The 72089-nt window shown below is 32.8% G+C and overlaps 2 protein-coding genes across 9 annotated transcripts; one reads left to right on the plus strand and one right to left on the minus strand.

The window, feature by feature from the left end:
- The first annotated feature begins 24718 nt into the window (after positions 1–24718).
- Positions 24719–35342, plus strand: LOC120092747 (putative transcriptional regulator SLK2). 6 transcript variants are annotated; one of them, XM_039050931.2, is made up of 12 exons: positions 24719–24849; positions 25460–25664; positions 25765–26076; positions 26214–26741; positions 26944–27075; positions 27366–27414; positions 31323–31537; positions 31631–31699; positions 32209–32309; positions 33443–33536; positions 33649–33718; positions 34109–35342. In XM_039050931.2, the coding sequence occupies exons 3-12, from the start codon at positions 25876–25878 to the stop codon at positions 35035–35037; spliced, it is 2388 nt and encodes a 795-aa protein (XP_038906859.1). In that variant the 5' UTR covers positions 24719–24849; positions 25460–25664; positions 25765–25875; the 3' UTR covers positions 35038–35342. The 6 variants fall into 6 exon arrangements, with proteins under 6 accessions (XP_038906859.1, XP_038906857.1, XP_090164333.1 ...); XM_039050929.2 differs by having other exon boundaries at positions 25765–26741; XM_090308207.1 differs by lacking the exon at positions 25460–25664 and having other exon boundaries at positions 24748–24849; positions 25724–26076.
- Positions 35343–36664: 1322 nt separating this feature from the next.
- LOC120092460 (F-box protein PP2-A14) lies at positions 36665–40183 on the minus strand. Of its 3 annotated transcripts, none has more exons than XM_090308208.1 (3): positions 39631–40183; positions 39421–39539; positions 36665–37185 (listed from the first exon to the last, which is right to left on the minus strand). In XM_090308208.1, exons 1-3 carry the CDS (start codon positions 39934–39936, stop codon positions 36867–36869), a joined length of 744 nt encoding a protein of 247 aa, XP_090164334.1. In that variant the 5' UTR covers positions 39937–40183; the 3' UTR covers positions 36665–36866. The 3 variants fall into 3 exon arrangements, with proteins under 3 accessions (XP_090164334.1, XP_038906479.1, XP_090164335.1); XM_039050551.2 differs by having other exon boundaries at positions 36665–37284; XM_090308209.1 differs by having other exon boundaries at positions 36665–39048.
- Positions 40184–72089: the final 31906 nt, after the last annotated feature.

Here is a 72089-nt window from a genome sequence, read left to right on the forward strand (position 1 = left end):
CACTATAGTAAGTACATTCAACTTTTCGGTGACCATTAATCAGTGCATCAGATAGAGATTTAATGACCTCCCATCATTGCAATCATTTGAGAGAAAAGCTTCTTCACCTTGAAGCTCTATAAATACCGAAGACCACCACTATTAAAGAAGTTCCAGTTCCAATTTTGCTAGTTCGATATATACATAGTTCGCCATATACATAGAAGATAGATCATAGATAGTCGTTAGTTTGTAATTCATATACTTAGAAGGCGGAGGCGAGCGAAGAGAAGAAAATGCCGAGAGATCACTCCTGGGTAGCTCAAGAGACTGCTGGGAGGTGCTGTAGATGGAGAGAGGGCCGACACTTGCGAAAGCAAGAATATTCTTTTGGGCAGAGTAAAGTAAAACACAGTGTAAAAGCCTTGGGAAGCAAGACATTGCTATCGGGCTTCCTATCCCTACTTTGCATTGTCTTTTTGTATTCTTCTTTTATTCATAAAATGGAATTTGCATATCTACATCTGTTCAATCTCTTCACATTACGCATGAGTAACTAAACTTCTAAATTGGTTAAGAAGCACTTAGCTAACTTGACCTAAGATCTTCACTTTATGCGATCATCTTGTCTTATGTATGCGTCCTTCATCCTTTAGAGATACTTGATAGAGTAGTTTAAAGAAAGAACCTGGACTTAAGAGAGTCAGGTTAGAATCTAGGCTTAAGAGAGTCAGATTAGAACCGCATAAGCAAGAGATAGAAACTTAGAGATAAGTTTTGTTTGCTATTATGCATTGTATGCATCTTAGAAATAGGATATGATAGTATGCGGTCACCTTGTGTATGTGTGTGTCATTCATCGTTGCATAGACAAGAATAGAGACTTAGACATAAGTCCTATCGAAATTATCATATACATCACATGAGTCCTAGAAATAGGAACTATGGCATTTGCATTGAGAGATGACATGTTGTTGTATGTGTGTAGCATGATCGCATAACTTGAATGCAATCTTAGGAAGTGTTAGCTAAACCCTTTCTCAACCTGTTCCCCACATACTCATTGAAACTTTCACTGTCATCAACTCTTCACTCAATTTCGCCGCATAGGATTCATACTTAAAACAATACACCAACCAAATTTATTTGTTTTTGTCACCGCAAGGGAATCAAAATTTACCGTCGCATATTATCTCAGTAGTCCCTATGTTCAACCCTGGACTTACTAGGAAACCTAGTAAGGTTTATACTTGGATTTTACTAGGAAAACTTGCATGTGCAATGCATAGTTCATCACTGCAATTTCATACCATTATTTCATCACATTCACAACGCATCAACGACCAAGCAAGTGGGAGATATTGGGTGTCTATCATATAGATGATGCTTGATCGCTTAGGTGTAGACGATCGTGTAGTAAAAGGGACGAGATCGTATAGACAATCGTTTAGTAAAACGCTTGAGTGCGTGATCGTGTAGAAAACACTGGACGATCGTTTAGTTAATTCTATGCGATCATTTAGGAAAAAGCGCGTGTGTACACGATCATTTAGTAAACTTTAAGCTATCGTGTATGCTCTCGGTTTACTATGCGATAGGTAGTATACATAATATATTGAGTGAATATCTGATACTTTGAAAAATGAAAACAATTTTCATTTTATCCTTCAGTTACGAAAAGTGAATGCAACCTCCCACTAACTCATTTGATTATGGAGAAAAAGCCCACACAATTATCCCATAATTGTTAAATTAAAAAAATAAATATAATCTTATTATATTTATAACCTATGGTTTAATATCACATCATATGCAATACATTAACCATAGTCCTTTTCTCCTCCACTGGATATAAATAATATTTATACCATTTTCCTCCAAATAATGTATCTCATATATCATGTCAACTATATCATATATAATTGACCAGTTCAATCATATCATATATAATCGAACTCCCTCTTGTCAATTTGAACACATCAAAGTGACCCAAAAACTAATGCTCAACTTGAACTCATTGAGCTATCAAGGGGACCTTATGGACCTATGGCTCGAAGCTCCAATGGTACGTGAATAGCTAACTAAACTCTTTAGCCACGAGATCCACCATTCGTTAACTGCCAGGCATTCCACTAAAGACCGATAGTTGCACTCTTCTCCCCACAGATACATTTCTGTGTCTATCGGATATAACCAATCAACAGTACGATAACCCTTCACAGATGCTCGTACGTATAGTTGGGCCAATTTACCGTTTTACCCCTGTAGTTACATCTAACTCCTTAAGTACCACTGATCCCTCTAATGAACAATACAACATAGTCTTACTATGTGTGGACACCAGTCTTAAGGGAGCAACCTATCTATTTACCCCTACTTCGAGGAAAGAGTGAATTCCATCTTGTGTAGCTGAGTTTCCAGCTCCCAAATTAGACGAATCCCCAAAGTGGCAAGTTTGAGTCAGCGATTTGGCCACTCGCACCCATGCAAATCAAAGGACCGCCCCCAAAGGCAGGAGTTCCCAACTCACTCAGGATTGAGGTCATGTTACCTATGGTCATCCTAGTGAAGTGAAGTCTCTATCATGAATAGTGTTATATAACGAGACTAAAACACTTCGTGGTCTGGTCTTATACAAACTCCTTTGTATAGGATGCCCCCGCTTGCATGTCTTCACATGAATGATCAAGATCAGACCATCTGTAGCAAGTCACAACACTTGTAACTATTCTACAAAGCGAGCTGCATCCATAGCATTACCAGGATAAGGTTTCAGACCATTTTGATTATCACTTTGACTATCACTTAAGGCATGATCCATTTGTATGTCTCTACATACATGTTTAAGTTACAAACGACAACCAGGGATCTTAATTTATTAGTTTGTGGTAAATCAAATAAAACATCTAATGTTCCATAGACAATAGTGAAGAAAAATATCATATATTATTACATCACAAGCGTTTGTTCAAAACTATGTTTACAAACTACAAGACCCAATGAGATTTTAAATCATCATCCCCAACAACATCATCTCTATATTGTAAGAGTTATGATATAGTAGTTTGCATGATTAAATTACATAAGAGCATGTTCATTCATCATATATATAAGAGTAATATTTATACATGCATTAAGCATATTCATGCATCATCTTTATATTATTAGTGTTATAGTATAAGGGTGTATGGAAGCATGTATGCTTAGTTCATTACCAAGTATATAAGAGTTATATATAGTAATGAATGGACACTACATGAAGCATGACATATAGGTTAAATTTATAAAAGTTATAAATACCTAGTTTTGCTTAGCAATGTGAATGGTTTTGATTGTTTCTTTTATAAGAGTTAAAAGGGAAATTAGAACTAAAATCAATAAGAAAGACATGCATGAGAACTTAGGCCTGAATCATGTTTTAAAAGAGTTTTAAAATTTGATAGAGATAGACCTAAGATCACGGTTCTAATGAGATTAGCAACCTAAGGTTTAATTTTTAATCAGTTTAATAGGATCAAATTGACTAATAAAAAAATAAATATGTACCAAATCTATCTATAAGAGACCTTTTGTCTAAGGTAGGCTCTGTCTAAGCTGGGGTACTTAAGCTGATAGAAACGAAACATCCCTACCTGGGAACCTACCTGGAAAGGTGAATTAGATATATTTGCTACATGCATGCAAATTTTATGATAGTCCGTTAAAGAGTTTAATAGGACTTGATTCGAACTTGTTTAATTATCAAAGACAATAGTTATTTTTTAGCAAAAAAAACACACTTAGATAAAATCAGTTGCCGGATGATCTAAGTTAATGAACTCCTAGGTAGAACATTCACTTAAACCTCTTCACATTTCTCCCTAATGTTCACACCGTGAGATCTATCCTCGGCCTCAAGGCACCCTGGGAGTGTCCCCCTAAAGGATGGTGTTTGGGTAGGTCAATACCAAGGTGAATGGAGAGAATGTTCATAGTAAGTGGGAGCAAGACGTATGACAACATATCCCTCAGTCTCTCTCACGATAACGTTTCTGAGCATCGCCCCAAGGCACCCTGGGAGTGTCCCCCTAAAGGATGGCAGTTTTGCACGACTCTTTATCTGATCTTCTGTATAGGATAAGATCACTTTAGTCTCTTCTCCTAATCTGCTTTTTCCCTATGGTAGGCGCATTAGGGCGAGACTCTAAGGCCGAAAATGAGAGGTTACACTTACGCGGAATAGTTGAAGGTTAACAGTTCTGGACCGAAAGATGGTGATTGTTAGAGTCAGTTACAAGAGTTGTTTCTATCTAATGGTTGATAATGTCTCATCCTAGTGAAGGAGCACCTGATCACCCCACCGGTGACTTTTGTCCTGCCTCGCTGGGGCATCATTGCGAAATAGATGTCTTTTCACTTAGGGTACATGGAAACTATTTTGCTAAAACTAAAATTGGTGTTAAAAGTAGTAATACATAGAATTATTAAGTTTGTTCATTTTTCAGCAACGTTAAAAATGGTTATAGCCACATTAGCTCTATTAAGTATCGATAAGTGGACTGGCGAGAATTACGCTTATTGGAAACACACGATAACTACAATATTAATCATCGATGACCTGAGGTTTATTCTTACGGAGGAGTGTCCTCCTATTTCGAATTAGAACGCCACTCGAAATGTTCAGGAGGCTTATGAGAGATGGACTGGGTGAATGAGAAGGTCCATGTTTACATCTTGGCTAGTTAAAATGACGTTTTGGCCAAGAAGCATGAGCCTATGGTCTCAGCGCGTGAGATCATGTAGTCCCTACGAGGAATGTTCGAAAAACCGTCTGGACAGCTCAAGCACGAAGCTCTGAAATGCATCTTCAACTCCAAAATGGAGGAGGGTACATATGTTCGAGAACATATTCTGAACATGATAGTCCACTTCAGTGTGACAGAGATGAATAGGTCACGCATCGATGAGGGCAGTGATAACTTGTAGAAATACAAGTTATTTATGCCACCTTATCTAAATATTGTGGCCAAAAGTTAGTAATTATGCGCCAATTATATGAAAATTAACCTAGTATGACAATAATTATAAATGTTTGCAATTACACCCACTAATGCCAAAAAGATGGAGGACAAGCCAAACTTTACTCTGTTTTGCAGGAGACCAAATCACCACTTGCGCTCAAGGCTCATGAGAAACTAATCAACGCATCTCTGTAACATTGTGCCCGTAGGTCAACCATGAAGAGACGATTACCAAAGTAACGGCGCAATGCGACAGTCGGTTCAGAGCTATGCTTCAACCACATGCGGTAATAAAAACAAACACCGCATGCGAACCTATGATCGAAAGATGCAGCTGAGCAACGCAAGAGCGGGAGATTGAGACACATGTACAACTAATGGTTGTGCAGAATTGATGGTCTGAGTGCATAACAGAAGGAATAAAATCCCTCCATCTCTAGAATTACCATAACAATCAAGTGGGGACCACAAGGCTAGAGTCAAAGATCTGTTCCTATAAATACCCCAGTGATTTTAGAGAAAAATATGTTATTTGATACTGAGCTAAGTGTTGTAAGATTTTAGAGAGAAAAGGCTGAGTTGAGTGCTGAAGAGAAAAAATTCGAGAAGAGAACGAGATAAGGCCGAGAGATAAATCTTAGATCCGACCTATCATATACCCGATCAAAGCTCTGTGCAGAGGCCCCTGCTACCGATGGAGCAAGCCTGAGAGGGAAGCTCTTCCTACCATCGAAACCATCCTATCCGGCAAGCAGATCCCCATTGAATTTATGCCAAGACATTGGCACCGGATTGTATCTGTTCTATCTCTCTTTCATTGTATTCCATATTTTCTTTATCTCTTCATTCACACATCATGTATCAAACACTTAGTAGAAATATTAAATGTTTCGATAGATTTCGTTTACCATTTTCTGTTTATCTCCGTTCACCCATTAGTCACTTTCTTCATGATGTTTTCTTAATCCCTTGATGAGCAATATGAATCACCAAGAACTTAGTATGTATTAAAGTTATAAAATACGTTTAGCTAAAGCATGCTAGATGGCATATTCACCTATGAGAGCAGAAGTGAAGATGTCATTCTGATCTATCGAGAGAAGGTCAGAAGAGTGCGTTAACTAAAGTGAGTAGTACTTCCAGACATGGAAGCAACCTTGCGTTCATTACGTTAGACTCTGTTTCACCACAGACATGTGGGAAACGCGGCCGATCACTAAGAGGTGTACGCCAAGAGAAGAGTGGAACAGTATTTGTACCTTCAATTCAATTAAGAACTTGCGTTAATTGTAATACTTATCCTTCTCTTTCTAATCTGTTCACAAGACTTGTCGTCACATCCCACGTCTTTGCACAATCTCCACAGTCAGCCTTAATCCTAGTATCTTGCACATAAAATCTGGTTTATTGTATTTTTATGTTTTATCGCATTTTTACCGCTTTCCTTTATTTTACTGCAATTTACATACTGTACACACCTTTTATAAAGAATTAAAAATTCGATCGCATATACCATGAACATACGCAATAACTGGCACCACTTCCCCGTGTTCGACCTCGAATCATACCGAGAAACTTGCGGTGGAATTACACTTGGTTCCATCGTAAGGAAACTTGTGACAACGCAGGGCATACTACCTGAGCAATCCCTAATTAACGCATAAATAGTAGTAATATCGCATCATTACTAGCATTTAATAACATTCATTCATACCGAAGCGTTATAAGTGTCAATAGGGAGCCAAGTTAGCATAATTCCTGCACTTTGTCGGTAATGCTATACTAAACAAAGTTGACTATACCCTTACACCTCTCCTCAACGAGTTGCAAACATTTCAATCCTTGCTAAAAAGTAAGGAGAATAAGGTTGGTGAGGCAAATGTTGCTTCATCATCAAAGAAGTTCCATCGGGTTCGACCTCAAGGACTAAGTTTGCACCTTCTAGTTCTAACACTTCTAAGTGGAAGAAGAAAAAGGATGGTAAGGAAAAGGGGAAGGCACCTGCTAACCCGCAACCTGTCGCACAGCGGGGAAGGCGGCTAGCGTTGGTTGACAAAGGAAAGTATTTCTATTGCAACTAGGATGGGCACTGGAAACGGAACTGTCCTTGTTGGATAAAGGAGAAGAAGAAGGCTAAGGCCAAGGTAAAACAAGGTAAATATGATTTACTAGTTTTGGAAATTTGTTTAGTGGAGAGTGATGATTCTGCCTGGATTATTGACTGTGGGCCACTAATCATGTTTGTTCTTCTTTTCAGGGGATTAGATCTTAGCAGTAGCTTGAGGCTGGTGAGATGACGATGCGAGTAGGCACCGGGCACGCCTTCTCAATTGTGACAGTGGGAGGACTCTAGTTGACTTTACAGAATAAATTTATCATTTTGAATGATGTGTATATTGTTCTCGAGTTTAAGTGGAACTTAATTTATGTCAAGTGTTTGATTGAATGTAAATATACTCTTTATTTTTTGGTGAATAAAGTGTTTATTCTAAAAGTTGGTGTTGAGATTTGTTCAACAAAACTAGAAAACGATTTGTATGTGCTAAGGCCGTTAGCAACAAATTCCCTCCATAACATAGAGATGTTTAATACTGCTAACTCAAAATAAAAGATTTAAGGTTTCTCCAAAGAAAAATGCCCAACTTTGGCACCTTCGATTAAGGCACATCAATCTTAATAGGATTGAGAGGTTGGTGAATAATGGACTTCTAAGCGAGTTAGAGGAAAATTTTTTACCTATGTGCGAGTCATGCCTTGAAGGCAAGATGACTAAAAGACCTTTTACTGGAAAAGGTTATCAAGCTAAAGAACCTCTAGATTTAGTGCATTTAGACCTTTGTGGTCCGATGAATGTGCAGGTCAGAGGAGGCTATGAGTATTTCATCACCTTCACTGATGATTACTCTCGGTATGGGTATGTTTATTTGATGCAACGAAAGTCCGAATCCTTTGAAAAGTTCAAAGAGTTCAAGGCTAAAGTTGAAAACGCGTTGGATAGACAGATTAAAACACTTTGATCAGTTCGGGTTGGAGAGTTTTTGGATTCTGAGTTCTAGAACTATATGATAGAACATGGAATCGTTTCTCAACTCTCACCACCTACTACATCGCAGCAAAATGGTGTATCGGAGAGGAGAAACAGAACCCTGTTGGACATGGTTCGATCGATGATGAGTTGCGTTTCCTTACCGAACTCGTTTTGGAGCAGTGGAGACTGTAGCTTATATCCTCAACTGTATTCCTTCCAAGAGTTTTGCCAAAACACCTTTGGAGTTGTGGTATAGGCGTAAAGCTAGTTTGCGTCACTTTCGCATATGGGGTTGCCTAGCACATGTGCTTGAGGCCAATCCAAAGAAACTAGAACCACATTTGAGGTTATGCCTATTTGTAGGTTACCCCAAAGGGACACGAGGGGGTTACTTTTATGATCCTAAGGAAAACAAAGTATTTGTGTCAACGAACTCTACCTTCCTCGAGGAGGATCATATGAGGGAGCACAGTCCACGTAGTAAAATCGTATTGCATGAACTTTCCAACAAACTACTGAAGCTTCAATAAGAGTTGTTGAAGGGTCTGCTCCATCAACAAGAGTTTTTTTTATGGAAGTTCATTTGGTAGGTCAGAACCACCTCAAGAGTAGAGGAAACCTCGACGTAGTGGGAGGGTTGTGAACCCACCTGTTCGTTATATGGGTTTCACTGAAATCCTGGCTATGGTAGCTGATGGCGAGGTTGGGGATCCGTTGTCTTATCAGAGGACAATGGAGGACGTTGACTAGGATGAATGGGTCAAAGTCATGGATCTCGAGATGAAGTCTATGTACTTCAACTCAGTATGCGATCTTGTAGATCAACCTGATGGGGTAAAACCTATAGGTTGCAAATGGATCTACAAGAGGAAACGGGGTGCTGATGAGAATATGCAAACCTTCAAGGCTAGACTTGTGGCAAAGGGTTATACCCAGGTGGAGGGAGTTGACTATGAAGAGACTTTCTCGCATGTTTCCATGTTGAAGTCTATCTGCATCCTCCTATCCTTGACTCATATTATGACTATGAGATATGGCAAATGGATTTCAAGACTGCCTTTCTGAATGGTAATCTTGAGGAGCCATTTATATGGTGCAGCCCGAAGGATTTATAGCCCAAGGTCTTATTGCAAAAGGTTTGCAAGCTGAATCAGTCCATTTATGGGTTGGAACAGGCGTCTCGATCTTGGAACATTCGGTTTGATACTGCAATCAAATTGTACGGCTTTGACCAAAACGTTGATGAGCCTTGTGTCTATAAGAAAATCATCAACAGTTCAGTAGTTTTCCTAGTGTTGTATGTAGACGATATCCTACTCATTGGGAATGATATAGGTTTACTGACTTCAATTAAGAACTAACTAGTAACCCAATTCCAAATGAAATATTTGGGAAAGGCTCAGTTTGTTCTTGGTATTCAGATCTTTTGGGATCGAAAGAAAAAAGTGCTAGCGCTGTCTCAGGCATCGTACATTGTCAAGATGTTGCTCAAGTACTCGATGTAGAACTCTAAAAGGGGCCTACTGCCTTTCAGGCATGGAGTTACAACAGAGCCCACTTGCTTGATCGTATAGTTCGATCGTTGTTTCCTTCATCCCTCTACAAAATCCAATAGAGCCCACACCTCCTGGATTCTCACTCTGAGAATACCAAGGTTGTTAACTGGTGGTGTCTAAGAGGGTGTTTGTTTATGGAGAAGATTGTTCGTGACCACTAGACGATTGGGTAGGCGATCTGGGCAAGAGTAAGAGATTTTTATTCCAGTCTTCACTAGAGCGAGAGATTAATAGAAGAAGAGTTCTTCAAATATATGTTTCTCGTTCCTTTTGTTTTAGATTTCTAAAGCATGCTGTAATTTGTTAGAAAATGCATAACTATTTTGCATGTTTGTGAATGTCTTTAATTCTGTCACAATGGATTTGGATCAATCGTGCTTCCGCTCATGGGTTCTCTTTGATAAGAGTTCCTTCAGTTACAATTTGTTGTAAAGTGCTACAAACGAAGTGATCCTGATTCGTTCATGTATTGACATGAGGAGCGGAGGCGTCCTATACAATGAGTTTGCATAAGATCTAACTAAGAAATAAGTTACTCTTATTTTATAACATTGTTTACTATTTAAGACTGACTATTTCAAAGTGATGACCTAGGTAACTTGATCTTAATCCTGAGCTAACTATAAACTCCGTTTATTTGGTATTATCCTTAGATTTTCATGGGTAAGGGTTAGCTCAACAACGCTACTTCAATAAGCCTCCTATTTCAAGGGTAAGACCGGGTAGATAGCTGGGGACATAGGGTGCAAGACCGAATTCACTTCTACCAGCTTTTAAGGATAGTAGAGAGGTTGTTCCCTTAAGTTCTAACTCAGGTTTTAAACAAGGAGCCCCACCCTCTCATTGGCCCGAGAGGCTCGGTTTAGTGATTGGATCACAAACCAATTGTTCATTAGAGGATCAGTGGGACTTAAGAAGCAAAATGTAATCTCGAGGGTAAAACAGCTTTTGACCCAGCCGCTATTACGAACAACCTGTGAAGGGTTGACTTACTAATCATGGTTATATCGAGTGGACATAACATATCTACAGTGAAGGGAGTGTAACTACTCAGCTTTAGTGGAGTGACCTGTTAGTTAATGGATGGTGGTTAACTAGGTTAAAGAGTTTAGCTAGTTAATCTCGGATCGTTAGAGCCCATGATCTGTAGGTCCACGAGGTCCTCCTACTATCTCATATCAGACTAAACCTAGTGTGACGAATGAATTTGAAGTGTTCAAATTCGATTTTTTGAGCAAAGCGTTAGATATATACAATATATTTAACCTAATGTTTAACTGTGAATTAAACATAAAAAGAGAGAAAATAAGAGATATTTAAATAAGATTTAAATATCAAGATTATGAATAGAGATTCATAATAATTGGGATTCGTGTTGGATTTAATATTAAATTAAATTAATTAAATTGTTTAATTAATTACTGAATATTAATTTAATTTTAAAATTAATTATTAGAATTAATTTTGAATTGAATGGAATTAGTCAAAATTGCATTAAAAGTCAAAATTATTGACTAGGTAAACAAATGTAATGAAAGTCAAATTATTGACTTTTGACTTTCAAAAGTCAAAATTGTTCACTTTTGACTTTGAAAGTAAAAAAGTCAAAATTGTTTATTTGGATTTTGAGAGTCAAACTTTGACCTTTGACCAAGTTAGTGAAAAGATCCAACAATTGTGAGTAAAAAATGCCAACTTTTGCATTGCTAAGTGTTGTCTTAAATTGAAGACAGTTGTCCCACTAGTCCCACTTTGAATTAGTGGATTTTTTAGTGTTAAATTCTTATTGAACTCAAAGTTGCATGTTTTGCATGAAATGGTCTTTAAAAGGAAGAGTTTAATGAATTTTAAGCTTCTTGGCCAAGTGAAAATTTATGAGATTATTTGATGATCTCATAATTATTTTCTCTCAAATACTTAACTTTTTTTCTCTCCAAATTAGTCACTCACCAAATCCCACCATCTCGTTCTAAGGTCGGAGAATAGTCAGAAAGACTCCTATGGTGGTCTACGTACTGTGCGTGAGGAGATTGGAGCTATTTTGGAGAAGATTCAAGTCTACAAAGGTTGTATTTTTTCTATCCTTTTATGTTTGTTTTAATTACATGCTTATCCTTTGAAATTAACCTTATTAGAGTACTTTAGATCATTTTTTTCCTTTCGTCGTGCATGTGTTCATTCCATCATGATTAAGTTTAAGTAGATAGCCATAATGATCTATAGTATACGGATAAGGCTGGGTACCTTATCTGTGGATACTATTGGATGTGGCTCACTCTATAGATATTACAATTGTAAGTGCTACAAACGATGTGATCCTGATTTATTGTAGAGACATGCAAGTGGGGATGTCCTATGCAAGGAGTTTGTATAAGACTAGACCAAGAAATAAGTCACTCTTATTTTATAATGTTGTTTACTGTTTAAGACTGGCTATTTCAAAGCGATGACCTGGTAACTTAACCTTAATTCTAAGCTAACTATGAACTTCTATTTATTCAGGATTATCCTTAGATTTGCATGGGTGAGAGTTGGCTCAACGGCACCAGATCAATAAGCTTCCCATTTCAAGGGTAAGACCGGGTAGATAACTAGGGACATAGGATGCAAGACAGAATTCACTCCTATCCGCTTTTAGGGATAGTAGAGAGGTTGTTCCCTTAAGTGTTGACTCCAGGTCTTGAACAATGGGCCCCACCCTACCCTCTCATTGGCCTGAGAGGGGCTCGGTTTGGTAATTGGATCGCAAATCAATTGTTCATAAGAGGATCAATGGGACTTAAGGAATAAGATGTAATCTCAGGAATAAAATAGTTTTTGACCCAGCCATTATTACGAACAACCTTTGAAAGGTTGACTTATTGATTATGGTTATATCGAGCGGGCAGAAATATATTTACAGTGAGAGGAGTGAAACTATTAGGCTTTAGTGGAGTGATCCGGTAGTTAACAAATGTTGGTTAATTAGGTTAAAAAATTTAGCTAGTTAATCTTGGATCGTTGGAGCCCATGATCTGTAGGTACATTAGGTCTCTTACTAACTCACAAACGGATTAAATCTTAGTATAGTGTGATGAGAAAATTTGAAACGTTCAAATATGAATTTAGGAAATCAATAATTATATAAGATATAATTACACGTTTAATAATCGAATTAAACGAAATTGAAGAATTGGATAATATTTAAATTTGATTTAAATATTAATTACATGAATATGGATTCAAGATTGTAGAATTGGTGTATTAATAATTTAATATTGGATATTGAATTATTTTAATTAATTAAATAGATTTTATTTAAAAAATAATTGTTTGAAATAATTTTTTTTGAAAATTGAATTTCATGAAATTCAAATAATAAAATAGTGAAATCAATTTTTGTTTTAATTTAAGTTTTGGAAATTTAAATTAAAATTTGAAAGATTGATTTTTAAATAACATTGATTTTAATTTAATTTTTCAATATGAGTGGGTTTCTCCCACTTTTGACACTCAAATTCCACTCAATCAATTGAGCTTTGGTGTCATGTCCTCATGCAATCAAATTGCATACTAATGAATTGAATAAGAACCAATTCTCGTTGGCTAGAAAAGAGGGAATATGCAAGAAATTTGAAAAGTGAATAAGTGTTCTTCATCCTCATGTGAAAAACCTGATATGTTCTCCATTTCTCCAAAATATTCCAACTCATTTTAGATCCCACAATCCAAACTAAGGTTCTAGAGAATAGTAAAGAAGATCAAGTGGTGGTCTACAATATTTTGGAATGAAGATTGCTGATTCGAAGATTGAAAAGTTCTTCAAAGGTATATCTTCAAAACCCTATTTTCAGTTTATGAACATGCTTGCTTAGTTACTAAAATTGATTGATTAGAATGTTTAATGATTTTGTTTGCGTCTGCTAATTGCATGCTAACTCCAACAATTTGTTAATAAGAAAATCCTTGAATTGCATTAACAAATAAATGAAAATTAAATTATTTATGCTGTTAGTTATAGCCATTTAAAATTTACAAAATTACTTTTCATTTTTATGATACAAATTTACTTATTATTTTCAATATTACTTGAAAGAAAACAAATAACTATTAAAATTCTACCTAAGAAAAAGCAATGAATTAAATAATGACAGTTACATATTAAAATAATAATAATATCAATCACAGTTACAAATTAATCTTAAAGTGTCATTATTATTAATTATTATTAAAATAATGAAAGAATGGTTGAAATTTCATGTAAAAGGTATAAATACACCATCATCTTGAAAAAGGTGGAAACGATCTAAAATTTAAAAAAAAAAATGGATTTGTAAATCAAGAAGACTAAGAAAAGAAGGTATGCATTCTTTTTTTTTTTAATCGTCATTCTTGAATTTTACTAATTCTTACTGCAAGGATTAGGAGTTGGGTTGTGAGATCTCTTTCTTTTGCGGGGTGCATGCAGTTAGTTCGGTCAGTGTTGCAGAGTTTCCAGGTTTACTGGTCTAACATTTTTGTGTTGCCTGTTTCTGTTGGCCAGGAGGTGGATCGTATTTTACAGGCATACTTATGGCGTGGGCAGGCTGATGGTAGAAGGGGTGTACATGTTGCTTGGGATGAGGTTTGTTTGCCGAAATCTGAAGGGGGTTTGGGTATTAACCATACATCTTCCTGGAATGTGGCAGCTATCATGAAATTGTTATGGTTATTGCTGATGTGGTCTGGGTCCTTGTGGGTTGCTTGGATGGAGGCGTATGTGCTTCGAGGGTGATCTTTATGGGCAATTCGCTTGGAGGTGGGGCGATCGTGGTGTCTGAGGGCGATATTACGTTGTTGGGATAGGCTTAAGCCACTGGTCAGGATGTAGGTTGGTAATGCAATGAGATGTTTTGCTTGGTGTGATCCGTGGTTGCCTATGGGGTTTATCTTGGAGAATTATGGAGAGGGGGTAGTCTATAATGCTCCGAGCTGTCGTGAGGCTAGACTCTGAGATTTCTCATCTGATGATGGCTGTTGGCATTGGTCTTTGTTATCTTGGGAATTGCGTGATTTGTGTGTTGGATCGATATGGCAACCCTAGAGGGGAGTGAATAGGGTTTAATTAAACATTTTTTCTAAATTAACCAAATTAAACTAATAATACACTTTTTATAATATAATAAGAAAAATTCAATTTATGCAACAAATAAGATGACAAAAATGTGATAATTTAATTCTATCAAATTTTAGCAAATAAATAAGAACAAACTAAAACATATAATAAATTGCTTAAATTAATTGCAAAAATAAAAAGAAAAGAGTTAGAGAAGAAGACACCGTAATTTTTATAGTGGTTCGGTCAAACTTGACCTACTCCACTCCCTAAGCGCCTCTTGGAAATTTGAATAAAATCTTTCCAACTCTTTTCCACATATTAGAGCCCAACCGTTACACCATCGCTCCTTTTACGGGTTCAAGAGCAAACTCGATCATTTCCACGGTTTAGGATCAAACCGTTACAAATGTTGGAATTTTTGAAGAACACAATACAACTCTCACTAGAGTGGATTTACAAGTTTAAGCACTCGACAAGTTTATCCTCACAATACAATAACACTCTCTCAAGAATAAGATGAAAAGAAAAAAAAAATTGAGAACTTAGAGAGAGCAACAATGGAACTTTTGAGTTTTGGAGAATTATGAAATGTAATTTTTTTTTTTTTTTTAAATTTGGAGAGGAAGATGGTTTATATAGAGATGGAAATTTTTTTAGAAACCACAATTAATTTGGACCATTGGATTTTGGAAAAGAAAAATCAATGGTGGAGATTTTAAACTAAACTAGTTAGATACAAACAAAATATATATTAAATTCCTTTTCTTTTGAAATTCATTTTCTTTTTAAAATTAATCCAAAAAATAAAAAAAACATATGTCAAAAACTAGCCACTAGACACAAACATAAAATAATATTAAATTCATTTTCCTTTTAATTCATTTTCTTTTAAATTCATTCTCTTTAAAGTTAATCCAAAAATAAAAAACATATCATGTGTAAAAAACTAGTCGTTAGACACAAACATAAAATAATATTAAATTTATTTTCCTTTTAAATTTCATTTTTTTTATTTTAAATCAATTCAAAAATCAAAAGTCCATCATATGTTAATCTCTTAATGATCCACCATTGAACCAATATACTGCCATATGTCCACATACAAATGATCTAGTTATGTTACGTCATCCACCACGGTATTTTCTCTATAGACTTGTTTCGGTCATATCGTCTTCGTTTTAGCTCCGATTTGAGTGATTCAAGAGGTGTTGGAATCATTGTTCCGAGCTTACGCTATGGACTTATTAAAACACTAAGATTTTCAATAATTAAAAATTGAGTTTGTTATCATCAAAACATTGATTAATTAATTAATTAAAATTAATTAATTTGAAATTAAGAGCCAAAAAGCCAACAATCTCTCATTTTTTATGATGACAAACCATTCAAGAAAAATAGCTTGAAATACATGTAAACCATATGTAGCACATAATAAAATTCAACATATCATCATAAAGATCATTCTTGAAATTCACTAAAAAAAAAATAAATTCTCCCCCTAATTAATACAATCAAAATCATAACAAATTTATAACATATTTTTCTTAAACTTCTTTCCCTTTTACAATCATCAAAAAGAATAATTAAGAAAAATTTAGAACTACATAAATGTTTCCCTTAAAAACATGAACATAAATTTAGCACAAATCCCTCTAAGAATATTAACACATGCTTTCCATATCTCCCCCTATCAAAATATCTTCTAAAAGATTTAACAAGTAAAATTATAAAATCAAGAGACATCACAACGAATAATATCGAGCTCAAGCCTATTTTTGCAAAAGTTTTCTTCATTCAAAGGTTTGGTAAAAATATCCGCTAATTGATTATTAGAGCCTATAAATTCAAGAGTAATATTATCATTTTGCACATGCTCTCTAATAAAGTGATGCCTAATATCAATATGCTTAGTCCTAGAATGATGTATAGGATTTTTAGTCAAATTAATAGCACTAGTATTATCACAAAATATAGGCACATTATCAAACTTTAATCCAAAATCACAAAGAGTTTGTTTCATCCAAAGAATTTGAGCACAACAACTAGCAACTGCAATATATTCCGCTTCGGTAGTGGATAAGGCAACCGAATTTTGCTTTTTACTAAACCAAGAAACTAAGGAACTACCAAGAAATTGACAAGTCCCACTAGTACTCTTACAATCAAGTAAACTACCCACAAAATCCGCATCGGAATATCCTACCAAATTAAATTCAACATTTCTAGGATACCATAAGCCTAAATCAATAGTACCAAGCAAATATTTAAAAATTCTTTTAACATCATGTAAATGTGATTCCTTAGGACAAGATTGAAATCTAGCACAAAGACATACACTAAACATAATATCGGGTCTACTAGCGGTTAAATAAAGTAAAGATCTAATCATACCTCTATAAGTTTTTATATCTACGTACTTACCTTTTTCATCCTTGCCAAGTTTAGTGGATGTGCTCATAGGAGTTTTTCCAATTTTACCTTCATTGAATTTGAACCTTTTGAGCAAATTCCTTGTGTATTTTTCTTGACTTATGAAAATACCATCTTTGAGTTATTTGATTTGGAGTCCAAGGAAGAAGCTAAGTTCTCCCATCATACTCATCTCAAATTCACTATGCATACACTTAGAAAATTCTTCATACAAAGATGGATTAGTAGAACCAAAAATAATATCATCAACATATATTTGTACTAAAAGCATATCATTTTCTTTAGTCTTAATAAAAAAAGTAGTATCAATTTTCCCCATTTTAAATCCATTCTCAAGAAAGAAATTACTAAGTCTATCATATCAAGCTCTTGGAGCTTGTTTTAAGCCATAAAGAGTCTTTTTCAACTTATAGACATGATTAGGAAAATCAAGACTTCAAACCCCAGAGGTTGTTCTACATAAACTTCCTCCATGATATAACCATTTAAAAATGCACTTTTCACATCCATTTGATACAAAATGAAATTCTTATAAGAAGCAAAAGCAAGCAACATTCTAATAGCTTCTAATTTAGCGACGGGTGCAAAAGTTTCTTCATAATCTATTCTTTCCTCTTGACAATAACCTTGAGCTACAAGTCTAGCTTTATTTCTAATGATATTTCCATTTTCATCCATTTTATTTCTAAAGACCCATTTAGTTCTAATTATAGAAGCATGAGAGAGCCTAGGGACTAACTCCCATACTTTATTCCTTTCAAATTGATTTAATTCTTCTTGTATAGCTAAAATCCAAAATTCATCATTTTCGGCATCTTCAAAACTTTTTGGTTCAATTTGAGAAACAAAAGCAAGAATATTAAACATATTAAGAGAAGAACGAGTTTTCACACCTTGTTCAGGATCACCAAGAATTAATTCTTTGAGATGGAAAGGAGCATACCTCCACTCTTTAGGCATGGATGAAGAACCAACTTCGTTCTTTTCAATTAAGCTCACCTCTTGTTTACTTGAAACAATTTCCTTGCCTTTGTCACTAACAAATAAATCTCCAAAATTTCCTTCTAAAACATCACTATAAATAAGCTCATTAGAAATGACATTGCAAGATTCATCAAATACTACATGTATAGATTCCTCAATTACTAAAGTTCTTTTATTGAAAACTCTATAAGCTTTACTAATAGAGGAATAGTCAAGGAAAATACCAACATCCGTCTTAGAATCAAATTTTCCAAGTTTTTCTTTGTTATTCAAAATAAAACATTTACAATCAAAAATTTTGAAATACCCAATATTTGGAATTTTGTAATGTCAAAGTTCATAAGGAGTTTTATCCAAAGAAGGTCTAATTAAAACTCTATTTAAAACATAACAAGCGGTGTTAACGGCTTCCGCCCAAAAGTACGTAGGTAAACCATACTCATGCAACATTGATCTAACAAATTCTTGCAAAGTACGATTTTTTCTTTCAACTATACCGTTTCGTTGAGGAGTTCTTGGAGCAGAGAAATTATGAGAAAAACCATTTTCTTCACAAAAAGTTTCAAAAGCATTGCTATCAAATTCTCCTCCATGATCACTCCTAATTTTAGAAATTAAAAAAACATTTTTTATTTTGAACTCTTTTTGCAAAACTAGAAAAGCTTTTCAAAGCATCATCCCTATGTTTTAGCATCAAAATCCAAGTAAATCTTGAAAAATCATCAACTATCACAAAGGCATAGTAGTTCCCTCCAAAATTAGCAATTCTAGAAAGGCCAAATAAGTCAATGTGTAATAGTTGAAGAGGTCTAGTTGTAGAGATTACATTTTTAGATTTGAAAGAGGACTTAGTTTGCTTACCTATTTGACAAGCATCACAAACTTTATCTTTTTCAAATTTATATTTGGGAAGACCTCTAATCAAAGAATTCTTGAAAATATTTGAAATTAAGTACATGCTAGCATGTCCTAGTCTTCTATGCCATAACCAAGAATCATTATGCAAAGCCGATAAACATTTATCATTAATAGGACAATCATTCAAATCAATAGTATAAATATTTTCATCTCTATTTCCAATAAATATAACTTTTCTATCACTAGCATTTTCAATGATGCAATTCTTTTTATCAAACACAACTCTAAAGCCTTTATCACACAATTAACTAATACTAAGTAAATCATGCTTCAAATCATCAACCAAAAGTACATTTTCAATTAAAATAGAAGATTCATTACCTATACTACCTTTAACAATTATTTTACCTTTCTTGTTGTCACCAAAGGTTACAAGACCTCCATCCTTTTTGGAGAGAGAGACAAACTTGGATGGGTCTCCCGTCATGTGCCTCGAGCAACCACTATCCAAGTACCACTTGTTTTTCTTAGAGGCTTTCAAACAAACCTACAAACACAAATGTTCAAGTTTGATTCTTTGGTACCCACACTTGTTTGGGTCCTAGATGGTTAGCATTGACAAACTTGGGAATCCATTTCATTTTTACATAGACATTTAAGGCATTGAATTTAGACAAGTAACAAGAATAAGTTGTATGTCCAAACTTGCCACATGAGGAACAAACAACATTATGCAAAGATTTATCTCTTACAACAAATTTATGCATTCTACTTTTCTTGGAGAAATTATTCCTTGGAACATTGTGAAACTTTGCCCTTTGAAAAAAAATTCTTCTTGGAGAAGTAGTATGAGCATATTTCAATTTAAAACACTTAGGTCTAATATGGCCTTCAACACCACAATAATGACATGTAGGCACAAGTTAGATTTAACATTCTTAGACACAAGCTTAGGCATATTATGAGATGCTTTAACAAAGATAGTTTTAGAACTTAAAGGAGTAGAACAATCATCAATATAGCCTAAACCTCTTTTATCACCAAAAGCCTTACCTACTTCAATTATCTTGTCTAATCTTTGAGCACCTATTGTCAACTTTTTAATAGATTCTTTAGCCTTATCAAGTTCTTGCAAAGCACTAAATTCCTTTTCTTTGAGTAATTTAATCAAATTATCTTTTTCACAACTATCATGCTCAAGAAATTTAACTTTGTCAAGCAAGACATTTTTCTCATCATAACCAAAAGCATGCTTGTCACAAGAGATATTCATTTCATCAATATGCATAGCATCATGCTCATTCTCTTTTAAGCAAGCAATTTCTTCAAGTAAAGACTTATTTTTACTAGATAAAACATTGTATTTCTTTTTAAGCACAACATACTTAGAACTAAGTTTTTCTAAATCATTTTTCATATTTTCAAAAGCTTCAAACAATTCATTATAAGAAACAGGTTCTAGAGTTACCTCATCATTTTGTTCATTCTCTTCGTCAATATGAGCCATGAATAAAAAATTGGCCACTTCTTCATTATCACTCCCACTTTCGCTTTCATCGCTATCATCCCAAGTAACTTTCATTGCTTTCTTCTTGGATTTCTTGGATGATTTGAGAAAAGGACAATAGGTTCTAATATGACCCGGCTTCTTGCATTCATAGCATATTACCTCATCCTTTTTGCTCTTTTCACCTTTTGACTCTTTTTGGTTGGAGAGATGCTTCTTGAATTGCTTATTTCTCTTGATGAAGTTCTTATACTTACGTGAAAAATAGGCAACATCATCTTCATCAAGGTCATCTTCATCTTGGGAGTCAACTTCTAAAGAGATGGTCTTTAAAGCTATACTCTTTCTTTCTTTTTCTTCTCATCGTCCATGTTTTTCTTGATCTTTATCTCATGCGTCAACAACGAGCCCATGAGTTCATCAATGGAGAGAGATTTGAGATTCTCTTGCCTCTTGAATGGCGGTGACTTTAGGCTTCCATTGTTTAGGCAAAGACCACATTAGCTTCTTTATCTTCTCAAGATTTGAGTACTTTTTCCCAAGTTCTTCTAAAGCATTGGCAATGTTAGTAAATCTAATAAACATATCGGAAATAGTTTCATTTTCATCAATTTTAAACATTTCATATTGATGAACTAGCATGTCAATCTTTGTTTCTTTTACTTGACTAGTTCCTTCATGAGTAATTTCTAATTTATCCTATATCTCTTTAGCGGTTTTGCAAATAAACACTCTATTATACTCAACTTCATTCAAAGCACAAAATAAGCAATTAATAGCTTTGGCATGTAAAGAGCATGCTTTCTTTTTCATTTATTGACCATTCTTCCTTAGGTTTTATAGTGCTAACACCATCAACATCTTTTGTTGGAATTTTAAAATCTTCCTCAACAATATCCTATAAATCATAATCAATAGAAACCAAGAAAAATCTCATTCTATTTTTCCAATAACTATAATTAGTACCATTAAAGAAAAGAGCCTTTGTAATAGATTGACTATCGGTAAAAGGGATAAAACCTAAAGTTGCCATAGCTAAAAAATAATTAAGTTTATCAAGAAATAAATATTTCAAGAAGAGCAACCGCTCTGATACCAATGATGCCAATTGTTGGATCGATATGGCAACCCTAGAGGGGGTGAATAGGGTTTAATTAAACTTTTTATTTTCTAAATTAACCCAATTAAACTAATTAATACACTTTTTATAAATAATAAGAAAAATTCAATTTATGCAACAAATAAGATGACAAAAATGTGATAATTTAATTCTATCAAATTTTAGCAAATAAATAAGAACAAACTAAAACATACAATAAATTGCTTAAATTAATTGCAAAAATAAAAAGGAAGGAGTTAGAGAAGAAGACACCGTAATTTTTATAGTTGTTCGGTCAAACTCGACCTACTCCACTCCCCAAGCGCCTCTTGGGAATTTGAATAAAATCTTTCCGACTCTTTCCACGGATTAGAATCCAACCGTTACACCACCGCTCCTTTTACGGGTTCAAGAGCAAACTCGATCCTTTCCACGGTTTAGGATCAAACCGTTACAAATGTTGGAATTTTTGAAGAACACAATACAACTCTCACTGGAGTGGATTTACAAGTTTAAGCACTCAACAAGTTTATCCTCACAATACAATAACACTCTCTCAAGAATAAGATGAAAAGAAAAAAAATTGGGAACTTAGAGAGAGCAACAATGGAACTTTTGAGTTTTGGAGGATTATGAAATGTAAAATTTGTTTTTTTTTTTTTTTTATAATTTGGAGAGGAAAATGGTTTATATAGAGATGGAAAATTTTTAGAAACCACAATTAATTTGGACCATTGGATTTTGGAAAAGAAAAATCAATGGTGGAGATTTTAAATTAAACTAGTCGTTAAGTACAAACAAAATATAATATTAAATTCCTTTTCTTTTGAAATTCATTTTCTTTTTAAAATTAATCCAAAAAATAAAAAAACATACCATGTGTTAAAAACTAGCCGTTAGACACAAACATAAAATAATATTAAATTCATTTTCTTTTAAATTCATTTTCTTTAAAGTCAATCCAAAAATAAAAAACATACCATGTGTAAAAAACTAATTGTTAGACATAAACATAAAATAATATTAAATTTATTTTCCTTTTAAATTTCTTTTAAATTTCATTTTTTTATTTTAAATCAATCCAAAAATCAAAAGTCCATCATATATTAATCTTTTAATGATCCACCATTCAACAAATATGTTGCCACATGTCTACATGCAAATGGTCTGGTTATGCCACGTCATTCACCACGGTATTTTCTCTATAGAATTGTTTCAGTCATATCATCTTCGTTTTAGCTCTGATTTGAGTGATTCAAGAAGTATTGGAATCGTTGTTCCGAGCTCTACACTATGGACATATTAAAACACTAAGATTTTTAATAATTAAAAATGAAGTTTGTAATCATCAAAACATTGATTAATTAATTAATTAATTTGAGATTAAGGGCCAAAAAGCCAACATTGTGAGGTTTGGTTCAAGATGTGGTTCCGAGGGTGGGTGAGATGGATAGTTGGTTTGGGTTCCGAGTGGTAATGATCGTTTCACTGTTACCGGTGCGTAGGAGAGTTTGCATCCTAGGCGTCCTAGGGTGGTTTGGGCTTGTCTGCTTTGGTTTGGGGGTAATATTCCAAGACATTCATTTTGTGCCTCGTTGGCGGCAAATGATAGGTTGGGCACTCAGGATTGGTTGAGGAGATGAGATCAGTCGGTAGATAATGCTTGTCTACTCTGTTTGGGTGAGGTTGAGTCCAGGAATCATCTATTCTTTGATTGTGTGCTTAGATATGAAATTTGGGAGAGTTTGGTACACTTGTTGGGCTCGTCTCATCTTATTGTTGGGTGGGATGTGGAGTTGAGTTGGGTGAGTTGAGTAGGGTCTGGTAAGGGTGTGAGGAGTAAGTTATTTAAAGTCTTCTAGTGTACGTTGATTTACTATATTTGACAGGAGAGAAATTGTCGGTTACACACGGTCAGCCGAGATTGACGTCTACTATGTTTCAGCTTATTGTATTTATGGTTCGTGCACGTGCTGCTTCGTGGTGGATTGATCTTCATGGACTTATCTAGTTGTCTAATTTCTTTGTTCTTTGTTTGGATACTTTAACCCTGTTTATCCAGTTTCTAAGGTCCCCGATTGTGGGGTATTTTTTGTTCTTCTAGATGTTTTGTTATTTATTCATATTATCCTTTTTGTTGGTTATGTTTGTTTGCCACTATATGTCTTTGTAGGTGCTCTTTTTGCATTGGTGCCTTGATCCCGGACTGTGGGATCCTTGTTGTTGTATAATAATATTATCTATTAAAAAAAATTCTTACTAATTAATGATAGATTTAAAATACACTACTCAAACTTTTTTAGGACGAAATCGTCATTAGATTAAATAAGATAAATGTCATCAATGTAGTTATTACTCTAATTAATATTATATATCAAGACGTTGTACATGATGATTTGTTTATAATCTATAACCTATATTTATAATCTATAATCTATTAAAAAGTGAGGATGTTTGAAAAACATTTAAAGACCATATTCCCCTTTGTGTTTTCAATTAATTACAACCATATTAATGTAGATGGTTTAGAGTCGGAATACACATATTCATTATTTTCAAACATGTTATTAATGTAGTTTTACTGTGTGTGTGTGTTTTTTTTCCCTGTTATTATGTTTACTTTTAACTGAAACTAAAAAAACCTTGGATCAAAGTTACTAAAATTTGCATTAACATAATTCATTTTATTTACTATATATTTATATTATGTATAATTATAATAATACAAAAAGTTACCAAGCAAACTATAATCAAGTCAATAAAGTTTTATATATCCTATTATTTTAATGTTAAATTAATAAATCTATATTAATTTTACTATAATACTATTAAAATAAAAATAAGATAAAGTGTTGGTGTTAACATTATACGTAATTGATGAATTTTTTTTATTTATATAATTGAATAACTATTATTTAATTGAGAATTGGAATAAGATCATCGAATTATAAAACATGAGAAGTTGTGGTTTTTTTTTCCTTCAAGGAAAACAATTATGAAATTCTACTCAAACTAGATATATAAATATATAGCTCAAAAATAACATAAACCTGAACCGAACTAAGCTGAACCAGCTCGGTTCGGTTTAGTTTTTTTCACCCCTAATTTTTTATGAGACTTATTTCTTTTTAGTTTTACATCACAATTTCTCGATTCTTTGGGCTGGGCCGGCCCAGTCCGGCCCAATGATGAGGCTGATAACTGGCATCCCCTTTCCTCCTCCTTCTTCCTCTTTCTCCCTCTCGAATTTTCAATTCTCCGAATTCACAGCGAAGCGAAGGCTGTAGCTTCCGTTACTCGTCTGGTTTCAGCTTCTTTTCCGCTTTGCAAGGTTGGTAGTCAAACTCTCTTCCCTCTTCTGTCCTCCTTTTTTCTCTTAATGGTTTTCTTTTGTTGCTTAATTTTCTTTTGTTGTTCGTTCCGATTTTTTTTATAATCGGTTCGAATTTGGATCCTTTATTTCTGTTCTCGATATCACTTTGCCTTTTTTCCTTCTGTCCCTTCTTTGCTTCTTGTTCTTGTTCTTTTTCTTTTTCTTTTTCTTGCTTGATCTTCTGTTTTTTTTTTCTTGGATTTTAATGCTTAATTTTAAGTTTAGCCGAGTTTTGGGAGGTGCAGCTCTCTTTCTGTTTCTTTCTTTTCAAAATTGAGCCTTGGTGATTCAAGCTGCTATTTTATTTCTGAAGTTGCGTGCGATATAATTTAATTTCTGTTCTTTGTGGCTAATGTAGACGAGAAATTGGGTCTTCAAAGTGGTTATTTGAATTATGTTTCTGTTTCTCATTTGGGGTTCTGACACTTGTGAAAAGTTACTTATGTGGAGAACTGTTTTCTTTCTAATGATTTACTTTTCGTTTCTATAGTGGCCGTTGGTGTGTTTTCTTTGTAGTTTTTTTTTCTCTCCCTCTTCTAATGCTGTAGTTATATCTGTTTAACTTTAGGGTCCTCTGCGTCTTGTTGAAATAGCGACCAGGATCGCAGATCACAGGCACATTGCAATCTGGTGGTTAAGAACTTGTAGGATATGTGATTATTGATTGATAACTTTAAAGAAAGAGGGATCAATTCTTTCTCTATATTTTTAGTTGAGTACTGAACGTATCTGTTGTTCGATCATGTGTTTTTGAGGTTCGCTGATGTCTATGAGTAAGTTTTGGGGTTTCTTCGCTATGGATTTAATTTAATTATCATATTTTGTGGGTCAGAAATATTTTATAGTAGTAATTAGTGAAGAGACTGGCTTTAGACAGCTACTTGGACGCTGGCCACCAACGATTGGTGCCCCAAATGGCAGCTTCTAGGGTGACTGGAGGATTAGCACAATCTTCCTCAAGTTCTGGGATTTTTTTCCAAGGAGATGGGCAGTCCAAGGCTACTGTTAAATCTCACTTGGGCTCATCTTATGGAAACTCATCAAATTCAATTCCAGGCACTGGCCATTCAAATTTGGGTCCAGTTTCTGGGGACACGAATAATGGTGTGTTTAATAGTGTGGCAGATTCAGGACCAAGTGTTGGGGCAAGTTCTCTGGTTACAGATGCAAACTCTGCACTTTCAGGTGGGCCTCACTTGCAGAGAAGTCCAAGCATGAATGCGGAATCATACATGCGATTACCTGCATCACCCATGTCTTTTACATCAAATAACATGAGCATCTCAGGTGCATCACTTATTGATGCATCTTCTGTACTGCAGCACAATTCTCAGCAGGATCATAATGCCCCCCAATTGCCACAGAACCAGCCACAGGCCCGACAAGTTTCTTCAGGTGATGCATCAATGTCAAATTCACAAACCATCCAAACTTCACTGCCCATGGGTGCACGTGTCTCTGGATCTCTCATGACAGATCCCAACAGTTATTCTCAGTCACAGAAGAAACCACGTTTGGATATTAAGCAGGATGATTTTCTGCAACAGCAGTTACTACTACAACAGCTACTGCAGAGACAAGAGTCCATGCAATTGCAAGGTCGTAATACGCCTCAGTTACAAGCAGCATTATTTCAGCAGCTACAGAGATTACGACAACAGCAACAAATTTTTCAGTCTTTGCCTCCTTTGCAGAGAGCTCATATGCAGCAGCAGCAGCAGATACAATTGAGGCAGCAACTTCAGCAACAGACAATACAGCCTGTTAATGCTATGAAGCGGCCTCATGATGGTGGTGTATGTGCTCGGCGGCTAATGCAGTACTTATACCATCAGCGTCAAAGGCCTGCTGTGAGTTCATCTTCTGTCTTCTTCTTTTGTTTATTGGGTTATCATCTGCATATTTCTGAAAAAGTCTTCTTTAATGAATTTATGTTTATTTTTATCCATCCCAGGTTAATATTTTAGGTTCTATTTCACATTCTCTCTTTTACTGTTTTACATGCGCTTCTTGTTAGCCTAAATATCAACTATTAGTTTTGACTTCTGATAGGATAATAGTATTGCCTATTGGAGGAAGTTCGTGACTGAATATTATTCCCCTCGTGCAAAGAAAAGATGGTGTTTGTCATTATATAACAATGTTGGACATCATGCACTTGGTGTTTTCCCTCAAGCAGCTATGGTCAGTTTTGCCTTACCTTGATATTCTTGTGGGCTTTTATGTTTGACTTTTCCACTTGTTATTTACTCTCACTATGCTAATTATGACTTTTGGAATTTGGTTAATCTTTTTATTAAAAGATTCTTTTGTGATGCCTCCCAAAAAAATAAAAGAATCTTTTGTGATGTGTAAAATTGGTCATTGTGCAGGTTGCTAAAATGATGTCTGCAACTTTTATTTTGTTATTCCAATTAGATAGTCATGACATTTAGCTTCTCCCCCTGAATTCTTCCTTGTGATCTATATTTCAGGATGCATGGCAGTGTGACATTTGTGGTTCAAAATCTGGACGGGGATTTGGTATGATACTGTTAACCTTCTTTATATTTACTTATAGATAATTGAATTCTCCGAAGGAATGGTGTGAAATGTGTTTAGTCTGTCGGAAGCTAATGAGGGGCTGTGGTAGAGGTTTAACAGATTATTTTGCTAGGATTTCAATGGTATCTATATTGAAACAAAAAGGAAGTAATTGTTAAAGTTGTTACAATCAATCTATTATTTTAAATTCTTGCCCCTCCCCCACCCCTCAACAAAAATCTCAATTGCAGGGTTTTTTTTTTTTCTTTCTTTTCTGGTGAGATATAGTAAAAATTACAAAGGCATACAAAAAAAAAGTCCACAAAAGGGGTCTACTACTATTTACAAGGAAGGACTCCAATCCAATAGAATAACTCCAAGTTGGTAATTACTAAAAGACCGATCAACAAAATCCCATAGAGATGCATTAAACCTAACAACCTTTCACACCTCCTCTAAAGACCTCCCAAGTAATTGTTGAAGTTGTCACAATCAATATATTATTTTCAATTCTTGCCCCTCCCCCACCCCTCAACAAATATCTCAATTGAATGTTCTTTTTGATAAGAAGCCAAACATTTACTGAGAAGTAGGGAAAGAATTACAAGGGCATACAAAAAATACGTCCACAAAAGGAGTCCACCACTATCTACAAGGACTCCAATCCAGTAGAACAAGACCAAGTTGATAATACTACATGACCGATCAACAGAAACCCATAGAGACGTGTTAAACCTAACAATCTTCCGCACCTCCTCCAAAGACCTCTCTAATCTTGAAACATTCTACTATTCCTTTCAAGTCACACTCCCTTCAAAATAGCAAAGGGTCAAGACTGCCACACAACTCTTCCTTTATCACGAAAAGGAGAGTTTATCAATATTTTAATCACCAAAGAGCAACAATCCTTATTATGCACCATAACCACCCAAAACATCCTACAAAATTGATTCCGCAGCAAATAGGCAAACTAGCTCCCCTCAAAAGATCCCTAAAGTATCAATCCCTATTACGCACTGCAGCCACCTCAGAAGCATAAAATGTTGACCCCACGGGGAACAAGCAAGCTGGCAACCACAGCTATGGTCATGATCTTCCTTCAGCGACAAAAGAAACACCTCTGCAGATGCATAGCTGAGGAAGAATGTTGCTGGATATGATTATGGGTGTTCACTCTTCCATGTAAAAATTACCAAAACAAAGAACTTCACTTTTTAGGGGCTTTCACTCTCCAAATAGAGGAAAAAATCGAAGTCTTCTGAATGGGAGAAGTGTAACTCTTGAAGATCTCAAATTGGAAAAATCAAAGGGACCCTCACAATGTTTATAAGATAGATGAGCTTTTGGTGTAAATAATAGAACCTTAGTTTGTAAGTTTTTATTGTTAGTTTTCAGTTGTAAAAACAGAAACTATATTCTGTTATTTTTGTAATTCAGTTGTAAAAACAGAAGCTATATTCTGTTTTCCCCTCTATAAATAAAGCTTTCCTGTCCTCATTTGAGAGAGATCATTTTCATTCAAAATCAAACTTTTGGTATTACACCAGCTTTCCTATGTGCTGCCAATTGGTTTTAAGATGAAATCCCATGTTATCTAGTAGGAACGAAGAATGAAGGATAAAAGAGCGACTTCAAATGGGCCACTTCTCCCAACAAAAAGCCTCTGATTGGAAACCATGGAAATAAAGACCCACTACCTTCGAAGACTTAAGATTGGTGAGAAAACGATAAATACCCAAAGAAGGCGAAGAGTATGACCTGGCCACTTATATAACTTCCTATATGTTAAAAGATAAATATGATAGAATAACACCTGAAGAGGCTAACACCCACCAAGCAATTCTCCTGAAAATATGTAGAAGACCTATCCCCAACTAGGTAGTTAACGAACTAGGAGAACAAAGGAAAATCTAAAGCTATAGGTATCCAGAGGCTTTGATGTAGACCATACTTACTCACAATAACCTTATACCAGAGGGCATGCAGTTCCAAGGGGAAACGCCACAACCACTTGCCCAATTTTTATGTAATCTCAGGCTAGCAATGCAAACCTCTGGCCTTCATCCTCCACCTTCTTCAATTCCTTTCCAAAGGAAATTTCTCATAAGCCCTTTAATAATATTACTTACTATGATTGGAATCTAAGAAGCACAGACACGACACAACTGACTGCACGTCAATTCCTATAACAGTAGTATGTCATTGGGGACATGTTTGTTTTTTTTACATAATGTATGTTTTTATATATATTAATACCTCTCTATGGATAAAACATATAAATTTAACATAAAAACAAAATATACTTCACTAAAACATAAAGTTGATTTAGTTAACAATATTCAAAATCTTAGAAGATATAGAAAATTTTAGTTGGTTATGACTGGAGGAAGATGTCATCCTGGTACTTTAGAATGATCAGTATGTAAGGATTTGGTCTATTAGAAAATCTATATCGTTTCCCCTAATTTCTGGATTAAATATTTTCCAAAGTCATGTCCAACCATGTCTAGTCGTGTCCAAGCCCTTTCCAAAATTAGGGGGGGAAAAAACTTAATTCAGACATGTCTTTTAGCACATCGGGCACATGTCTGGACGTATCCGTGTCCAACATGTGTTGGATACAAACACTTACGCAAAGTGTTTGTGCTTGACCATCAGTAGTATCTTTGTACCATAATCTTTTCTTTAGTATTCATTTGAATGTTGGATATGAACGTGGACTTGGTGAACAACAGATCCTGTTTTGAAACTGTCTTATCCTAACACACATATTGGATTGTTTTGCATAGGAAATGGCGGGAGATTAAAATTCATAGTTGATCCTGTTATCTTGGAATTTATATGGGAACACTAGCAAGTTGGTTGTGGACAATCTATCTTTAATATAATTAGGTGCCTTTTCTATTCATTTAGTTCAACGTTTGAGGAAGAGGGTTTGTGAAAAAGTGCAACCTATGGGGCCTTACTTAATTGGAGCATATGAAATGCTAGATGGATGGAAGCATATTTAGGTACTAGAACGTAGGATATTGTCCCAGTGTAACCAAGAATGTGAAAAGGTCTACTAATCTACAAGCTTTTCAATTAGTAGATTTAGGCAGTGTTCCTTATCAATAGTGACAAAATGTTTAAGTACACTATTTTTTCCACAATAATCGGATGCGACAATTTTTACTATTAGCTATGTTTATCATTTGAGCACATTGTTAATGAGTTCCTGACTACTACGTCAACATGTCCTCCTTGTCCTCTAAGTTGCTGATCTACCTTAGACATGGGGAGATATGTGGAGAGGAAGGATGATTCTTGACTATAAACTAAGACATACAAAGACGCTGACATGTCAATTTCTAAGAAAGTATGATACAGACAAGTTGGAGACTCATTTTCTTTCTAAAGGAATATACATATATCTTGGTTTTATGTTTGTAGTAAATTTTTATAATTCCTTTTCTTATTAGATATATTTATTAGATTACTTAAATAGTTTCCTTGTTTGTAATAGTTTGATCTCTATATAAGGGTTGGTTAAAATAGTTTGACCTCTATACATGTCTTCTAATGGTTGATTAAGTAACTAATTCTGTGTGGATAGGTGAAATGGGTTGGTTACTTTTGGAGGTTAGCTTGGGGAAAGTTGGCCTACAGTAATTTCCTTTCCCATATGGAAAGCAGCTATGGTTGCTTGTTTTGATGTTGGAATTGTAAAGTTTGTTCGTGCCTTTTATTTCTTTCGAAGGGCCTTGATTTCTTTTTAAGTATCATTGTTTGAATTATCATATTGATATACAGTGAACGATGTCTGGCCCCATTTTGGATCGAAGTTAATGTCTTGTATTTCACATTTCTAGTTTATCTTTGCCTGCAATATAAAGCATAACATAATCCAATTCATGTGATGGTTTCAGAGGCATCTTTTGAAGTGCTTCCTAGACTTAATGAGATCAAATTTGGCAGTGGAGTTATTGATGAGCTATTGTTCTTGGATATGCCACGGGAATGCAGATATCCATCTGGAATTATGATGTTAGAATTTGGAAAAGCAGTTCAAGAGAGTGTATATGAGCAACTTCGTGTTGTTCGTGAGGGACAGCTTCGTATCATATTTAATCATGAATTGAAGGTTACCAGAATGATCTGTGAATTGAGCTTTCTAAATCTATTTAAGAGTAAACTGTTTTGTACTTAATATTTTGGCAATTGGATTATACTTCAGATATTGGTATGGGAATTTTGTGCAAGACGCCATGAAGAACTTCTTCCTCGTAGACTGGTTGCACCTCAGGTATTTTTTTATATATTTTTTGTTTCTCATGTAGCACAAATATGTGCTAATAAGATTTCTGATACTAAATTCTCTTAAGAAAAGATATACCAGTACTATCTGGGATTTGCCAGTCTATGTGAAAGAAAAATGTTAAGTTCTTGAAACAAAGTTTCTATATAAATTTGATCGCATGTCTAACCGAAATGATGATTTCTCCTTTAAAGAGACTTCCAACAGTCAATTTTGGATTTAGAGAATTCCTGGGTACTTTTTTCTCTAATGCTTCAAATATATGTTTGTTTTGTTTTGTTCAGTTTTTGTTTTTGTTTTTCTTTCTTTTTTTACAACTGAAGTTTTAGTACTATATTATCTGTTCTTTAATTTCTTGATTACATATTATCCTTAAACCAGTTTTTTAGAAGTTGGCATCAGATCTTGGATTTCTGATTGTTATTGAGATTTGACTGATGTCGTGTATCCTCTTAGTTGTTGACTGATCCTTTCAGTGGACAAATGTTTAAATACAGGTGAATCAGTTGGTCCAGGTGGCACAGAAATGCCAGAGCACTATTGCTGAAGGAGGATCTGATGGGGCTTCTCAGCAGGATCTACAAGCAAATAGTAATATGTAAGTTGATCATACAGATGGTGAAATCTTTTTGGAATCTTCATACAGATAGTGGAATCCATCTTCTTGAATCATACTTGTCTATTTCTCATATTTATCTGAAAAGTATTAATTATTTAAGTCATGTTGTTTCTTGCTAGTGTCAGTCAGTCAAGTGACCTCTAAGATGTTCTATCATTTGGTTTGGTTGTATGGGAGTATAAAATGAATAGTAAAACCTGCTAATGCTCTTCCTACGACTGCTTTTGATTGAATAAAAGCTAAATGCAGGTTGTCCAGGTGTCTTTATTAGAGAGTTAGATGCTGAGTGGCAGAGAATTTTTATATTAACTCTCCTATTGGACTATAGAATTATCACTCTTTATTGGACATTGTAGACTGACCTTTTTTTTTTTCTTTTTTTTTTACATAACTGACATATTTATGCAGTGGAATGGGACTAAAATAGTCAGTTTTCTTTTGTCATAGGGACCTCATATTCTTGTAATGTTTCTAAGTAATAAAATCATTTTATATTTTAATTTTAGGGAAAGAGAACATATTACTCGGTAAATTTTAGAGGATAACATTCAGTAGGTGAAAAAGAAAAGAAGTAGATGAGGGAAGATTTCAGGAATCTCCCTAATCCCCACTCGTCTCCAGCCACTAGAGTTCCCTATCAGGACAATTCAGATAAAGTCTACTTGTGTTACTTTTTTCCTTTGTAGTTTGCACCTGTATTCACTTTTCGACTTTTGACATTTTGTATCATGGTTTTGTTGAACCTGAGGTCCAAATACTGAAGGTTACGTAATCACTTTGTTCTATTATCTCTATGTTTTGATAAAAATGCATGTAGTAGTGGAAAGATTTGAGCTTGTGGAGGATACTTTGGTTTATTTTGTTAATTGAGCTGTCAATACATACTGGAATGCTTTACTTCCTCTCTTGGTCCACTAAATACCATCTAGGAATGTTTGAGAATTTCTATCAAAGTACATGGGACTTAAGGCTATTTCAAATGTGGTTGCTATAAATGGTGGCTGCTTGCACTTTTTTGCTCCTGGAAATTGATGGATCACCTTTATCAATTCTGACCCCCCCCCCCGCGGGAAAAAAAGCATCAGAATTTGCTAATGCAATCCTTCTTTTAGGGTTTTGACAGCTGGGCAGCAGCTTGCCAAGAGTCTGGAGTTGCAGTCACTGAATGATTTGGGGTTCTCTAAAAGATACGTTAGATGCTTGCAGGTGCAGTATCACGTAGTTTTACAAAAGAGTATCTGCTCTCCACTTTTCTGCTTTGCTTTCATTTATTTCATTTTTGGTTTAATTGTTTTTGTTTCTTTTCATCAAAGTGCAGATATCAGAGGTCGTCAACAGCATGAAAGATTTGATTGATTTCTGTAGGGAGCAGAAAAACGGACCAGTTGGTATGCCTCATTCTGTCTAGTTTCTAATAATTTTCATAATCAGTTCTTGTTCTTGATGAAAAGCATTTTGTAAACCTTACAAGTTTACAACCTTGTGAGCATTGTGTTCCATATTCTATTGATTTTGGAAATATGATGTCTTAGCAAAGAGCGATCAAGTTTTTGTGGTTTGAATTTATATGATTAGTTGTTGCAGTAGCATAATCCAGAAAATGGTATTCTGTATAATCATGTCAATTCTGATGGTCTGAAGTCACATGATTATCTCCTGCTTATGTTTTATTTATTCAATTTTCTTTCTTTCTTTAGTTGAATTAGTATTAGCATTTTAAAACCACATTTTTGTGGGTGCTTTTAGTGGTTTTGAATCTAATGATAAAGCTTCCACAGAGGGTCTGAAAAGTTATCCTCAGCATGCCACGGCCAAGCTGCAGATCCAAAAAATGCAAGAGATTGAACAGGTTGCCAATGCTCAGGGTCTGCCAACCGATCGTAACACCCTTAGTAGAATGGTCGCCCTGCATCCTGGGCTAAACCAAATGAATAGCCAAAATCAACTAGTCGGCAGAGGAGCTCTGAGCGATTCGGCACAAGCTGCATTGGCATTGTCTAACTACCAGAATCTGCTAATGAGACAGAACTCAATGAATTCAACAAGTTCAAACCCACTCCAGCAGGAGCCATCATCGTCATTCAATAACTCCAACCAGAGTCCTTCATCAAGCTTCCATGGGACAACTGCTATAACATCGGCAACGATGCAGAACTTGCCCAGCAGTGGTTTTTCAAGTCCTAATCTGCCTCAGCAACAATCTCAAGTTCAACACCAACTGCATCAGCGCCCGAACACCAACAATTTACTCGTGCAAAATCATCCTCCAATTACGCAAGGTAATGTTAATAATAACCAGGCTGCGCAACATCAGATGATCCAGCAACTACTCCAGATATCTAATAACAGTGGGAGAGGGCAACGACAACCACTTTCTGGATCAAACACAAAAGGAAGCATTGCTGGAACTTATACGGGCTACAGAGGCAGCTCTTATGCGGCGGCTGTAGGCACAGCCAATGCATCGGGTAGTAATACGCCTACCCCAAGCCGAAGTAACAGTTTCAAAAGTGCTTCAACTGGGGACGTATCAGCAGTCGGTGCTGGTAGCAGTGGGTTCAACCAAAGAACCGCAGGGTTGCCACAAAATCTTCATTTGGATGAGGATATAATCCAGGATATAGCCCATGATTTTACAGATAATGGGTTTTTTAACAGTGATCTTGACGATAATATGTGCTTCGCCTGGAAAGGCCAACTAACTTAAAACAGGCCTAGCAATTGGTTCCCTCCCTTCGGTTAAGTGGAGAACTTACATTTTGTACAGTATATTTGGAATAGATTTTTTTCCCCCTCTTCTTTTTACTTTACTTTTTGTTTTCTTCACAAATGAATGTTGTATTTTCCATGGGAACGTGCCTTCTTAGTAACTCACTAGGTGTTTAGGGATCTTTCTGTATGGTGTTTTTATATTTGTTTTCAAGTACCTCAAAAGTGTAATTTCTGAGTGAAGTCTTACAAAGAGCATTTCTTATTATATTAATGTGATGACAGATTCTAGGATTGGCTTTTGATCCTTTGTACGAAAGATTCCACAGAATATGAGCACTGTAATTCAGACGTGCTGAGACACTACAAGAAACACTACAAGAAACTACTAACTATATAGGAAGTACAATGAAATTTCTTGTAGTGAAAGTACAATGAAATTTTCCCTTTTTGGTCTGTTTTTTTCTTTATGGGAAAAGAAATGGAATTTTCTCTTATGAAACCTAATCATAAGAGATAGGATTTCGAGTGCTTTATCCTCCCAATGTGATAAATGCCCCTTTTTGTCTATACAAAACACAAGTAATGGGCTGTGGAAGGAAGAGAGGAGATGGACAATGAATAAAAATGGATGAAGATGAAATGAAGTCATACACCAAAACAGCTTCTAACAGTACATACCTTTATAAGGAAAAGATGAAATAGAAGAAGCTAATTTTCTGGATTCGTTGAATTATAGGAAGCACAGAAAAGAAATGCCAAAGAATGGGTTCAGGAGAACTGAAATCCTGTTGGTGCAAGCTAACGCTAAGGCCTTCCAAAAGCAGATGGGGATATATTTTCTTGTTCGAATCCAAGGTTCTAAATCTCCTCTCAGGGTAAGGTCGTGCTATTGTGGTTAAAGCCGATGGGGCTGTAGCCTGTAGTTTCTTATTCAAATCCAAAGTCTCCTTCCAGGCTAAGGTTATAGTTCTTAATTTGGGATCCTAAAACAATTTCGTTCAATACATAGCTTATAATCTTAGTACTTTTAAACATCCATTATAGAAACTTGTTACATAAGCAAATATATAGAGGGAAAAACTCAATTTGTATTTCTAAACTTTGGAAGTGTATTAATTGAAACTTTATTAAAAAGTCCGGTCGCTGAGCTGAAGTATTGCACTATACAATAACTCTGGGATTGGTTAAAACATTTTTTGCTTTGCATTTCAAAATTCATTTTAAAAAATTGAAAAAATAAAAACAAAAGCATTCTTTCTTTTACTGCAAAACCCAAATCTCACTTCTGTTTCTTTATCACAAGTGATAATTCGGAAATTGTAACTCAATATGTAGTCTATTATATATATATATAATTCAATAGAAAAAAAAAACACTATAATTTATACACATCTTACTGATGTTTAAAAAATGATAAATAAGAAAAGTACAAAGTTCACCGACTTTATATATACGTTAGATAATCTATCCATGATAGATTCTATCGCTTTCTAATATAGTTTATCACTTATAGGCTCCGAAATTTGGACATAAATTTTGCTATATCTGCAAATTCTTTTGCATTGTACTGTATCTTCTAATATTTTGAATCCGATTGTTATATTACAACGGGTCCAAAAAAGTACACAAAGAACATCTTTTCCATTTCATTATTCTTTTCACCAAGAATTTCTGTACACCAATCTCATAATAACAACAATTTCACAATCCTAAACAAAATTGAACCAAAACAAAAACAAATCTCAGCCAAAAATTATATCCAAAACAGAGATCTGCGCCCCCTCTCTCCTCCACCGACATTAGTTATAATCCCTAGAGTGATGATCATTTGAAGGTGGGCTTAAAATCATTGGGACAAATGAAGACAGAGTCCACAGAAAGGCCACCTTTAGTATGAGTACAATCAATTTGAATCATTGAGAATTTGATTTGGGCTACAAAATTATGGGTTTCAATACTAAAATCTCCCACTTTATACAAAACCCATTTCCCAAATTGGTTTAAATAGCATTCAGATGAAGCTTTTTGGGCATTATTGGAAATTGAGACTTCAAATCTCACTGGCTTAAGTTCCCAACCATGAACTTGATCAATATCTACAAATCTTCTTCCAAATTTCTTGGAAGGTTTTCCCAATTGAAGCCTGAAATATACACTGTAATTTCCTTTAGGCAACTCAAACTCCAATTCTCCTCCTATTTCAACCCACCAAATTTGTTTCAAATATGCCACTGACCCAAACCTGTCAAATTACCAGCACCTTTTTCAAAATCATCCAATTTTCTTACTACTTACTAAGACTGTAGCTTCAAAAATCACATACGTTAAAGGTGGTTTTTGCAATTTACCATTTGTTTTGGACAAACTGTAAAAAAATATTCTTAAAATATGTCGATAGTTGGAACTATATTTTCAAACTTTCAATTAAAAAAAATTTAGCCTTCAAACTTATATAGGTACTAAATTAGACATTCAAACTTACGTAATGAAATTGAAACATTTGTACAAATTCAAAGGTTTAATTTTTATAATTTGAGGGTCCAATTTATACAACCAGTATTAAGTTTGAGGATTCGATTTTAACAACAGTAGAAGTTTGAAGATTTTACAATTGAAAATTTGAGAGGTAATTGCAATTACCACCTTATTTCAGGGGTGATTTTTGTAATTTGCCCTTTTGTTTTTTTTTGGTTGAATAAGATGTTAAAGTGGAAATTCAAGCTTCAACCTTTTAATCCATACTATTGGAAAATTAGAGTTTTTAAGAGACAAATGTTATTTTGTTAAATTATAAATTTAGTTTTTATGGTTTGAGAAAAGTTAGAACTTAATCTCTATAGTTTTAAAAATTAAGATTGTAGTTTTTAATGTCGGACAAAACTTCATAAATATTCCCTACGGTTTGATAAAATCCCAAGGATTAAATTTTAAGTATAAACTAGAGACTGATTTTCCACTTTTTCAAACTACAAGGATTACATTTACAATTTAACTTGTTTTTTTTAATAGGAAGAGTGAACAAATACTACTTTTTGTTTTTTTTTTAAACAAACATATTTTCCTAGACTGTTTTTAAAATATAGAAAAATGAACTAAAATATTTACAAATAATAGAAAAATATCACCGTTTATATAGACAGTGATAGATTACCATCTTTATCTATCATGACACAGATAGACACAGATAGTAGTCTATCATTATCTATCGTAGTTTATCACATATAGTAGTCTATCGCTGTCTATCGCAGTTTATCACAGATAAATAGTGATATTTGTTATTAGTTGTAAATATTTTTAATAGTTTTTTCATTTAAAATAATTTTACTATTTTTCTTAAATTTTTTTATTTCAATTAAGAGAATAAGAAACCAGGAATACATTTCTAATTCGGATTCTTTTTTAATAAGAAAAAAAAAATTATGAAACACATTTTTGCTTTTAGATAGTTCCAATTAAAAAAACGAGGGACAAAAATGAAAAACGAAAACATTATTAGATGGATCTTATCTTATGGTTTACAAAGACTGCCATTTTAGACTTTAGTCTTCTATATTATTATTTTGAAAGCAGTCTTTGATAATAATATTTTAATAAATTAATTGACAAAAACATAATATGGTCAATAAATCTCTACCGAAACTAGTATTTGAAGCCAAATATGAACAATTCTCCAAAACAAAAAGCCTAATTAAAAAAAAAAAAAAAAAAAAGGTATATGGGCTCATAAATGGATATAGTTCTTGTGAAATGAATAAAATAATCAAATTCTATATTAATATTTTTTCAAAGTTTAAAAATTAAAGGTAAGATGAGGAAATGGAATAAAAAAATTTACCAAAATCTAAAATTTAAAACTTATGGGACCATAATGGAAAATTAAAAAAAAACTTAATTAGGATTTTATGAAAGAAGATTTGAATAAATATTTTAAATATAATTTTCCAAAGATAATATAATCATCCACGATCTTTCTTCCTTTATATTTTTTGAAAAGACCCATCAGCATCTGTGGAGGGGAAAAAAGAAAAAGAAAAAGAAAAAGAAATTAAAAAAAAAAAAAAGATAAGGAAGAATTGTTCTTGAGCAACTTGCAAAAAAAGCAATAAATAGAAAAAATTAAATTTGGGTCTAAATAATAAATAGAATACAATCAAGTTTCATAGCCTACACTCCTTTGAAAAAGTCCTTATTGTCTGTCATTGTCCTTCCCCTTCAAATTAATTGCCCTTTCACACTTTTTTTTTTAAAAAAAAATTTCTCAACCCCAAAAAATTACTGATTTTTATTTTATTCTATTATTTTTTTTATGTAGAGAGTTGAAATTAAAAAAAGTAATAATAATAAAAAATAAAGTGTGTTGTGTTTGTTTGTTCCTCACCTTGATTCATCAGTTTGAATATAATTCCAATATCTTCTATCATCAATCCCTGTAATCTTCAAAGCCTTTGATGAAATCGAAATGAAATTATTTCCAGAACTTTTATCCAACCAAACCTCCTAAAAAAGAAACATAAAAACACACATTTTTTTAATTATTAATTTTAAGTAAAAGATTAGAGGTTTAAATCTGTATATAGATAATCATTACCTTAGTAGCATGATCGAAGAGATAGGGGCGAGTGAGCCTAGCGAAGATCTCTTTCTTAGGTTGACTCAATAGAGGATGAAGAACTCGACGAAGTAAGAAGTTGTAATTGGAAGGGAGTTTGGATTCCCAAATGAAATCAGCCAAAGAAGCAGCACGAAAGGCGCGATTAAGAGAGGCGAGATTGCAGATCTCGGGAGGATCCAAATACATGAAGATAATGGAAATACAATTTTCCGGTATATCTTCGAAAGAAGAGGTAGAAGAGGAAGAGAAATTAGCGGAGTCCTTGGCAAAGGAAGCCCCCATAAAAGAGGAGGTTTTTTTTTTTTTTTTTTTTGGGAGAGGGATTTAATTAGATGGCTGTGTGTGTGTTGTGTTTGCAATGGTAGAGAAGGAGATGGGACTTGATGAACAATAAAGGGCATGGATTATTATTATTATTTATTATTGGGGGTAAAAGTTGGGGAAAAAGAGAGAATGTTGAAAAAGTGGAGGGGTTTTGGAGAAAGTCAAATTTTAATAAGGGGAAGAATGTTATAAAAATGGGTCGTCTACGTGAAAGTGCATGGAACACCTTTTTTATTCTTTTTTCCCTTTTTTCCGCAGTGGAAGGGGATTTGTATTTTTTTGTCCCCACGTGTCACTATCCTCTAGAGTATTCAAATAATCCGACAACTCGAACAATGCAGACTATCCAACCCAAAATGTAAGAGTTGGATTGGGTTAGGTTGGGTTGAATTTTTCTATTTTTATTGGGTAAGGTTGGGTTGTGGATTGGTTAAAAAAAATTGGGTTGACCCAACCCAACCCGAATTATGTATATATATATACCTCTTTGTTTAAAGTTTGAATTAACTTTTGAATTTTTAATATTTTTCTTTTAATATTATTATGATATTTGTTTTTGTTTAAAATTTATAATATTTGGTATTTAGCATCTTAATTTTATGAGATATTAATTATTAGTCATCTGTTTTATATAAATTTACATATTTTTCATTAAAAAAAAATATAACCTGACAACTAAATCCAACCCAATCCGAATTTTAAGGGTTGGATTGGATGGAATTGAAAACTTTATTTGGGTCATTGGGGGTAGCCAATCAAACCAACCCGAAATTTCGGATTGGTCCAAAAAATACCTCAACCCAATCTAATCCATAAACACTCCTACTATCCTCGTTCTTTTTATTTATTTATTTATATCTACAAAAATTATTGCATTTTATTTTTATTTTTATTTTATCCTTTCTAATTTCAATCAGCCAAGAGTTAATATATAAATCATCATAATTAGAATAAATGTTTGGGTTTTCCCCCCTCAATTTAGTTACTATTAAGGTACCGTTGGATAGTAACTTGATTTTTAGTTTTTAATTTTTCAAAAATTAAATCTACGTATCTATTTCAATTTTACGTTTCTTGCTTTCTTTTCTATGTTTTACTAGCATTTTCAAAAATCAAACAAAATATTGAAGAAAAAAAAAATAGTTTGTTAAATTTTTTTTTTTTTTTTTTTTTAAAATTTGGCTAAAAATTCAACTCTTTTAGTTAAGAAGCGTGAACCATGATAGAAAATTGAAATAACATATGCTTAATTTTACGTAAACAAAGATCAAAATAGTTACCAAACAGGTCCAAATTATGTTAATTGGTTATATTTGGTAACCATTTGATTTTTTGGTTTTAGTTTTGAAAATTAGCAAATAAACCACATTTCACTTCTAAATTTCTTGGTTTGTTATTTACTTTCTACCAATGTTTTAAAAAACCAAGTTAAGTTTTGAAAACTAAAAAATAGTAGTTTTTAACCATCATGGGTTGGCCTAGTGGTAGTGGGAATATATATAAAAAAAAAAAAAAAAGGAAAAGGGCTGAAGGGGTCATGAGTTCAAGCTATGATGACCATCTACCTACGATTTAATATCCGACAGATTTTCTTGACACTCAATTGTTGTAGGGTCAGACGGATTGTCCCGCGAGATTAATCAAGGTGTGTGTAAGTTGCCTGAACACTCACGAAAATGAAAAAAATAGTAATTTTTAAAAACTTGATTTTGTAGGAATTAGTCTAAGAATTTTTAACTCCTTTACTTAAAAAAAAACACTATTATAAAAAATTGAAAAAGATTATACGTAATTTTCAAAAACTTAAAAATAAAAAAAAAATGCTTACCCATGTTTGACCTCAATTTCTTATATTTTTAACATTTTTTAGTTATAATATTTCAAGAAATATGAAATGTGTGGTTATTGATAAGTTTAAATAGTAAAGTGGGAAAAAAATTAGGAGTTAGTTGATGTAAGAAATTTCTCATCCTAATTTCTTAGAATTGACAAAAATTCCTAACATTTTCTAGGTCATTACACAATCTTAATTTCATAAATATCAAAGCATTTGGGGCTTTTCCATGTATTATGGATTGCTTTCTAGAGATAGAAATGATTATAGATTAATCTTAACTATTTTTTTTTAACGTTTTTTATAAAATAAATTTGAATTAAATATATGAAAATCACATTTAAAAACATAATAATTTCACGTTTATTTAAAATAGTATCTTATTAATTTTTATATTCTCCTGGAATTAGGTTGAGTATTTAATGAATATTTAGCTTTCAATTTATATTTTAAAAATAAGATTTATTTTATATATCTATTAATTTCTACATAATTAAATATATTTTCTATTTTTTTATGAATGGAATTTATCAATTTTTTAAAAAAGTACACTATATTAGTTTTTTTTTTTTTTTTTAAATAAAGCTGTTTTTCTTTATATTTAAAAAAATAATCTATAACAAACAAATCTATCATTCTAAACAAATATTTAAAATTTTAAATTAAAAAAAAATTTATTTATAAGTCTATTTTAGTTGTTATATCTCAAATAAGATGTTTTGTATTTATTTATCAAATACTATAGTCTATTTTTTCAAGTTTAAGCTGAAATTTATCAAATACCAATTTACTTCATTTAACCGCTAACTAGAAGTATAGTTGCCAAAAATTATTTCAAACAACAATCCTAAACTAAGCATTTAATTAGGATGTATTTGGTTAAAATTTTCAAGTGTTTAATTTTGAAAATAAGTCATTTAAAAAAAATTTAAAGTGTTTGACAACCACACAAAATAACTTTTCAAACACTTTCAAAGTTTCTTTTAAATATTTTTTTTATTAAAGGAGTTTAAATAAAAATGATTTTTTTGAAAAACATATTTTTCTCTGGTCATTTCAAATAAACCCTTATAATAGATAGTTTAAACGTTTTATTTTACACCGATTTACCTTTGTATTTAAGGATGGCAATGGAGCAGAGCAGGGTCGGAGATGCACTTTCCATCCCTGTCTCAATCTCATTCCTCATTTTGGAGAGTCGGAGTTGGGGTCGGAGAATCCCCGTTCGGAGATTTGGGTCATTGGGGGAAAAATCCACATTTTTTATTTTTTATTTATTTTTTGTTATTTGAAATTTAGTATTGTTATTATTATATTTGTTTAAATGAATAAATAAAAGAAATATATCTTAAATACTTTTTATTATAAATTTAGAAACAAAATTAAATTTATTATATTAGAAAATTAAAATTTACGAAAATAAACTTTAAAACAATAGCTTAGCTACTTTTTTTTTTTGGCTATGGATATATATATATATTCAAAATCTACTATATGTGTATAATTAATATATTTTAATATTTTTTCTACAATTCATATATATAAAATAAACAATAAAAAAGATTCGAGAGAGGATGAGGTCCGGTTTGGAATTGGGGATGAGGTAGGCATTCACTCCTCGTCCGACTCTGTCTTTGACTGGAGACCGAATTTAAATTCTCAATTTAACCTCGAATCTTATCAAACCGAAGATTCTCCACTTTGATCGGGTCAGAGATCTGTGAGGATCCGACTACGAAGAATTTTGCCATCCCTACTTATATCCATGGCTCTCTTTACACATTAAATACACATAGATTTTACTAAATTATTTCCTTTATTATTGGTAGACTTTCTAATGATTTAGTTATTATATCTCATTTTCACATATCCATTAAATGCAAAATATTCCATCAACTCTAACCTATCAATTTAATTAAACATCATGTTTTTAAAAAAATTATATTTCACAATTTTTCTTTTTTTGGTGTTTTCCTTTTTATTGTTTTCTAAGTTGTCAAAGGATTTTCTGTTGTCTTCTCCATTTTTTTTAATTTATGATAAAGTCAATTCTTTTCTCACTATTTTATTTTGACATTCATATATAACTCTATACATCTTATGTACACAAAGTTTTTGGTTTGCTCCACTGTAGTCAGATATACATATCAATTTTTTTTGTCACACAAATATTAGTAAAATAATATTACAAAGTTTATAAATATTATTTCATATATTTATCGAGATATGTTTTCAATGTAATACGAATTTCATTATATAGATATACGTCGTGTATTTATTTGTCACCATCATCGTCTGCTAATTTGCAAATCAATATTTGGTATATATATAATATCTATTTTTTTTTAACAAACGGCATAATTGTGCTATGGCCAACAACGAAGATTGTTGTGAGGTGAAATTGTTTCTACAAGATGAAACAAGAGGAACTAGAAGTGAAAAGTTAGAGAATCAACGGCAGATTTGAGAACTCTTTGTCTGACAATTCTTCGAGTAGTAAGTTTTTTCAACCCAAGTAAACTTTATTAAACAATCAACCCAACCCAACCCAACCCAACAGGTTGGATTGGTTCGAGTTGTTTGGATCATTTATTTAAATTTTTTTTATTCTAAAAATATGTAAAAAATTTATTTGATCATTTTAATATATTGAATTAAGATTAATAACTCAATTTCAATTTAGATTATGAAATTTTTCTTTCCAAAGTGCTAAAAAATTAAACTTAGGAGTAGTTGAAGAATAAATGAAGCATACTTTTTAAAATTAATAATAAGTCCAAGTTGGTTTCGGTTATTTTAGGTGAATCTAAGAATCCACCCAACTCATATAGTTTTCATTTATTAACTCAACTCAATAGGTATAAATTGAGTTGGATTGATCAAATTCTTCAGGTAATCGATTTTTTTGAACAACCCTAATCCTCGGAGAAAAAGAATCCTACTTGACACAAACAAATAAACTAGGGGTATCTAAATCAAACCCATGAGTTGGCTCTCTTTTGTTCTTAGTCCCACCTAAATTAATATCTGATGGTGAATAAACTAGGGGTATCTAAATCAAATATCTCTTGCCCATTTGCAAATATCTTAATTTTATTTATTTATTTATTATTATTTTATTTTTACAAAATGTTTATAAACTAAAAACAATGTAAACAATAAATATATAATAACAAAACTACTGCAATAAGTAAGGACAAAATTCGAAATTGATATGAAGAAGAAATCTATATCACCATTTGCGGAGTGTCATTTATGCATGTCGGGAAAAAAGTCCGGGGCATATCCATAATTATCAGAATATAGAGGGCCCTTAAATTTTGCGGTTACATCAACTAAAGCTCGAAATTACTAAAAATTATATCAATTTAAACTATAATTCTTTTTTTTTTTTTTTTTTTTGTAAGACATCAATTTTCTTTCCTTAATTTTTTTTTGAGTTCTTTCATTGGTTCATATAAAATTAATTTTATATATTCATATTTGCTTTTTCTTTTCCAAAAAAAGAAAAAGTATGTATGCCTGTTTATCGAGACCAAATAAAATTTTTATAAAAATGAATGCCTTTATGGTTTTTAAAATGTTAAAAGGTAAAATTCAAACCAACTAAGGACATTTTGTCTAACTTATTTGATTTAATTTTATTCTTAACTACTATTTTGTTACAATTTTGCTTCTAAATTATAAAAATGATCATTATAATGTTAGTGAGAGGCTTCTTTGTTCCTCTAAAAATAAAATTGGTGCGTTTTTTTTTTTAAGTTAGCCAAAATATAATTTCTCATAAAAAAAATTATAAGAGAATGAGAATGGTTGGTATTTGAGAGTAATACTCAGATATAAGCACTTATCTCCATATATTTCTTTCAATAAAAAAAATATAAGAAAATATAATTTTTTTAAATAAAAAACTTACTACATAATAATTTATGATTAGACAATTAAATAAATTACACAAACATTAATATAACCCAAAATGTACCCACACATTTTTCTTTTTAAGAATGCTAAACTTTCCTACAACCCAAATATAGAATAAAGGAAACTTTTATAATTTCTTTTTTAAAATCCAATCAAATAGTGTCATTTCTTTCTTAATTTCTTTTCTTTTTTCCTTTTCTCTTTTTAAAATTTGAAGTCTGCCCATTTTTTTAAAAGCATTATGAAATAAAATTTGTTTCATTTGTTACTAAAATTTCAAAAAATATAATGCTTAGCCCCATTTCATAATATTTAATGTTTCTTGTTTTTTCCCTCTATTTTTTAAAAATTAGAAACTAAAATTTATTTATCAGAAAAAAAAACTTATTTGTAAAATGTCCCACTTTTGTTCTAATCGTCCCTTTGTGTAGGATCAAACTATTATTACCAATTACACATGTAAATTAGATATTCATAATCAAAATTTGAAAAAGATTAAGAATCTATTTTCTTATCACTGAACTGAACAATTATTTCAATACTTAAATTGTACAAATGTTTCACAAAATTATTGAGACTTAGTTTATTGACAAATTTGATGGGCTGAACCACATGTTGATAATATTTCTCGATCAATTTCACCATATTAAGAGGACATTATTGATGTCAATTTGTTCACTTATGAAATCTAATTATAAGATATAGTCAAAGTGAGAATGATTTACGGTAACAAATTGACATTTCAACGTTGGTAATATAAAAATATATGTGAGTATGTACAATATTCTACATTAAAAATGACTGTCATTGAACACCTACAATATAATACATTCTTCAATGTTGATCACTTGTTTGTAATCGTATCCCTATTATGCCGGTGAACGAATTGCACATCTCCTACACTAAGAAGTTACGAAAAATTCAATCTTAATCATTAAGATGAAGATTTATTTATAAATCAAGAAATTGTCTTCGGTATTTAAATGTTTTTCCCTAAATATTTATATAAGATGTGATGCTAAACGAGTTCATGCTTGATTCGATATCTTCTAAAACAAATTTCTTAATTTATTCGTACAAGAATGGCTAAATTATTTAAATAACTAAAATGGTTGTTCTTTGTTTTTAAAATTATAAAAATATAAATAGTTGAATTACTTTAATTTTATAATTCACTCGGTCACAAGTCTTAAAATAATATTTTAGTAGCCAATCCAAAAAGAAAGAGAAAAAGCCAAAAAAGAAAAAAGAAAAAAAAAAAGAAGATAATAAACCAAATTTCCATTTTATCTTTTTCATTGTCGGCAAAATATGATCCAATAGGTCCCAACTCCCTCTAAGTAAAAAAATAAAAAAAGAAAAAGAAAAAGGGTAATAGGCTGAATTAAATAATAATATTATAATCCTTAATTAACGTGATTTATAAATTTATAATGATGCATTAACATTCACGTTCTTCACTTAACCCCACCGTATTAGAGAAAATCATATTCTTATGTTTATTTAAATAATCGGACCTTGCTCTTCACATGTCTATTTATTTTACTATTTTAACCTAAGTTTAATTATTGTACTTACTTTTCCAACTTGTTAGACTTTAGGCACATGGGTGATTGAATAATAAGATCTAAAGATTCATTTTTGTAAAATCTTTTAAGTTTATTCCTCTTTTTTTTTTTTTTCTTTCAGTTTCTACATTTTGAAAAGGCTCCTGATAGCCCTTAAACTTTTAAAAGGTCAGGTTTAAGTAAGTATTTACTAATACTTTGCTACATAAAATATCTATTTACTTTCTTTTTGGTACAACAAATCTGGAAGTTTGACCGGAACTTCTAACTTCAAAGAAAGGAGTAGATATTTTAATTTCTAAGATATACTCTTTTTATGATATATAAAAATATTTTCTACCTAATACCCGCCTGTATTTACTTATACGACTCCACTATATGCATATTATAGGGATAAAAGCCCTAATGCAGTGGAGTAATCAAAACCTAACTCGAAATCTATTAAGAAATTGAAATACCAATACACTGACAAAAAGAAAAAAAAAAAAAGAGAGAGAGAGAGACCTAAAAATCTCAATAAAATTTTTAGGTTAAGCATACTTTAAAAAATAGGAATTCAATCCTATAGAGAAAAGGAAGAATCTTACTCTCGTTGATGACTCGAATGGAAAACGTCAATTCTCTTATGGATTGAACACACGAACACCACCAATTCGAAAACCTCCATATTCTCTGAGAATTTTGGTTTTGGTTTGTAGAAACCATCTCAAAATTGGGTAAAAGAAAAGAATTTTTTTTTTTTTCACAAAACCCTTCTGCAAAATTTCATTCTTGAAAAATTTTCTTCATTCTTTTGCAGGTATTTCAACCAAGGGAGAGAGAGGAAAACGAGGGAGCTATCCCACGTTTTTTTATAACTCTCCTACGTGGGAGTTATTTGATTTAATAAGATAAAAAATTTAATTTAATTAATTAATTTTAAAATAATTAATAATTAATTAAATCTAATTTAATTAATAATTTCATTTAAGTCATATCTAAATGAACATCTCTCACATAACCTATAGTTTTGATTTAATTCATTAATCTTCCAATTAATTAATTACTAGATTAAATATCACATATTTAATTTAACCTACATGTGAATCATATTCAATTATATTTCTCTCATAACCTATGGTTTTATTGTGTATCTAATAGGCATTAATTTTAACCTATAGTTTTAACATCAATCAAATTCATATTAATTTAATATTTGAACCTTCAAATATTTAATTCTCTCATAAATTAATTTTGGATCATATCCAAAATTAAATTTATATTATAAAGTTTAATTAAAACATAAACTTTATATTATAATGTATCATTATACATTATACTATTTCCTTGAGTTGAACATTTCAAACTCCATTCAAGACATAATTACCTCAATTCCCTTTTTGAACTAGAAATGGAACCTCATGGACCTATAAATCAAAAGCTTCAATATAAGAGATTAATTGACTAAACTCATTAACCACATTAATCAATATTCATTAACTGTAGGTACACTCCACTAAAGACCCATAACTTCACTCTTTTCACTGTAGATATATTTCTGTGTCTACGGATATAGACCAATGACAGCAAGTTAGTCATTCACGAGTGTTCGTAACATCAATCGGGTCAAAATTACCATTTTACTCTTGGTTTACCTTTTTATCCTTAAATATCAGTGCTCCTCTAATGGACAACCTGTTTATAGTCCAATCATTAAACAAAAACCACTCTTGGGTCAGTGAGAAGGCATGACCTTTTGTTCAAGTCCCAAAGACACTACCGAAGGGAACACTCATCTATTTACCCTATTGTCAGGAAGGAGTAAAATTTATATTGTATTATTATGTTCCCAGCACCCCATTCAGTCTTGTCCTCAAAATGATAGGCATATTGAGTTGGAAAACTAGCCACTCTCACCCATACAAATAAAAGGATAATCCTTCATAAACAGAAGTTCATAATAGACTCAAGATTAAGACTAAGTTTCCTAGGTTATCCTATTGAAATAAAAACCTAACTAGTCAACAGAGTTGCATCTAGTGGTTACTATTTTTTGGTCTGGTCTTATGTAAACTCATTGTGTAGGATACCCCTACTTTAATCTCATCTACACAAATGTATTGGATCATTGTGTTTATATCAAATACAAAGTGAGTCGTATCCATAGTGTCACAAGGATATATCCAGCTTTATCCCTATACTATAGACCTTTTAGACTGTATCTTGAACATTGATCCCTAATGTCTCCACATACAGTTCAAGACTCATTAGACAACCTAGGATGTTAGTTTATTGTATTTAGGTTTATTAAGAGAAAATGAATACAACACTTCCATATTAGGTGATACTTCTTCTTAATATGTTTTTCTCGATCGTGGTTACGAGGCTCTTTAAAGTTGGCTACTACCCTACTGTTGTTACAGTATAAGGTAATAGGCAAGTCCATGTTTGAAATGACTTCCAAATCACTTAGGAACTTCCTGAGCCAAACTGCTTCATTTGTTGCTTCACAAGCAGCTACATATTCAGCCTCTATAGTAGAGTTTACAATACATCAATGCTTGATGCTATACCATACTACAGCTCCCTTATTCAGGGTGAACACTGATTATGATGTGGATTTCCTAGAATCATTGTTAGTTTAGAAATCAGAGTTGGCGTATCCTGTAAAGATCAAATTCTTAGCTCCATACACCATTAGTCCCTCGTTGTCTTAAGATACTTAAGGATGTTCTTAACGGCACTGCAGTGGTCTAACCTAGGATTAGGCTAGTACCTACTGACTATTTCTACTATATAATAAATGTCTAGCCTAGTGCAAAGCATAACGTACATTATGCTACCCATAACTGAGGCATAGAGAATACGTCTGATATCTTCAATTTATTGAGGTGTTTTAGGACACTATTCCTTAGACAAATGACCTCATTTCTGAAAGGTAATAAACCCTTCTTAGAGTTCTACATCGAAAATCGAGTCAACATTTTGTAGATATAAGTTATTGGAGACAGAGCCATCGTTCTATTCTTACGGTCCCTAATGATTTGGATCTCAAAAATATACTGCGCCTCTCCCAATTCTTTTATTTGAAATTGGGCTGCTAGCCATCTTTTAACATCGGTAAGATACACTACATTATTCCCAATGAGTAGGATATTGTCCACATAAAATGCCAAGAAAACTACTTTATCGTTGATGATTTTTCTTCTAGATACAAGGTTCATCAACGTTTTGATCAAAACCAAAAGATTTGATCACAGTATCAAACATAATGTTCCAAGATCTGGATGCTTGGTTCAATCCATAAATGGATGATTCAGCTTGCAAACTTTTGCTCCTGACCTTGGGCTATGAACCTCTTGGGCTGAGACATAAAGATGCTCTCTTCAAGATTGCCATTTAGAAAAGTAGTTTTGATATTCATTTGCCCTATCTCATAGTCATAATATGTGGCTATGGATAAGAAAATTCTTATAGACTTAAGCATAGCAATAGGGAAAAATTTTACTACAAGTCTAGCTTTGAAAGTTTGTACCTTTTCAACTACACCTCTCTTTCTTTTGTAGATCCATATACACCCTATGGGTTTCACCCCTTCAGGTAGATCTACAAGTTCTCGTACTGAATTGAAGTACATAGGCTCCATTTCAAGGTCCATGGCTTGACCCATTGGTCCTTGTCTACGTCGTTCATTTCCTACTATTGGACAATGGATCCTCAATGCTATCATCTGGTATGACAACCTGAGTTTCATTTAAAACTCAAGTAACGATCTGATTGTGATATAATCCTCCCACTACGTCGAAACACTCTTAACGATTGAGAAGGACGAGATTGACCTGAAGTGTTTGCTTCTGTTGGATTGATATGGCAACCCTAGAGGGGGTGAATAGGGTTTAATTAAACTTTTTTTTCTAAATTAACCCAATTAAACTAATTAATACACCTTTTATAAATAATAAGAAAAATTCAATTTATGCAACAAATAAGATGACAAAAATGTGATAATTTAATTCTATCAATTTTTAACAAATAAATAAGAACAAACTAAAACATATAATAAATTGCTTAAATTAATTGCAAAAACAAAAAGAAAAGAGTTAGAGAAGACGACACTGTAATTTTTATAGTGGTTCGGTCAAACTCAACCTACTCCACTCCCCAAGCGCTTTTTGGGAATTTGAATAAAATCTTTCCGACTCTTTCCACATATTAGAGCCCAACCATTACACTACTGCTCCTTTTACGGGTTCAAAAGCAAACCCAATCCTTTCCACGGTTTAGGATCAAACCATTACAAATGTTAAAATTTTTAAAGAACACAATACAACTCTCACTAGAGTGGATCTACAAGTTTAAGTGCTCAACAAATTTTTCCTTACAATACAATAACACTCTCTCAAGAATAAGATAAAAAAAAAATTGGGAACTTAGAGAGAGCAACAATGAAACTTTTGAGTTTTGGAGGATTATGAAATGTAAAATTTGTTACTTTAAAATTTGGAGAGGAAGATGGTTTATATAGAGATGGAAAAAATTTTAGAAACCACAATTAATTTGGACCATTGAATTTTGGAAAAGAAAAATCAATGGTGGAGATTTTAAACTAAACTAGTCATTAGATACAAACAAAATATAATATTAAATTCATTTTCTTTTTAAAATTAATCCAAAAAATAAAAAATATACCATGTGTCAAAAACTAGCCGTTAGACACAAACATAAAATAATATTAAATTTATTTTCCTTTTTAATTCATTTTCTTTTTAAATTTATTCTTTTTAAAGTCAATACAAAAATAAAAAACATACTATGTGTAAAAAACTAGCCGTTAGACACAAACATAAAATAATATTAAATTTATTTTCCTTTTAAATTTCTTTTTAATTTCAATTTTTTTTTAATTTTAAATCAATCCAAAAATCAAAAGTCCATCATATGTTAATCTCTTAGTGATCCACCATGCAACCAATATGTTGCCACATGTCTACATGCAAATGGTTCGGTTATGCCACATCATCCACCACGGTATTTTGTCTATAGACTTGTTTCGGTCATATCGTCTTTGTTTTAGCTCCGATTTGAGTGACTCAATAGGTGTTGGAATCGTTGTTCCGAGCTCTATGCTATGGATATATTAAAACACTAAAATTTTCAGTAATTAAAAATTGAGTTTGTTATCATCAAAACATTGATTAATTAATTAATTAAAATTAATTAATTTGAGATTAAGGGCCAAAAAGCCAACAATCTTCCCCTTTTTGATGATGACAAACCATTCAAGAAAAATAGCTTGAAATACATGTAAACCATATGTAGCACATAATAAAATTCAACATATCACCATAAAGATCATTCTTGAAATTCACTAAAAAATAAATAAATAAATAAATTCTCCCCCTAATTAATACAATCAAAATCATAACAAATTTATAGCATATTTTTCTTAAACTTCTCCCCCTTTAGAATCATCAAAAAGAATAATTAAGAAAAATTTAGAACTACATAAATGTTTCCCTTAAAAACATGAACATAAATTTAGCACAACTCCCCCTAAGAATATTAACACATGTTTTCCATATCTCCCCCTATCAAAATACCTTCTAAAAGATTTAACAAGTAAAATTATAAAATCAAGAGGTATCACAACGAATAATATCGAGCTCAAGCCTATTTTTGCAAAAGTTTGCTTCATTCAAAGACTTAGTAAAAATATCCGCTAATTGATTATTAGAGCCTCTATAAGTTTTTATATCCACACACTTACCTTTTTCATCCTTGTCAAACTTAGTGGATGTGCTCATAGGAGTTTTTGCAATTTTACCTTCATTGAATTTGAACCTTTTGAGCAAATCCTTTGTATATTTTTCTTGACTTATGAAAATACCATCCTTGAGTTGTTTGATTTGGAGTCCAAGGAAGAAGCTAAGTTCTCCCATCATACTCATCTCAACACTATGCATACACTTAGAAAATTCTTCACACAAAGATAGATTAGTAGAACCAAAAGTAATATCATCCACGTATATTTGTACTAAAAGCATATCATTTTCTTTAGTCTTAATAAAAAGAGTAGTATCAATTTTACCCATTTTAAATCCATTCTCAAGCAAGAAATTACTAAGTCTATCATACCAAACTCTTGGAGCTTGTTTTAAGTCATAAAGAGTCTTTTTCAACTTATAGACATGATTAGGAAAATCAAAACTTTCAAACCCCAAAGGTTGTTCTACATAAACTTCCTCCATGATATAACCATTTAAAAATGCACTTTTCACATCCATTTGATACAAAATAAAATCTTATAAGAAGCAAAAGCAAGCAACATTCTAATAGCTTTAAATCTAGCAACGGGTGCAAAAGTTTCTTCATAATCTATTTCTTCCTCTTGACAATAACCTTGAGCTACAAGTCTAGCTTTATTTCTAATGATATTTCTATTTTCATCCATTTTATTTCTAAAGACCCATTTATTTCCAATTATAGAAGCATGAGAGGGCCTAGGGACTAACTCTCAAACTTTATTCCTTTCAAATTGATTTAATTCTTCTTGCATAGCTAAAATCCAAAATTCATCATTTTCGGCATCTTTAAAACTTTTTGGTTCAATTTGAGAAACAAAAGCAAGATTATTAAACAAATTAAGAGAGCAACGAGTTTTCACACCTTGTTCGGGATTACCAAGAATTAATTCTTTGGGATGGGAAGGAGCATACCTCCACTCTTTAGGCATGGATGTTTCGATTAAGCTCACTTCTTGCTTACTTGAAACAATTTTCTTGCCTTTGTCACTAACAAGTAAATCTCCAAAATTTCCCTCTAAAACATCACTATAAATAGGCCCATTAGAAATAACATTGCAAGATTCATCAAATACTACATGCATAGATTCCTCAATTACTAAAGTTCTTTTATTGAAAACTCTATAAGCTTTACTAGTAGAGGAATAGTCAAGGAAAATACCAACATCCGTCTTAGAATCAAAATTTTCAAGTTTTTCTTTATTATTCAAAATAAAACATTTGCAACCAAAAACTTTGAAATACCCAATATTTGGAGTTTTGTTATGCCAAAGTTCATAAGGAGTTTTATCCAAAGAAGGTCTAATTAAAACTCTATTTAAAACATAACAAGTAGTGTTAACGGCTTTCGCCCAAAAGTATGTAGGTAAACCATACTCATGCAACATTGATCTAGCAAATTCTTGCAAAGTATGATTTTTCCTTTCAACTACACCGTTTTGTTGAGAAGTCTTGGAGAGGAGAAGTTATGAGAAAAACAATTTTCTTCACAAAAAGTTTCAAAAGCATTGCTATCAAATTCTCCTCCACGATCACTCCTAATTTTAGAAATAAAAAAACCTTTTTCATTTTGAACTCTTTTTACAAAACTAGAAAAGCTTTCCAAAGCATCATCCCTATGTTTTAGCATCAAAACCCAAGTAAATCTTGAAAAATCATCAACTATCACAAAGGCATAATAGTTCCTCCAAACTAGCAATTCTAGAAGGGCCAAATAAGTCCATGTGTAATAGTTGAAGGGGTCTAGTTGTAGAGATTACATTTTTAGATTTGAAAAAAGACTTAGTTTGCTTACCCATTTGACAAGCATCACAAACTTTGTCTTTTTCAAATTTAAATTTGGGAAGACCTCTAACCAAAGAATTCTTGAAAATATTTGAAATTAAGTACATGCTAGCATATCCTAGTCTTCTATGCCATAACCAAGAATCATTATGCAAAGCCGATAAACATTTATCCTTAATAGAGCAATCATTCAAATCAATAGTATAAATATTTTCATCTCTATTTCCAATAAATATAACTTTTATATCACTAGCATTTTCAATGATGCAATTTTTTTTATCAAACACAACTCTAAAGCCTTTATCACACAATTAACTAATACTAAGTAAATCATGCTTCAAACCATCAACCAAAAGTACATTTTCAATTAAAATAGAAGATTCATTACCTATACTACCTTTAACAATTATTTTACCTTTCTTGTTGTCACCAAAGGTTACAAGACCTCCATCCTTTTTGGAGAGAGAGAGACAAACTTGGATGGGTCTCCCGTCATGTGCCTCGAGCAACCACTATCCAAGTACCACTTGTTTTTCTTAGAGGTTTTCAAACAAACCTACAAACACAAATGTTCAAGTGTGATTCTTTGGTACCCACACTTGTTTGGGTCCTAGATGGTTAGCATTGACAAACTTGGGAATCCATTTCATTTTTGCATAGACATTTAAGGCATTGGATTTAGACAAGTAACAAGAATAAGTTGTATGTCCAAACTTGCCACATGAGGAACAAACAACATTATGCAAAGATTTATCTCTTACAACAAATTTATGCACTCTACTTTTCTTGGAGAAATTATTCCTTGGAACATTGTGAAACTTTGCCCTTTGAAAAAAAATTCTTCTTGGAGAAGTAGTATGAACATATTTCAATTTAAAACACTTAGGTCTAATATGGCCTTCAACACCACAATAATGACATGTAGGCACAAGTTAGATTTAACATGCTTAGACACAAGTTTAGGCATATTAAGCTTAGGCATATTATGAGATGCTTTAACTAGATAGTTTTAGAACTTGAAGGAGTAGAACATTCATCAATATAGCCTAAACCTCTTTTATCACCAAAAGGCTTACCTACTTCAATTATCTTGTCTAATCTTTGAGCACCTATTGTCAACTTTTTAATAGATTCTTTAGCCTTATCAAGTTCTTGCAAAGCACTAAATTCCTTTTCTTTGAGTAATTTAATCAAATTATCTTTTTCACAACTATCATGCTCAAGAAATTTAACTTTGTCAAGCAAGACATTTTTCTCATCATAATCAAAAGCATGCTTGTCACAAGAGATATTCATTTCATCAATATGCATAGCATCATGCTCATTCTCTTTTAAGCAAGCAATTTCTTCAAGTAAAGACTTATTTTTACTAAATAAAACATTGTATTTCTTTTTAAGCACAACATACTTAGAACTAAATTTTTCTAAATCATTTTTCATATTTTCAAAAGCATTGAACAATTCATTATAAGAAACAGGTTCTAGAGTTACCTCATCATTTTGTTCATTCTCTTCGTCAATATGAGCCATGAATCAAAAATTGGCCACTTCTTCATTATCACTCCCACTTTCACTTTCATCGCTATCATCCCAAGTAGCTTTCGTTGCTTTCTTCTTGGATTTCTTGGATGATTTGAGAAAAGGACAATAGGTTCTAATATTACCCGGCTTCTTGCATTCATAGCATATTACCTCATTCTTTTTGCTCTTTTCACCTTTTGACTCTTTTTGGTTGGAGAGATGCTTCTTGAATTGCTTATTTCTCTTGATGAAGTTCTTATACTTACGTGAAAGATAGGCAACATTATCTTCATCAAGGTCATCTTTATCTTGGGAGTCAACTTCTAAAGAGATGGTCTTTAAAGCTATACTCTTTTCTTTCTTTTTTCTTCTCATCCTCCATGTTTTTCTTGATCTTTATCTCATGCGTCAACAACGAGCCCATGAGTTCATCAATGGAGAGAGATTTGAGATCCTTTGCCTCTTGAATGACGGTGACTTTAGGCTTCTATTGTTTAGGTAAAGACCACAATAGCTTCTTTATCTTCTCAAGATTTGAGTCTTTTTCCCAAGTCCTTATAAAACATTGACAATTTTAGTAAATCTAATAAACATATCGGAAATAGCTTCATTTTCATCAATTTTAAATATTTCATATTGATGAACTAACATGTCAATCTTTGTTTCTTTTACTTGACTAGTTCCTTCATGAGTAATTTCTAATTTATCTCATATCTCTTTAGCGGTTTTGCAAATAGACATTCTATTATACTCAACTTCATTCAAAGCACAAAATAAGCAATTAATAGCTTTGACATTTCAAGAGCATGCTTTCTTTTCATTTATTGACCATTCTTCCTTAGATTTTATAGTGCTAACACCATCAACATCTTTTGTTGGAATTTTAAAATTTTCCTCAACAATATCCCATAAATCATAATCAATAGAAAGTAAGAAAAATCTCATTCTATTTTTTCAATAATTATAATTATTACCATTAAAGAAATGAGGCTTTATAATAGATGGACTATCGGTAAAAGGGATAAAACCTAAAGTTGCCATAGCTCAAAAACAATTAAGTTTATCAAGAAATAAATATTTCAAGAAGAGCAACCCGCTTTGATACCAATTGTTGGATCGATATGACAACCCTAGAGAGGGGTGAATAGGGTTTAATTAAACTTTTTTTCTAAATTAACCCAATTAAACTAATTAATACACTTTTTATAAATAATAAGAAAAATTCAATTTATGTAACAAATAAAATGACAAAAATGTGATAATTTAATTCTATCAAATTTTAACAAATAATTAAGAACAAACTAAAACATACAATAAATTTCTTAAATTAATTGCAAAAATAAAAAGAAAAGAGTTAGAGAAGAAGACACCGTAATTTTTATAGTGGTTCAGTTAAACTCGACCTACTCCACTCCCCAAGCGCCTCTTGGAAATTTGAATAAAATCTTTCCGACTCTTTCCACAGATTAGAGCCCAACCATTATACCACCGCTCTTTTTACGGGTTCAAGAGTAAACCCGATGCTTTCCATGCTTTAGGATCAAACCGTTACAAATGTTAGAATTTTTTAAGAACACAATACAACTCTCACTAGAGTGGATTTATAAGTTTAAACACTCGACAAATTTATCCTCACAATACAAAAACACTCTCTCAAGAATAAGATAAAAAAAATTGGGAACTTAGAGAGAGCAACAATGGAACTTTTGAGTTTTGGAGGATTATGAAATGTAAAATTTGTTAGTTTAAAATTTGGAGAGGAAGATGGTTTATATAGAGATGGAAATTTTTTTAGAAACCACAATTAATTTGGACCATTGGATTTTGGAAAAGAAAAATCAATGGTGGAGATTTTAAACTAAACTAGTCGTTAGATACAAACAAAATATAATATTAAATTTATTTTCTTTGAAATTCATTTTCTTTTTAAAATTAATCCAAAAAATAAAAAAAAATATACCATGTATCAAAAACTAGCCGTTAGACACAAATATAAAATAATATTAAATTTATTTTCCTTTTTAATTCATTTTCTTTTTAAATTCATTCTTTTTAAAGTCAATCCAAAAATAAAAAACATACCATGTGTAAAAAACTAGCCGCTAGACACAGATATAAAATAATATTAAATTTATTTTCCTTTTAATTTTTCCAATATGCTGCCACATGTCTACATGCAAATGATCTGGTTATGCCACGTCATCCACCACGGTATTTTCACTATAGACTTGTTTCGGTCATATCGTCTTCATTTTAGCTCCGATTTGAGTGATTCAAAAGGCGTTGAAATCGTTGTTCCGAGCTCTATGCTATGAACGTATTAAAACACTAAGATTTTCAGTAATTAAAAATTGAGTTTGTTATCATCAAAATATTGATTAATTAATTAATTAAAATTAATTAATTTGAGATTAAGGGCCAAAAAGCCAACAACTTCTTCATTAACTCTTGATGAAGGACCAACTTCATTAGTAACTCTTGTCGACTCTTCAGTAGCTCATTTAATATTAATTTGCTCAGTGGTTTATGATCTCTCATGTGGTATTCCTCCATGAATATAGTTTGTTGATACAAACACCTTATTTTCTTGAAGGTCGTAGAACTGACCACCTCTCTTTTCCTTAGGGTAACCAACAAACTGACATAACCTTGAACGAGATTATAATTTCTTATGATTTGTCACTAGCACATGTGTAGGACAACCCCAGATATTAAAGTGATGCAAACTAGATTTACACGTCGTCCATAACTCAAAAGGTGTTTTTGAAACACTTTTCAAGGGAATATTGTTCAATATGTGAACTATAGTCTCTACTACATACCCCAAAAAACGAGCTAGGCAATTGAGTATAGCTCATCATAAAACGAATCTTTTCTAACAAAGTTCTATTTCTCCTTTTTGATACACCGTTCTTTTGAGGTGTACCAGGTGCTGACAGTTGGGATTGGATTCCATGTTCTATCATATAATCTTGGAATGTAAAATCCACGTACTCTCCACCCCGATTAGATAAAGTATAATCTTGGATGAGTAACCATACCTCGAATAATCATCTATGAAAGAGATGAAGTATTCGTACCCTTCTTGAGCTTTTACATTCATTGGACCATAAAGATATGAATGTATGAGCTATAAGGGCTTATGACTCTATACCTTTTCCAATAAAAAGGTCTTTCAATCATTTTTCCTTCAAGACAAGATTCACATGGAGGTAATGAATTATCTTCTAACTCGTGTATGGGTCCATAAAGGTCTTTTATTCATTTTTTCTTCAAGACAGGATTCACATGGAGGTAATGAATCATCTTCTAACTCGCTTAGGGGTCCATTCTTTATCAACCTCCCGATTCTATCGAGATTTATGTGACATAATCTCAAATGCCAAAAATATGTATTATTGTTACTTGGAGAAACTCTTTGCCTTTTTTGTTTAAGTATTAACAGTTTTAAACATCTTATGATTTAAAAGTGCTTTTGCTTTAGTGGGTCTTAACACATACAAGTTGTTTTTTTAATTTAGTTGAACAAATAGTCACACCATTTTTTCATAATGAACGCTTCATTAAAAGAAAAAAAAATCTGAATACATTTGTTTAATTAAGCAAGAAATAGATACAAGGTTCCTTTTAATTTTAGGAACTATCTACAAGTTTTCTAAAAACAAGTATCTATTTTCAAAAAACAGCTTTGCAGCTCCTACTGTACGAGCTAAAATGACGTCTCCTGTTCTAACCTTGAGCATTATTTTACCCTCATCGAGCTGCTAGAAGGAACTGATTCCCTGTAAAGAAGAACACACATGATTAGCGGCTCCTGAATTAAGTATTAAGGCATTATAGACATTTTTCATTAAACAAGTTTCTAGAACCAATAAATCATATTTACATTCTTTTTCTTTCTTCTCAACGAGGTACTTGTAGCAATTGCTTTTGCAGTGATCATCTACATTGCAGTGGAAGCATTTGCCCTTGTCGGCCTCCTTAGCCTTGCCCTTGTCTTTCCAAGTAGCAAGAGCCTTCCCTTTCCCTCATTTCTTCTTCTGAATCTTCTTAGAACCAGACGATGAAGGAACAAACTTAGTTCCAGAGGATGAACCCTTATGGAACTTTTTGGAATGGGCAACATTTGATTCTCTTTCTATCGATCCCTTACTTTTCATAAGAGACTGATAAGTTTGTAACTCATTTAGGAGGGTAGTTATGGTGTACTCTATTTTATTCATAACCACATTGCTGCAAAATTAGAGGGAAACTCTTCATAAGAGATTCCAGAATAAAAGACACCTGACTTTATTCGTCGATGATCACGTTGTTCATTTCAGCGACATTAAAGTGGACCATCAGGTCAAGAACATATTCTCTCACTAACTGAACTTCCTTCATTCGCGCATTATAAAAGTACTTGAGAGCCTCGTGCCAGATTTGAGAGGATGGTTATCAAAACATCTATTGGAGGGACTCTATAATCTGATGTGCAGTGATCATGGCCTCGTGTTTCTTGTTAAGAACGTTAGACAGACTTGCCAAGATGTAGACTTGGGCCTTGTCATTGGCCTTTTTCTAGCGGTCATGAGCATTTCTCATTGCTTGGGATGCATTTCGAGTAGGGATTGGAAGACACTCCTCCGTTATGACGAACCATATATCATCTATAACTAGAATCATATTCAAGTTGGATTTCCACGTTGCATATTTTTCACCAGTTAATTTTTCATTCTTTAACAAGGAAATAATTGTGGAAGATATGCTGAAAAGAATAACAAACAATTGACTGTATTAGTTATATTTGCCTTAACCCATTACACAAAATACAAGCAACCAATCAACCCAACAAAAACAAGCAATCAAAGAACCCTAATAAAACTATTGATTTAGTTTTTGCAACGATATTTCAGAGGTTTAGAAAAACAACCACCGAAGGGTGATCAGCTACCCTTCCCCTGAGACAATCTCAGCTATTTACTAATACCATAATAACTCTTATTCCTATAGTTCCTAGTTACATTTTTCGGCCAATGATTCATTAACTAGCTTAATTCATCCTGTAAGTGTGACTTTACCATTTTTTAGATCCTAGATGTACAAAACCAACAAGCTATTGTAAGGAAAGACAACTGTTGAAGGTTAACCTAAGAAATCCTATCATTACTGGAGTTTGCATTGTTCCAAATCCTATGATCAGGCCCTCTAAAGGGGTCATCTCTCTAGAACGACACGTAGGCAGATCAAAGAAATCTCACGGTGCAACCTAATGGAGTAGACCATAGGATACGTTGACATATGTCCTTCTCCCACTTATTATGAACACTTTCTCTATTCACCTTGGTATTAACCCATGCAAATACTTTTCAAAAGGAGGCCATACCCAAGGCAATACAAAGTCGAGCATGGATCCCACGATGTGAACTCTTAGGGATGTGAGAGCTAAAAATTGATATATCTCATACACCATTTTTCTCCCACTAAAGTGTTCTACCGTTTTAGGGTTTTTACTTAGTTAAATTCCGACTAATGAATCTATTTAAGTCTATGCGTATTATAACTCTTATAATAAGTTCTTTACTCTGATGTTTTAGGTGAATTAATCATTTAATTAACCTAGTGATATTGCATGCTAACAAGACTAAAGTTAATTCAACTCAAGTTCCGGGTTAGTTCCTAGGTAGGAGGTCTTCCGTAAATTGTCATCTTAAGTACCCCAACCCAAACAAAACTTCACCGATAGAGTTCCCTTATAACCTAAAGTCCTGTTTGTTCGACTCAACCATATTTTAAATCTATATATATAAAAAAACAGGAGTTAATTCCTTATTAGAATTAATGTGATCTAAGGTGTAAATTAATTTTAAAAATTTTAAAATTAATTCCAATTCTTTAACCCAAGTTTGCATGAAACTCTTTATTATGGTTACTAAATAATAAATTTATAACTATTATAAAATTAATTATATTAGCCATGTATTCATGTTTTATATGGTTTAATTAATTAACAATCAAATTCTAATTAATAAGAAAACCATATTATATGCATTTCATGACTTTAATATAACAATTATATTAAAATATGGATGTATCATGCTCAATGCAAATTGATTTTCAACTTTATTAATATAACATTTATATATTAAATAATTAATGAAAATCAACCAAACATATGCAAAGCATTAATAAATATAACCCTTTACATTTACCTAAGTAATATCATGCATCATACTTTTCCAATTTCATATATTTAACATATCAAAATATATTAAATAACTTATGAAATTATATATATCATGCATTATTACCATACATTATAACCCTTAATATATTAAAATGCATGAACATGCTTAACCTATGGTTGGATTTATCTAAATGATATCCATAAAGCATTTAAATAACAAATGAATCGATAATTCGGCCACTAAGATAAAATAAAGCTATAAATTACAATAATTTTGCAAATTTTATCCTTAAACTAGCTTCTGCCGCTCTAGAACTGGACCAGACCAACTCGACCCGAACCACTTTGAATCAGACCTCAAAACCACGAACCAAGCCAACCCAGCACAAAACCGGACTAGACCACCTTGAACCAACTGAACCGGATTGGACCATTCTGAATCGTAGGTAAAGTGCACAACACAAACCCTTGCGTAACATATGTTGTAGTGTTGCAACGCTAAGTGCAGCGCTGCAATGCTATGACATCAGAAAGTGATTTTGGGCAGATCTGTCGAACGATCTTCCATTTTGGCCAAAAAAAAGGTCTTGATCTTCATCGCAAAAAGGCCTAATTTTAGACACGGACTTACAGAAGACTCGAATTATATAATAAAATGCCCATAAACGTAGGGTCCTATACAAATTGATCAAATCAAATATGTAAATCTAAGGCCAAGATTTACCGTAAATATTTATTCGCAAACCACATTTAGAACGCAATTCTGGCCACCAAACCAATGCAAATTTTGAAATTTCTAAATTAATTATACGAGTTGTCTCTGATACCAATTATAGGGATGAAAACCCTAATGCAACGGAATAATCAAGACCTAACTCAAAATCAATTGAGAAATTGAAATACCAATACATTGACAAAAGAAATATATAATAGAAAAAGAAGACCTAAAAATCTTAACAAAAATAGGAATTCAATCCTACAAAGAAAAGAAAGAACCTTACTCTCGTTGATGACTCGAATGAAAGAATGTGAATTCTTCTATGGATTGAAAGCACGAATACCACCAATTCAAAAACCTCTGAGAATTTTGGTATTGGTTTGTGGGAACAAATCTCAAAATTAGGGATTTTTTTTTTTTACAAAAACCTTCTGCAAAATTTTGTTCTTGAAAAACTTGCGTTCTTCATTCTTTTGCAGGTATTTCAACCAATGGAGAGAGAGGAAAATGTGGGAGCTATTCCACGTTTCTAACAACTTCCCTATGTGCGAGTTATTTGGTTTAATAAAATAAAAAAATTCAATTAATTAATTAATTTTAAAATAATTAATAATTTCATTTAAATCATATTTAAATGAACATCTCTCACATAACCTATAGTTTTAATTCAATTAATTTAGTTAAATCAAATCAAATCAAATCAATAATTAATTAACCTTCTAATTAATTAATTACTAAATTAAATATCACATATTTAATTTAACCTACATGTGAATCATATTCAATTGTATTTCTCTCATAATATATAGTTTTAATATGTATCTAATACGCATTAATTTTAACCTATAGTTTTAATATGAATCAAATTCATATTAATTTAATAATTGAACTCCTTCAAATATTTAATTCTCTCATAATAAATTAATTTTAGATCATATCCAAAATTAAATTTATATCATAAAATTTAAATAAAATATAAACTTTATACTATAATGTATTATTATACATTATACTATTTCCCTGAGTGAATTTGAACATTTCAAACTTCATTCAAGATATAATTACCTCAATTCCCTTTACGAGTTAATAATGAGATCTCATGGACCTACAGATCAAAAGCTTTAATGATAGAAGATTATTTAGCTAAACTCATTAACTAAATTAATCAATATTCGTTAACTATGGGTACACTCCACTACATACTCATAATTCACTATTCTCACTGCATATATATTTCTGTGTCCACGGATATAGACCAATGACAGCAAGTTAGTCCATCACGAGTGTTTGTAAGACCAATTTGGTCAAAATTACCGTTTTACTCTTGGTTTACTTTTTTATCCTTAAGTACCAGTGCTCCTCTAATGAACAACCTATTTATGGTACAACCATTAAACAAAAACCCCTATTGTGTTGGGTTTTATGCCCTAAGACTCGTAGATAATAAATAATATTAATACTTTCATCAATAAAGAGTTATAGATATTAAATAAATATGTTATTGTTTGTATTATTGTCTATTTTGTCTAAATAACCCTAAATCCAATAAACTAACATCCAAGGCTGCCTTATGAGTCTTGAACTATATGTGGAGACATACAGGGATCAATATGCAAGATACAACCGAAAGGGTCTATAGTATAGGGATAAGACTAGGTATTTAATCCTGGTAATACTATGGATACAATCCACTTTGTATTTGATACAAACGTAATGATCCAACGCGTTCGTATAGGTGACACTCGAGTTGGGGTATCCTATGCAATGAGTTTGTATAAGATTGGACTACAAAATAGAAACCACTAGATGTAAAACCGTTTACTGGTTAGGCTTCTATTTCAATAGGATGGCCTAGGTAACTTAGTCTTAATCCTAAGTATATTATGAATTTCTATTCACGAGAGATTGTACTTTTATTTGCATGGGTGAGGGTGGCTAGATCACCGACCCAATATGCCTATTATTTTGGGGATAAGACTGAGTGAGGAGTTGGAAACATAATAATACAAGATGGAATTCATTCCTTCCCTCCTTGAGGGTAAGTAGATGAATGTTCCCATAAGGGACCTTTTTCTAAGGAATGTTTTGTCTAGAAGAGGGTATTTGAGCTAACGGAAATGAAATACCTCTACTTGGGAGCCAACCTGGAAGATGAATTGGAAAAATATTTTATAAGCATGCAATAAATGATTGATTTTATTAAAAGAGTTCAATAAATGAAATCAAGTATTGTTAAATTATTCAATATAAGTGTTATATTGAGCAAATTTAAAGGACCTAGAAAAAATTCATTAGATGGAGTTCTAACTAAGTATAATAATACTTTAGTGGGAGGAAGATAATATATATGATATATCAAATTTCAACTCTCACGTCCCTAAGAGTTCACACCGTGAGATCCATGCTCGGCTTTGTGTCGCTCTAGGAGCGGCCTCCATTCGGAGAGTGTTTGTATGGGTGAATAACAAGGTGAATGGGGAAAATATTCATATTAAGTGGGAGGGGAATGTGTGTCAATGTATCCTATGGTCTCCTCCATTAGGTTGCACCGTGAGATGCCTATGATTCGTTTGCATGTCATCCTAGAGCAACCATCCCTTCAAAGGGCCTCATTATAAGGGTTGAAAAATGCAAACTCCAGCAATGGATAAAGTTTCTTAGGTTAATATTCAATAATTTTCTTTCCCTTTGGTAGCCTGTTGAAGCATACCGCTGGGATCCGAAAATGAGAAAGTCACACTTACATGATGAATTAAGTTAGTTAATAAATTCTTGACCGAAATAATGGTGGCTAAAAGCTACAGGAATAAAAGTTATTTTGGTATTAGTAATTGGTTGAGATTGTTTGAATTCACAGGAGAAGTTGCTGATCACCCTTCGGTGGCTGTTGCTCTAAACCTCTGATGTATCGTTGCAAAAACTGAAATCAATAGTTTTATTAAGGTTCTTTGATTAAATATGTTTTTGTTAAATTGATTGGATTATTAAGTAATGGGTTATGACAAAGATAACTAATAAGTTAATTGATTGTTATATGTTTCAGCATGTCTTCCACAATCATATCTTTGCTTAAAAATGAGAAATTAATCGGTGAGAACTATGCGATATGGAAATCTAACCTGAATACGATTCTGGTTGTTGATGATCTGTGGTTTACCTTGGTGGAGGAATGTCCTCCAGTCCACGCTCGAAATGCATCTCAAGTGTTGAAGGATGCTTATGACCGGTGAAGAAGGCTAATGACAAGGCTCGAGTCTACATCTTAGGTCTTTCTGACATTCTTACCAAGAAGCATGAGGTTATGATGACTACACATCAGATCATGGTGTCCCTCCCGGAGATGTTTGGACAACTGTCTGCTCAGATCTGACAAGAGGCCCTCAGGTACATTTATAATGCGTGTATGAAAGAAAGCCAATCAGTGAGAGAACATGTTCTCGACCTGATAGTCCATTTCAATGTCACCAAAACGAACGACACGATCATAAACGAGTAGAGTCAGGTGTCCTTTATTTTGGAATCTCTTCCAAAGAGTTTTCTTCAGTTCTGCAGTAATGCAGTAATGAACAAATTACAGTACAATCTGACTACCCTTTTGAACAAGTTACAGACTTTTCAGTCTCTTATGAAAGATAAGGGACCAGTAGAAAGAGAGGCAAATGTTACCCAGTCCAAAAAGTTCTATAAAGGTTCATCCTCTAGAACTAAGTCCATTCCTTTGACTTTTGGTACTAAAAAGATCCAAAAAAAGAAAGAAGGGAATTGAAAGGCTCCCGCTGCTAGCAAAGGCAAGAAAAAAAAGCTAAGGCTAACAAAGGAAAATGCTTCCACTATAATGTGGATGGTCATTGGAAATACAATTGCCCAAGTACCTTGCTGAGAAGAAGAAAGAGAAGGAAGGTAAATATGATTTACTAGTCCTGGAAACTTGTTTAGTGAAAAATGACCATGATGCCTGGATACTTGATTTAGGAGCTACTCATCATGTTTGTTCTTCTTTACAGGGAATTAGTTCCTTCCAGCAGCTAAAAGAGGGTGAAATGACACTCAAGGTTGGAATGGGAGATGCATTTCGGTTCGTGTAATGGGAGTTGCTAAGTTGTCTTTTGGAAATAGTTTTTTGTTTATAGAAAACTCATACATTATTCTTGAGATAAAGAGGAACCTTGTTTCTATTTCTTGTTTAATTTAACAATCATACTTTTTTTTAAAAAAAAAAAATCAAAGGAAGCGTTCATTTTGAAAAATGGTGCGATTATTTGTTCAGCTAAACTAGAAGACAATTTATGTGTTAAAACCAACTAAATCAAAAGCATTTTTAAATCATGAGATGTTTAAAACTGCTAATATTCAAACTAAAAGGCAAATAATTTCTCTAAGTAACAATGATACATACCTTTGGCATTTGAAATTAGGCCACATAAATATGTATAGGATCGAAAGATTGGTAAAGAATTAACTTCTAAGAAAGTTAGAAGATGATTCATTGCGTCCATGTGAATCCTATCTTGAAGGAAAAATGTCTAAAAGACCTTTTAGTGTAAAAGATTATAGAGCCAAAGAGCCCTTAAAGCTCATACATTCAGATCTTTATGGTCCAACGAATGTAAAGGCTAGAGAAAGGTACAAATACTTCATCTCTTTTATAGATGATTATTTGAGGTATGGTTACTTTTACCTAATGGAACATAAGTCTGAAGCTTTTGAAAAGTTCAAAGAGTATAAGGCTGAAGTTGAAAAACCTATTAGGTAAAACAATTAAAACACTTCGATCTAAATCGAGGTGGAGAGTATATGGATTTAGAATTACAGGACTATTTGATAGAACATAGAATTCAATCCTAACTCTCAGCACCTGGTACATCTCAGCAGAACGGTGTATTAGAAAGGAGAAATAGAACCTTATTAGATATGGTTTGTTCTATGATGAGCTATGCTCAATTGCCTTACTCGTTTTTGGGGTATGCAATAGAGACTACAGTTCACATCTTGAACAATGTTCCTTCGAAGAGTGTTTCTGAAACACCTTTCGAGTTATAAAGGGGGCGTAAACTAAGTTTACGGTACTTCAAAATCTGGGGTTGTTTGGCACATGTGTTAGTGTGAATCCTGAGAAGTTGGAACCTCGTTCAAGATTGTGTTAATTTATTGGTTACCCTAAGGAAATGAGAGGTGATTTGTTCTATGACCTCAAGAAAATAAAGTCTTTGTATCGAAAAATGCTACATTTTTAGAGGAAGACCACATGAGAGATCCTAAACCATGTAGCAAAATAATATTAAATGAAGCTACTAAAGAATCAACAAGGGTTGTTTATGAAGCTGGCCCTTCATTAAGAGTTAATGAAGAAGCCAGTACTTCAGCTCAGTCTCGTTCTTCTCAAGAGCCTCGATGTAGTGGGAGGGTTGTGATAGAACCTGACCGTTAATTAGATTTAATAGAAACTCAGATTGTTATACCAAATGATGGTGTTGAGGATCCATTGTCCTATAAATAGGCAATGAATGATGTAGACAATGACCAATGGGTCAAAGCCAAGGACCTTGAAATTGAGTCCATGTACTCCAATTCAGTATGGGAGCTTGTATATTTACTTGAAGGGGTCAAACCCTTACAGTGTAAATGGATCTACAAAAGAAAGAGAGATGTAGCTGGAAAGTTATAGACCTTTAAAGCTAGACTTGTAGCAAAAGGTTATTCTCAAAGGGAAGGGGTTGACTATGAGAAAACTTTTTCCCTGTTGCTATGTTTAAGTCTATAAGAATTTTGTTGTCCATAGCCATATATTATGACTACGATATGGAAAATGGATGTCAAGTCTTCTTTTCTGAATGAAAATCTTGAGGAGAATATCTTTATGCCTCAGCTCGAGGGGTTCATAGCCTAAGGTTAGGAGCAAAAAATTTACAAAATGAATCGATACATTTATAGGTTGAAGCAGGCATCCAGATCTTGGAACATTAGATTTGATACAATGATGAAATCTTTTGGTTTTGATTAAAACTTGATGAAACTTGTATCAACAAGAAAATCATCAAAGATAAAGTAGCTTTTATAGTACTTTATTTAGACAATATCCTAATCATTGAGAATGATGTAGGGTATCTTACTAAGTCTAAAGAAACAATGTCCTAAGATACATCAATAAGTTGAGGATATGAGATGAATTCCCTACGCCTCAGCTTAATGTATGCTATGCTTTGCGCTAGGCTAGACATTTGTTCTGCATTGGGAATTATCAGTAGGTACCAGTCCAATTCAGGGTTAGATCACTAGACATCGGTTAAGAACGTCCTCAAGTATCTTAGGAGAACGAGGGACTACAAGCTAGTGTAAAGATCTAAGGATTTAATCCTTACAGGATACACCGACTTTGATTTCAAACTGACGAATTCTGGAAAATCCACGTTAGGATCAGTGTTTACCCTAATCAGGGAGTCGTAGTGTGGTGTAGCACCAAGCAAGGATGCTTTGCAAATTCCATTATGGAATATGCGTATGTGGCTGCTTATGAAGCGGAAAAGGAAGAAGTTTAGCTAAGGAAGTTCCTAAGTGATTTGGAAGTGGTTCCAAATATGGACTTACCTATCACTTTATACTGTGACAACAGTGAGGAAGAAGCCATTGCTGATCAATTTATGAAGGCTCTCTCTCAACTAAAGTGTTTGAGGGCTATCTAGAAAATCTAGGGCTACGAGACATGTACGTTGTATAATCTAGGGCAAGTGGGAGATGTGTAATGGGTATATGGATGCCCTAGTTTATTGTATTTATTTACAATAATCCCGCTTTTTGGATGGTGTACAACCCATGACTAGAGTTTTAGTTGAAATGAGAGTTTGTTGGGTTTTATGCCTTAGAACTCGTAGATAATAATTGTTATTAATTGACGTCATCAATAAAGAGTTATAGATGTTAAATCAATAAATGTTATTGTTTGAATTCTATTTTGTCTAAAATCCAATAAACTAACATCCAAGGTTGCTTTATGAGTCCTGAACTGTATGTGGACATACAGGGATCAATATTCAAGATACAACCTAAAAAGTCTATAGTATAGGGATAAGGTTGGGTATCTTATCCTGGTAATACTATGGATACGACCTACTTTGTATTCGATACAAATGTAATGATCCAACGCGTTCGTGTAGGTGACATGCGAGTGGGGATATCCTATGCAATGAGTTTGCATAAGATTGAACTGTGAAATAGTAACCACTAGATGCAACACCGTTGACTAGTTAGGTTCTTATTTCAATAGGATGACTTAGGCGACTTAGTCTTAATCCCAAGTATATTATGAATTCTTGTTCACGAGGGATTGTACTATGATTTGCATGGGTTAGGGTGGCCAGATCGCCAACTCAATATACATACCATTTTGGGGATAAGACCAGTGGCGACCTGAGAACATAATAATACAAGATGGAATTCACTCCTTCTCTTCTTGGGGGTAAGTAAATGAGTGTTCCCTTAAATGGTATCTTCGGAACTTGAACAAAGGACCCTACCCTCTCATTGGTCTGGGAGAGGTTTTTGTTTATTGGTTGGATCATAAACAGGTTGTTCATTAGAGGAGCACTGGTACTTAAAGAGCCAGAGGTAACCTAAGGGTAAAATGGTAAGATGACCAAGTTAGAGTTACGAACACTCGTGAAGGACTAATTTGCTGGTATTAGTTTATATCTATGGACATATAAATATATTTATAATGAGAAAAGTGCAGTCGTGGATCTTTAGTGGAGTATACCCACAGTTAATGAATATTTATTAACTTGGTTAATGAGTTTAACCAATTAATCTCATATCGGTTGAGCTTCTGATCTACAGGTTCACCAGGTCCCCTCGTTAGCTCACTAGAGAATACTTAAGAGAGATAATTTAAATTGTTCAAATTAATTTGAGGAAACTATATATTAATGTGATTAATATATAATTAATTATGGGTATGATCTATAATTAAATTGGAGAGTAATATTTGAATAAGATTCAGATTATTTCAAATGAATTAGATTCACAAAGAATTAATTAATAGAGAGTTTTTGCACATAAACATGGGATGTATATGATAATTAAATGTATAAATAAAATTGGGTTCAATGTTATTTCATTATTGTACAAGTTAAAATTAAATAAGTGATATTTAATTATGCAAATTAAAAAAGTGTTATTTCATTGGGCTAATTGATTAAAGAAGTGTTAATTAAATGAGCTAATTAATGATATTTAATTAATTATAGAAAAGAAAAATATATTGGAAAGGGGTTTGACCCTTCTCTATATAAAGACCTCCCCATGGCCCTTTAGGAAGGCACTAAATACACAATTCTCATTGCAGAGAAACTCTGACAATACACAACTCCTTATTGTTATTGTGCAAAATTTTCTCTAAACCATAAATCCTCTCTACTCTCCAAACCCTTCTTCTTATATCCCTCTCCTAATAGATTGGATACCACCTATCCCTCTATTAGAATCCCAGAGAATAATGAGGTAACTCTTGTAGTAGTGTTCAAGATCGTTTAAGAAGTTGTTCATGATCAAGACCGTTTAGAGATCCATTCGTTGGAACTTTAGAGAGGATTGTTTGTGGCACATGAGAAATCTACAGAGGTAAAAATCGTTCTAAAACTTTTCCCCAAAAAACATGCTAACTTATGTGTTTATCTATTCCATCTAGTACAACGATTTTGTTTAATGTAAAAATCAAATTGCGGGATGTAAGGCATTCTAACACAATGATTCCACTGTGACGGGATTCAATCCTAGTCTCTACATATCAGACTAGTGAGAGGGTAAGGCTTTTTGTTCAAGTTTC

The sequence above is a fragment of the Benincasa hispida genome, chromosome 12, assembly GCF_027475165.1.
Source record: "Benincasa hispida cultivar pf3 chromosome 12, pf3_genome.v1.1, whole genome shotgun sequence".
Classification (NCBI taxonomy): Eukaryota; Viridiplantae; Streptophyta; class Magnoliopsida; order Cucurbitales; family Cucurbitaceae; genus Benincasa; species Benincasa hispida.

Excerpts from the sequence above, each read along its gene's own strand:
- LOC120092747 (XM_039050929.2), top strand. Across the intron at positions 27,076-27,365 it reads TTTTCCCTCAAGCAGCTATG|GATGCATGGCAGTGTGACAT; the intron begins GTCAGTTTTGCC and ends TCTATATTTCAG. Across the intron at positions 31,538-31,630 it reads TATTTAATCATGAATTGAAG|ATATTGGTATGGGAATTTTG; the intron begins GTTACCAGAATG and ends ATTATACTTCAG.
- LOC120092460 (XM_039050551.2), bottom strand. The coding sequence starts at position 39,936 with ATGGGGGCTTCCTTTGCCAAGGACTCCGCTAATTTCTCTTCCTCTTCT. Across the intron at positions 39,540-39,630 it reads TCTTCGATCATGCTACTAAG|GAGGTTTGGTTGGATAAAAG; the intron begins GTAATGATTATC and ends TTTCTTTTTTAG. Across the intron at positions 37,285-39,420 it reads ATTCAAACTGATGAATCAAG|GTTTGGGTCAGTGGCATATT; the intron begins GTGAGGAACAAA and ends GTAATTTGACAG.